The 72,089-nt window shown below is 39.0% G+C and overlaps 1 protein-coding gene across 1 annotated transcript; it reads right to left on the minus strand.

Moving 5' to 3' along the window:
• Nucleotides 1-44,533: 44,533 nt before the first annotated feature.
• Nucleotides 44,534-45,001, minus strand: LOC149218547 (NADH dehydrogenase [ubiquinone] iron-sulfur protein 1, mitochondrial-like). The gene is made up of 2 exons (XM_089382410.1): nucleotides 44,876-45,001; nucleotides 44,534-44,763 (listed from the first exon to the last, which is right to left on the minus strand). Exons 1-2 carry the CDS (start codon nucleotides 44,940-44,942, stop codon nucleotides 44,549-44,551), a joined length of 282 nt encoding a protein of 93 aa, XP_089238536.1. The 5' UTR covers nucleotides 44,943-45,001; the 3' UTR covers nucleotides 44,534-44,548.
• Nucleotides 45,002-72,089: the final 27,088 nt, after the last annotated feature.

Raw genomic sequence — 72,089 nt, forward strand, 5'->3', positions numbered from 1 at the left:
AATGTCAGTTAATGATTTTTTCCTACACATACTATGCACGATAGCCTTAAAATACAATACTTACCCTAGTTGATAATTTATGTTAAGTGGATGTATTGCTTTTAATAAGACAATAAAAGTCCCCAACATTTTGGCATCGTTGGTTATTAAGGTGCAGAAACATAGTTGACATTGTTTTCCTATACAAATTAAGATATTTGGGATGCTCGAATAAAGAATAAGAGAAACATGGTGCCCCAAAAACTACTAATTATGCAGGGATAAGGGGACAAGGAGGAAGGAGAAATCAAGACTTAGGATGAGTGACATTTATCTGGTAAATAATTTTGAAAGCATAAGCATGATCATCTACCCCAAGATTAAACTCATGGAAAAAAATATCTCATAAAGCATCCACTTTTGGAACAATCTCTCAAAGGAAAAAATCTCAAGGGTCACTTGTCTTTGGATAAAACACCCGGGAAATGAAATTCCAAGAACCTTTTTTTCTCAGGTACTAGTATGAGGATCTTTGAATCACCTGCTTCAGTAGAGGCAAATACCATGACTTATTTGAAAGGTAGGGGGATACAAATGAATAAAATTTTGAGCACCAAGACCCAAGTTCAAAAAATTATCAACCCCTTGATAATTTTATTCCAGACTTAGGGAGTTTTATAAGGCAGACTAGACACCTATCATGAGACCCTTTGCAACTAGAAAAACTTGTTGGTAGATAATGAGTGACTGGAAGAAACTTTGGAAAGCCCCAAAATTTTGTGGGAAACCTATATGATAGGTGATACAATCACTACTGTCAAATTCCCTATTGAGAAGCTACTGGGACAAGCTCCAATGAACAACATTCCTCTTTCATCCCTCCCAGATTTTCATGCCATGGCCAATGAAGATCCAGATACTTTTCTTCTCATTTTTGACATTTTGTGCTAGATTTATTACTACACCTCATATGCCCAAAAACATAAACTATTCCCTGTTACCTTGAAGGGAGTTGCATTAATATGGTTTATGGAAATTGGTGGTAAGTATATCACCTCCTAGGATGGCATGAAGAATTGTTTTTTGGAAAATATCAAGACTACTATAGAACCAAAGATTAGAGGGAGGAAATATTTAGAATGTCCTAGAAAGAAGATGAAAGAATGGAATATTATATCAAATTCCTTCAATATAATTTACAGATGTCTATGCATAATGATTTGGATAAAGACATTTTAAATACAATTTTGATCCGAGGAAGGAGGAATGATTGCATGGACATTTTGGATCTAATATGAAAGGGAGACATATCGAAGGAGCCATGTGATGATATAATCACACTTTTCTAAAGGAGATTGAGAGGATTATCAAGGAGTAGGTGTTTAGCGCAAGATGCTTTTCCCAGAGTACAAAATGCAGCTAATGGTGGAGTAATGAGCATAGAAATCGATATTTTATTTAAAAAATTTAAAATTGATGTCATCAACTCTCTATACTCTCAATTGGATATTTTCTAGGCTAAACAAAATCAAGTTGAAGTTGAAAATTCATTAGCAATATTTTATTCCAACTGTAGAAAGAAACATCTTCTCTGGGATTGCACGCTTAATAACATGGAATTCTATGGTGTTTTTGAGAAAATCCATTCAAAAATGTATTTCCCTTCCTTGTTAGGGTTGAAAAGTGTACTTAAACAATTAGGTGAGGAGATAGATTCAACCTATTTTATTGGCTCTAAAAAGCCATGGAAAAACTGACCAACAAGTACGACTTCAAAGCCATCATCAGATTTTAATGCTTAGACTAACATGTATAACCCTCAACAAGTTCAACAAATACGAAATGCCATAATTCCAAGGTAGTTTTCCAACCCTCCTCCAATCCAATACCCTGCACCATGGCCATAACGACCTTCTTCTCAGTGTCAAACTTTCTCGTGGTCCCAAGGATGGCGTGGAACCTCTTTTCAAGGACAACTCCCTATGCCAACACAACTACCTATACAAAAACAATAAATTCATCTACCACCCAATACACCACCAAGTATCTTCCCCCCTTACTACATCTCTGCAATATCCCTTAACTTGATGCTTTATGTAATAAAAATTTGCATATGTGTGTTTCTAGTTAAGTGTATTAGTTCAAAAGACATTTAAAAACTTTAATTATCAGTAAATTTATTGTTGATAATAGTTGGCTGTAAATTTTTAATTATGATGATTTATTTTTAAAATAAAGAAAATATAGAAAAATAATTGTTGAGTACAAATGGTTGAAAGAGATGAGGATGCAAATTATTGTGGAATGTTAATTACCCATCAATAAGTCCTAGGCATCTAATATGGATGACTAGATTTAATTGAGGAATTATGATATTGGCCAATTAATTGTTTCTTTAAAAGACATGGAGTTGTCTTCAGGAGTGGGAAACGAAAGCTCATTAATGAGTTGTTAACTACCTACCACCTATTGGTGAGGTGGAGGCAGTTATTAACCACCAAAAGAGCAGTTTATGGGAATGGAATAAAAATATTTTGTCGATTTTCTTTTGTCTAATTCTGAGTGAAGAAGAGGTTGAAGAGAAGCAAGAAATAGAGGCAATTTTTTTTTGTATACCTGATATGTTTAGGGGGACATTGGTTGTTTTGCAGTGTTAAGGTTGGGAGGAGACAAGTACTTAGCTACTAATCTTCTAGGAAAATTGTTTCAAATTGGTATCTCCAACTATATTATTTACTTGTTTGTCAAGATAAAATAATTGGATATGGGTTATCTATGGCTTTTATGCAGTGAAAAGGAAAAGATAACTTATCATTTTAAGTTTAAATGATTATGTTTCTTTTACTTATTATGTATAGTAAATAGTAAGTATGATTTGATAGAAGTAAGATAATGGTTCATATTTTATTTGAAAATTTGTAATATAATGAAAGAAACATTATGTGTTGTAGTGCATAAATTCATAGAGGAGAATTTTATTCATAGTGATAGATAGGAGTAGAATTTATCAAATAGAATGGAGATTATGAATGTAGACAAAAGTATGGACACATAAAAATATATGTTAGTACAAGTACTGATTTTCCTATAATACACAATTACACACAAGAGTAAATGCGCATGCACACACACACACACACACATGTATTAGACCAATTCTGATCATCTACAAAGTAACTCTCTGTAAAACAACGAAAGGAAATTAGAATAAGTAAATTGTACATCCATATGTATGTATGTATGTATATATATATCTATCTATATATATATATATATATATATATATATATATATATATATATATATATATATATATATATATATATATAATCGGTGTGAAGAGATTCTAAATTATATAAATCTCTTCTTCAAATAATAGAAAGAACAATAAAGGCCTTAGTAAATCCTTTTCTTTGAAAGATGGAAACTAAAATAAAATATTTTAAGCCTTATCAACATTGTGACTTCTAATTCATTATTGTGGACAAAATGATTAGACATAAAAACACAGGAAAGGAAAATACAAGAGTATTTATGTACAATAACATTATGGTAATATTTACTCAAAATAAAATATATAGAGTCTCTTGGAATCTTTGTTATACCATTGTATGAAGTCCAAACTAGAAATAGGTATTTCGACCTCAAGAGAAAAAATTGTACAAATATAAAACAAAACCTAAAAAGTTTTTTTCACCATGAAAATAACATTTTAATACAAAAGAGGCTGATAGCTTGTTATAAATAATTTAGTTTTGAAGGAACTGTATGCCATATAAGGCCTTAAAGGAAATAAATAATATACAGTTCTAGGAGAAAATAGTCTGGAATTTTATCTTCCTAGAGGAAAATCTCATCCATGCAGAAGAAGAAACCAAGAGTTGGGGATCTCCGACTTGGTGAATAAGATGAGTAAGTTAAAAATAGAACCATGTGCAACTTGAGAACATTCATATGAAATGTTACAATTGAGTTTGAATATGTACCTATAGAGCAAGTCAAAAATAGAATTAATGAACAATGATAAGATTTGTACACAAAGCATGTAGAATATTTTAGTAGTTAAGGGAATTTAACATAGAGAGGGTTATAATAAAACTACTCGATATTATGATTCAATATGTCCAAGCACCTTCCCTACCTGTATAGTGGAAACAAAATATTAGCCTTTGTATACAAAATGAGAGATATTGTTTTTAACAGTGTTAAATGTATAAGAAGAGAAAACAAAGATTAAACTTTGAAAACCAAAAGAAAAATTAGCAACTGTGGGTTACACATAAATGAAGACTGAATTTAATAGTTTTCTCTGAAGAATGAAAACAATAATTTCAAGGCTAAAACCCAAACACAAATAAATTCTATAAATGACTATAGCCACGCTCAAGAATCACAATTAGTAATTGGTAACCAAGCTTAGAGAAACCCCAAACCAGAAGTTAAAACCATGACACGTGAAAGAACAGTGCCCACATTCAATAGAAAAGCTAAATTTGAAATGGGTCACTGAGAAAGTTGAAAAATAGTGACAATAGACATAGAGGGTTTTTAAACCCTTTACCCTTTCTAAATACCATTACAAGATTATAAGAATTTTGGAAGCGAAGTCATAAAATAATGATATGAAAATAGGAAGCAAGGGTTATGAACCCTTGAAAATTCCTTTTCCTACAGTACGGTTAACTATACAATTATTAACAAAAAGGAAACAATAACCGATCCCTTTCAATTTTATTTGAACACTGAAATCATAAACTAGAAAATGTGTGTAAGAGGATGAGGGTTTTACCTAAGGGTTAGCGACCTATGATATGAAGGAAACCATTTAGCCGACGACCATATTTGTCCAGTAAATAAAACAAGGAATAGCCTTGCGATTGACATCCAATTGTAATAGGGAAAAAATATTATGCAACAACATTGGAATATCATAGAAAGATAAGTGCATAACCTAACAAATATTTACCAAAGACAAGTGCATACCCTAAAAAATATTTACCAAAGAATAGGTTTGGAAAGGAAGAATTTGTCAAAAATAATTGCAATGTTACCTCTAGGAGGAATTCATGAGATTCGAAACTGAATTGGTCACAGATAGTCCATATAATTCATTAATTTCATCACTGGTGAGAAATATTTAAACATTAACATACTGAAATGAACATAATGACAATAGAATTTTGCTAAACAAATCACTCTTAGAGCGTCTTTGGGTATCAAATGAATCGAAATATGTTGGAATAGAATTTTACCTCCAAGAAAATCCTAAGGCCAATCATGATCATTGATCTATCTGAAGTCGATCTATACCATCAAGGTGGTAGGCAAAAGTACCATTTGTGGAGTCCCCTGAGGATGACACTTATAGGTCAAAGGTACTAGTCATGGAGACATTGGAGGTTAACTCATTTAGGTCTATGGAAACCTCTGGAAGGGTTGAAATACAGTGAGTGTGATGTAATAAAAATATCAATGCCAAACATATATTATTCTAGAATGATATTAAAACTACATTCAATACACAAACTAAGTCATACTATAATATATGGATTTGATAAAATACTCCTTGTTCAAGTGTTATAAAAAAAGGTTTCAAGCCATGGTACATATATATCTGTGTGTGTGTTTTTATACAATTCGCGCGATGAAAACCTTGGTAGGGTGGTTAATTACAATTGTAGTTGGAGAATGGAAATATTGTCCAACATATATATATGTGTGTGTGTGTGTGTCTGTGTTTGAAGATTAGTTACAGTTTGTATTTGTAAAATGGAAATTACTCTATTAAACACATATGTATAGAAGTCATAATATCACAATGAGAAATACCAAAATGGACAAGGAACCCATTATTATATTATTAGAAATTAGATTATTCTATTTAATAAGGCAAAACCAACATGGATTACATATCGAAAAACAAAGAAAATAATATTATGACTAATGAATTAGGAAATCATTGGACGATATAGGTAGAAAGCACTTTTATTCATTGAGATGAAATAAAGGCAAATATAGAAGAAAAATTGTAATATGGAGAACATGTTTGCAAAAGGGTTTTTAAAGAAAGTAGAAGTTCTCTGGATCAACTTAAAATGATTGTAACAATAATATATAAGAAAACTTACTAGGAGAATATTACATACAAATGGATTGGATTCTGCAACATATATATATATATATATATATATATATATATATATATATATATATATATATATATATATATATATATAATTATGAATGAGGTATATCGTAAATGGTATCAAAGTTGTAGGTTACAACATTGGGCCTTTATGGGTCATGAACTAAAACAATTATATATGTCATGAAAAAATTGTTCAGAATACTATTCATAGGTTGAAGTATAGCTGAAGAATTTAATGTAAAAACTTCCATAGGGTCACCAAGGAGTGGTGAGGAACCTAATACTAAATTTGAAATGGTGGGTGGTGGAACCAACAATGCCTAAAAATAAGAATATGAATTGATGTAAGTAATACAAAGTGTTAAGATTGACCTAGATGATATTAAGGAAAATCAAGAAAGGTTATCCAAAGCCAAAGAAGAACATGAAGAAATTAATGACTACTTGTTGAGGAAACTAGAAGAAGACAGAGTCATTAAAAAGGTGAAAAGGCAGCATAAGAAAAGAGCTAGAAGTGAATCAACATATTCTATTGAGTCTATAACTTCTAGTGGAAATGAATATCATGATTTTGAAGAGAAAGAAGAAAACAAATTTGAAATTAGCACCTCCACATCAAGAAAGAAGAGGACCACATCTTAGTTGTAAGGAGAATTCAAGAAAATTAGGCCTCCTAATTTTCATAGTGAATCTGAAGAAGGAGCCGAGGCATGACTCCTCAATATTTCTAAATATTTTGAGGTGTACAATTATCCAAGTAATTTGAAGCTAAGATTGGCCACTTATTAGTTGACTGGCAAGGATGCTTTATGGTGGGAATAGAACAAAGTTTTCAAAAGAATTAGAAGTAAAAATTTAACTTGAAAATTGTTCAAGAAATAGTTCAGAGAGAAATATCTAACTCAGAGGTATTTTGATGAAAAATGTAGAGAATTTCATGAGCTGAGATTAGGATAATTTACTATGGATGAGTTTGTCACTAAAATTATAAGTTTGCTAAGGTATGTGTCATATTTAAAAGAAGAAAAAGATAAATTATATAGATTTTTCAGTTGCCTACCTTTCTCATATAGAGAAAGAATTGAGCTTGATAACCTGAAGACTATGGACAAAATCATAAGAAAGAAAAAACTATGTTTTGCTCAAAATCAGAAGAAGGATGATAATTCTAAAAGTTGGATGACCAAAAAGCATGAAAAGTTCAACACCAAGAAGAAAGGGTTCGAGAAACCAATTTTTCGAAATATTTCAAAGAGTAATCAAGGAGGAAACTATAGCAGAAGTGTGAATGAGCCAAGGAATTTCAGAAAAAAAATTGGACACAAAGCTGGAATGGGGAATAAAAATGGAGTTGGAATGAGGAATAAAAATGTTACAAAAGTAACAGACCACCAATTAAATGTTGAGGATGCAGTGAGAATCACTTTTGGAGAGTCTGCCCACCAAATCCAGTAAACAAAAGGGGGATAGTTAATTATTTGCAAGAAGCTTCAACTGTTAATGGAATTACCTATAACATACCAAGGATCAATGCAAATTTATAAAAAAGGCAAGCAGACCACCAATTAACAATGGTGGAAGTCCAAGGTACAATTTATGAACAAAAATTTTCAGTACTAATAGATCCTGGATCTACTTTAAGTTACATTTCCCCTGCTACAATTGAAAATTGTGAACTTAGAAAGGAAAAACAAAGCAAACCTTGGTTAGTACAACTAGTCATAGGGATAAAAAGAAAAGTAATTGAGATTAAAAAAAATTGTTGATTAAATTTGAATGGAATGAACATGCAATTGAACTTAAATATTTTATCTCTAGGGTCTTATGATGTGTTAATTGGGATGGACTGGTTGGAATCCCATATAGTAATTCTAAACTGCCTAGAGAAATCCTTTACATGTGTTAATGATGAGGGAAAATAATGCATAGTTAGAGGAGTGCCAAGAGTTGTTTCAGTTAGTTAGATTTATGCTTTACAACTGAAGAAATGTGCTCTAAAAGGCTTTCAAATTTTTGTTGTTAAAATTGAAGGTGTAGCTGAAAACGAGCACAAACCATATTTATAGGACTACCCTATGTTACAACAATTCAAAGATGTTTTTTCCTAAAGAGATACCTGGACTACCCCCAAGAAGAGATATAGATTTTACTATGGATATCATTCCTGGAGTTGTTTCGGTGTCCAAATCTCCCTATAGGATGAGTATTCTTGAGTTAATGAAATTTAAGATTTAGTTACAAGAGTTGTTGGATAAAAAGTACATAAGTCCTGGTGTGTCTTCATGGAAAGCACCAATGTTGTTTGTCAAAAAGAAGGATGGGACAATTAGGCTTTGTATTGATTATAGACAAATGAATAAAATGATAATTAAGAACAAATATCCCTTACCTAGGATTGATGATTTGTTTGATCAAGTTCAAGGAGAATCAATCTTTTAAAAAAATGATTTAAGGTCAGGATATCATGAAATAAGGATTAAGGATTAAGATATACATAAGACAACATTTAGAACAAGAGATGGGCACTATGAATTTGTAGTGTTTCCATTTGGACTAGGATAATGCACCAGCAACTTTCATGTGCTTGATAGATAGTGTGCTGAGTCCTTTCCTTGACAAAATTGTCATAGTATTTATAGACGATATTCTAGTTTACTCTAAGAGTAAAGAAAACATTATCAACATTTGCAGATTGTTCTTCAAACACTTAGAGAGGAGTTGTATGTTAAGTTTCGTAAATGCTCATTCTATCAAAAAAAAAATTCACTATTTGGGGCATGTAGCATCAAAAGAAGGGATTGTTGTGGATTTATAAAAGATTACAACTATTGTGGAGTGGCCATATTCTAAATATGTAGTTGATTTGAGGTCGTTTATGGGGCTTACAGGTCATTATAGAAGGTTTTCTGAAGGCTTTTTTTCTAAAATGGCCTATCCTATTACTTCTTTACAGAAGAAGGGGATAAAATTTGAACGTAATCAAAAGTGTTAGTATAGTTTTGAGAAGTTGAAGCAACTATTAACTACAACTCCTATTGTCAGGCGGAAAGAGTCGATTGTGCGGACACAACCAACCTCCCTAGGAGCCTAAGACTCTCTAGTGACAAACAAGACAAATAAGATCTATCCTTCTCTAAACATGCATTATGATATGAGATATCAAGTGTTTCGTTCTTACCTTTGTCCAAACGCTGTTGTAGAAGTCCAAGCTTTGTTGATCTGGATGAGCTCCTCCTTTTCTCCAAAACCTGCAATCACCAACAGTCAAACAATTAAATAGCACCTGATTATACCATAAAACAAAGCATATTCAACATGTAGGCCAAGGAGTACATGAAATAACTCATAAACAACAAGTTATTGAGAAGAATGGACTCATTTGCATTAATAGGTAACAAAAAGAACAAATACAACCTGAGCCTTGGTGTTGTGAAAGTCCTTCCCAGGGTCCGTCAAGAGTTCTCCTTTACTTTGACAAAGCACACCCACTTCCAAATAGAACAAGCAAAGATGGCAATCTCTCCTCACAAGCTTCTAAATGGGAGTCCTAATTCCTGCAACATTTACCCTTAGAAAATGTATAGCTTCAACCTCTCCTCCTTCTGGCCCAATGCCTGTATTTATAGTGCTCAAGAGGAGGTTAATTAGGTCCACCATCAATGGGATAATCCCCTCTTTGGGTGGGATAGCTCCCTTATTGATGGGATAAGTTCCTCTTTGATAGGAGTGCATGAACCATCTGGAGGCGCCCAATACACGTCGAACAACCTTCTAGATTGCTCTAGAAATGACCACAAGTAACTTTTTAAAGATGAAACTTGCGCATTCTAACCTTTACAAGGGGACGCACCTGTCCCTTTACATACAGAGCATCTTTGGACGCAGCTTTTGTGAACGTTGGGAGCGTCCCCGCAGGTAAGGTTGAGAGAACCTACGTCCCCAGAGATAAATACATTTATACAAGACTTTCTCTCTTTTTTGGAGTTTGACATGGAGAGCAGAGGCATAAGACTTGCCTAAGAGGGTAGCATGACTGTTGATTGAGCCATACTAACTGTAAATAGTCATGGTGACATTTTTTAGTGTAACAGATTGCCCCCTAAAGTGCGAAGCCTGGAATAGATTAGGGTTTGTAATATCTAGGAAGGGTGAAGTGCTTTATCATTTCAAGGATTATCCCATGGAGAGCCTGGTCAGAACCTGCAATTTTCAACACAAAATACATGTATAAGATTATATCATCACTGAGGTAGGCATTCCCATACTCAGATCAAAACTTTAACTAACAGACTAACTACTCTGATACAGGAATGATCTTGCAGTACATCACAATCATAGACTTTTGTAGACACAGTATGGACGCAGCCATCTGTTTATGATTAGTCTACTTAGATAATGAATACAAAACTCCTCGCAGCCTGGATGGTGGAAACTAGATCCAGGGTCTTCATTTCTACTTCTCGAATTGGTACGATTCTAGCCATGCGAATAAATGAGTTGATGTCGAACATGGTAGAAACCACTTGATTACCAGTCGATGATGTAAACTGTTAACAAGCGTGAGAGAGACCACCAGTAATGTCAATGGTTCTCAAAGTACCCAGTACAATCCATGAGATGTGAATGAATGAGTTGATGTCGAACATTCCACGGAATCCTTCGATCGAAAGTCAATGATGTAAACTGACGTCAAAGGCGAGAAACCTGCCATTGATGCATGCAGACTTCAAGGTACTGACGATTTCTAAGTCATCTCTCTAGATAATGTGCTGATGTCGATAGTAAGCGACCCGTTGCAGGCAAGCCCGCAACACGAAATCATTGTTCAAGTTGAAGAAATGTTGCTGTAAGGACTGACTCAGGGATGGTCAAATGGATGACAAGTATTTTGCAGATGAAAGTTTTGCTTGCAGACCTCTTGAACACATAACGACACGACAGATGGCTTGGTGACGAATAACTCAAAGTTAATCCCCGGAACCCGGTTAAAGACTTTCAAAGTGGTTTGATCAACTGTGAGGTAAAAGATTTCCCAACCCAGGTGAATGAAAAGTGTCGTGTTCAAGAGTGGTAATAAAGTTTCTTTTGAGACAAAAGGTAACAAACAGGTTCATTCTTCTCTCTTTTCCCCCACCATTTCTGGCAAGTACCTCTTTATTTTTAACAAGCTTGAGGAGGATAACATATGCTTGATTATAAGCTCATCCTTCGGATGAGTCCAACCTAGTTTTGATTCGAACCCTAGGAAGGAGTGGTTCGTTCCTGTTTGTAATTGAACAGGTCCTTTACTGTGAAATGTTTAACGAGCCCAGTATAGGAGAAACTCAGTGTTTTTCAATTTTAGAGAGTCTGAAAAACTTAAGAAGACTCCAAGTTGAACTTTTTCGTAGATTTGTGTCTCTCAAGCCCGAAAAAGTATAAAATAATACCTGGGGGAACCGCTTGATCTTGCGACCAAGGAGTACTTTCATAATTAGTGCCACTGACCTGAAAAGTAAAAAGCGATCAAGGACACGTCGTTTTATTTCCGTATCGAGTTTGAAACGACAAAAACCCGGCAATCTTTTCCTGATTTTACGGTCAGAAAAGAGCTATAAGGGGACCGTCTTTTAATTCCGTTTTAACGAGTGTAAAAGAAACGCTCGGCAATCTTTTCATATTTTAGGAGTCAGAAAAGGGCTTAAAAGATGACTCTGATATTTTGGTTCGTGAAAAATGACAATTTTCCCTCTAAATCCCTTTGTCCTGCACAAAAAGCAACACATTACTCATACCTGTTTAAGATAGGCAAAAATACATCGAAAAACATCTTTTCATGGTGAAAAATGAACAAATTCATCCAAAAAACCTATAAAAAGACTTTTTACCATGTCATTTTTACCATTTTACTGTTGAGGTTGAACAAAGGGCTTTTGGGCAAGAAACTTCCCGTGGTTGCTGCGGAAAATCCGACCGTCAGAATCGAACGCCGTCTCTTCCAGGTATTTTACAACATCCTACTCTTCATTTCTATCCGATTAAAATTGTTTTTTAGGTTTTAGTTTTGTTTTTTGGGAGGGTTTAGGTTTCAAAATGCGCTCCTCGGTGGACGCAGGTTCCCTTCGGGTGACCTGCGTCCCCCGACTTTTTCCTATACAGGAAAATGGTCGGGGGACGCAACCCACCTTCAGGCCAGCTGCGTCCCGACGCCCTGTGTTCCAAACGCGGGGTGCGTCCTCCGTGGAACGCGGAATTTGAAACCCCAATCCTCACAAATAACCAATCAAAATTCCCCAAATTAATTCTAATCATTATTTCTTGGTGTGTAGGGCACTCACCATGTTGGATTGGAGAGAAAGAGAGCACGAAGAGGTTGATGAAGCTGCAATAGAACACCAACCTTCCCTGGATGCCCTAAAAGCATGCGGGTTATACAAATACTGGGCCATACCGGGCATGAGGGCTCAGGTAAGATTCTTAGAATGGCTGGTTGAGAGATGGAACGTTCAAGAGCAATGCTTTTACATAGGAGGGCACCAGCTCGAGATAGAGCCCTTGGATGTATACTTTCTCACTGGCTTGCCAAACAGAGGCGAGCAACTCAATCTAGCCGGGACTAGGCCGGGTGGCCAATCCCTTGTTAGTCTCCGGGAAGATTGGTGCACACCATTCGAAAGGCGTGGAGATCAAACACATCTCTCTGCGTGAGCTCAAAGTTATAGCGTTCACGGTTACCAGAATTTGCGGCGCAGCCACTTTACACATTGCTTCTGGGTCCCAAATGCGGATGGCAATTGACTGTTACCAAGGCACCATTTTCAACTGGTGTGATGCTGTGTCGGCTAATGTGAAGAGCCAACTGACTAAGGCAAAGAACGGACGACTGAAAACTTTTGGATATGGCCCTTAAGTCGTGAGCTTTGCCTTAGAGAGAGTTCCGATGCTGATCCCTCAGCAACTCACTGTTGATATTTTGGGTCCTCGGGAGCCAAATCTGGTACGATGGGTTGCGGTGATGGCCCGGCATCCTGACGAGGGCGTGGCAGTTGTTCGATTTTCTGATAGTTACTTTCACTGGTTGGAAGACCAGGTTTTCTCGATCCAGGACTTTCCGTACGCCGGAGTAGATTTTCGACATGATCCGGACATGGTTCTTCCCCAAGGAGAACAATGGGATGACAGAGGTACCTTATTTTTCACAAGTTTTCAAATTATGTATTTTTTTTGTTTTTATATATATCGTCTCAAAACTGACAGTAAAAATTTTCAAAATGCAGATGTTGGTCCACAACGCCCAGCCAACCTCCGGCCTTTTGAGAGGAGACACCCAGTTGCACCGGTACCGGCCCCACAGGACGCGGCTGCAGAAGTACTAGCTGAGTTGGAGCATGATCTAGAGCGTCTGACGGCAGATATGCCTGAGACTACTATGGATGACATTCCTATCAGGCTTCAGCGCTTTGTAGTCGCAGTCCCTGGACCGTTTAGGAGATTTTTGCGTAAGGTAGCCCGTGCAGTGGTGTCGTATAGGGAGCACCACCAGTGATTGACTAGTCACTTTTGTAGACACATGTGACATTTTTGGCTTTTTGTACTTATCATTTTTGCCGATCATAAGGTGTTTTTCAACCTATGATCGAAGACGATGTATATTTTTTGACACACTCCTATCTATATATATATCACTATTACCGGCTTATCTTGTTTAACACATGTGATGAAATGTTTTTAAATTTACTTGCATGATTATCGTAAATGTCTGTCCAACATTCGAGAAGCAATTGCATCTGCTAATGTATTTAAAGACCTTGGAATATGCTGATATTCAATGTAATCAAATTCACGTTCCAAGAGACGCACTCTCAAAAACAACCTTAATAACACAGGATTTCTAATGGCATAAACTCTATTAAGCTGTAATACAACAAGTTCAGAATCTAACCTCACTATCAAATGTCGAATTCCAAATGAAATAGATTCGGATAATAATTCAACCACTGCACTGTATTCCGCAATGTTGTTCGTTGTTTGACCGAGGCTTACCCCATGCATAGAAACTAACTCGTCAGAGGGTGAATAGATAACCCAAGCTGCGGAAGAGATATTCCGTGTACTACGACAAGCACCATCAGCAAATCCAATGTATGTTTGGAGAGGCGTCGACATCTGCAATATCAAGAGTAAAACCAAGATAAGCCAGAATAACGACGAAAAACACACTCTCTAAGCTAAGCACACTGACTAAACTAACAAACATGCTAGCTAGAAAGAAAATCTATCCTATCTAAAAATTTCTCCATACCCACCATTTAAGCATAATACCTCTTTAGGTAAAGTCCATTTCTGGGTTTACCCAAAGAGTCCCCATCAAAATCAACCAGCTCATAAACCCCTTTTGCTAGCTTTCGCTTTACAATGTAGGGTCCATGCCACATAGGAACGAATTTTCCAGCACCTAGCTTATCGTTAGCTTGATCATATAATAGCACTAGGTCTCCCTCCGAAAAACTTCGAGGGGTTACATTTCTATCATACTGAGCTTTCATTCGTTTCGCATGAGTCTCGATTGCCAATGTAGCGTCACGTCGAGTCTCATCTAATTTAGCTAAGTACAATAAACGTTTCTCCTCTTCGGAAGTAGCTGGAAGTAATTCGACAGCCATTTGAAGTGATGGGATTTCGCATTCAATGGGTAACACAGCTTCCAAGCCATAAACTAGCTGGAAAGGAGTGAACCCTGTTGAATTTTTCACTGAGGTTCGGTATGCCCATAGCGCTGAAAATAACATGTTGTGCCAATTCGACCGATGAACACCAATGGTTCGTCGGATCATGATAACTAGAACTTTGTTGATAGACTCAACCAAACCGTTGGCTTGCGGATAATAAGGAGTAGAGCTATTGTGGCGCAAACCAAGCTGGCTTGTAAGCTCAGTCATCATGATGTTTCGAAAATGGCTCCCATGGTCAGTAATGATTGCTTGTGGGACACCAAACCTAGTTATGATATGATTGAATATGAAAACTGCAGCTGTTTTGTCGCTTGCGTCGAATGTAGGCATCGCCTCGGCCCATTTAGTAAAATAATCAACCGCGAGGATGATATACGCATGCCCCCCGGCCGAGTGAGGGTTACAAGTAATAAAGTTGATACCCCATTTGGCGAATGGACCAACAGAAATTATAGGGTGGAGAGGAGCAGGTGGAGCGCGCATCTTGCGATCAAACACTTGACAGTTGTGGCACTTCCTGACGGCAATGATACAATCTTTAAACATAGACGGCCATAAATAGCCAGCGCGCAACACCTTCTGGGCAGTGGCATACCCAGACATATGACCGCCACATGCTCCAGAGTGACAATCATTCAAAACCTTCTCAGCCTCTTCGTGTGTTAAACAACGTCGAAAAACTAAGTCTGCCCCCCGGCGATAAAGTGTATCTCCAATAATTTTGTATTGCTGGGATTGAAACCGAATTTTTCGACGTTCTGCCTTGGAAGCTTCAGGCCGAAAGGTTTGGGTTTGGAGATAGACGATTATATCCCCGTACCACGGATCTACAGTACTGATAAGAAACAAAGATTCGTCCGCAATGGACTCTTCTGCCACAGTCTCTGTGTCAGCACTCGGGAAATCACACATCAATTCCGCAAAAACTAAGGATTTCTTAGACTTGGACTTCTCGAACTCCAAGTCGAACTCTTGCAGGATAACAATCCATTTAGAGTACTTGCCCCCTAGCAGTTGTTTTGTCAAAATATAAATCATAGGGTTGCAATCCGAAATAACTGTAGTTTTACGGAGAAGAATGTAGTGACGGAAACGCTGGACAGCTTAAACGGCTGCCAGGGCCAATTTCTCCACATGCGAATATTTTAACTCAGTGGGATTTAAGGTCCGACTAAGATAATATATCACATGTTCCGCTCCGAATTCATCTTCTTGAACTAACACCATTCCAATGGTGGAATGCGAAGCTGCGAGGTATAAGAAGTAATCCTGGATGCAACAACGGTGCATGGGTCAACGCGTGTTTAAGTGCATCAAAAGATTGTTGAGCAATCTCGTCCCAAAAGAATTGTGCGTTCTGTTTCAACAACCGTGTAAAACCTTTAGTGACCTCGGCGTAGTTTGGGATGAATCGGTGTAAAAAGTTCGCTTTCCCTTGCAAACTCGAAGGAGGAGGCAATTTGATGATAGCCTCGACTTTCGAGGGATCGACGCGAATGCCGACTTTTGAAACAAAAAAGCCCAGTAATCGACCTATTTCTATACAGAAAACACATTTGTGGGGATTCAACCGAATTCGATAATGCCTACACCTCATAAAGATTGCTCGTAGGTGGACAAGGTGATCAGCTCGATGTAAAGAATGAGCAGGCAAATCATCGAGATACGGTTGCACAATGTGCTTGATGTCATGAAATGCATAAGACATCGCCCGTTGAAAAGTGGCCCCGGCATTCTTAAGCCCAAAAGGTAATTTGCAATAAGCAAATGTCCCCCATGGACAAATGAATGCCGTTTTTGGTTGGTCGGCAGGTAGAATATTGATTTGATTATAGCCCGAAAAACCATCCATAAAGGAAAACATTTCACTTCCGGCACAATCATCAATAATTTGATCGATATAAGGCGTAGGATAGTTGTCTTTTGGACAAGCTCGATTTATATCCCTATAGTCGATACAGATTCTTATTGTTCCTTGTTTCTTGTTGACCGGAACAATATTCGATACCCAATCCGTTAACGGGATCGGATATATGAAACCTGCTTTCAACAGCTTTTCGACTTCTGCTTTAATCGCAGCCGCTTTTCGAGGGTGAATATGACGCAACCGTTGCCAGACGGGTTTAGCATCCGGGTAGGTCTTTATTTCATGAACAACAATGGCAGGATCGATTCCCGGCATTTCCTCGTAAGACCAGGCAAACACATCGCGGAATTCTTGGAATAGGGCCTTGTAAGTTTGGATTTCTTCTTCTGTACAAGCGGCACCTATATGAATGTTTTCCTCAATTCCGGGCTTCACTGAAATATCAATGGGAATAGTACGAGAAATATTCCCTAAATTCAACTCTGAATCAGAATGTTTCGTTGGATCCTGAGCGTCTTTGACATATTCAGCGGTAAAGATAGATGAAAAATCATTTTCAAATGCATCATCCTTAGGTAAAAACGAAGATCTGTGATGGAGATCCTCCCATGGTAGATCGTCTACACTTAGGATTTCGCGAAGTTGTTCGTCAGATGACACGACTTCGGGAAACGCTATCCGTTCTAAGGGTGAGGTGAAAAGTGACTCTTCACTGACCACATTCATTTGGTCGACCTCGGTCGAATGAAAGTCGGTAAAAGACATGAGAACTTCATAAGCAATTTCATATGGACTCAAGGGCATAGCATTACCGAATGAGTCTATCTCAGAGTCAGATGGGACGAACCAAGGATCATCATAAATAATGTTTTCTGATGTAATCATATGAATTGTTGCAAACGAAGGATCTACGCTGAGTGGAGGGAGAGGAAAAGTTCCCAGTAAACCGGAATCTTTAACTAAACCTACACCAACGTCCCTATAAGGGATTGTCGTCTTACCGACATGCTGGATACTCTCTGAAGAGGCTGGGTCGGATGAAAAGTATGTCAGCTGATCAATAGTCACGATCTTACCGTTATGTGGAAACTTGATTATTCTGAAGACCGATGAAACGACCGCTATCATAGCATATGACCAACTTCGACCCAAAAGAAGGTTGTAGTCTAGAGGGGCATCAACCACTTCCACATCCAGACTAACGGTTTTACCTTCTACCCCTATAGGCAATTCTTGTAGAATACCAAACGGACGAAACCCACGGCCATCAAAGGCCTTAAGGATGGTGGGGGATTGGTTCAACGAAGGAGAACCAAGGGATCTCCAACATTGAATCGACATAATACACGTAGAAGCTCCCTCATCAATCACAGTCCGATGAATAGGCCTGTTTTTGACTATCACTGGAATTTGGAAAGCCATTTGATGGGGGAGACGCGGTGTACTATTTTCTAGATCAAAGATTATCAGGTTCGGGTCCTGAACGTCAACAGCTCCGATAGCCGACAAAAGTAATTTTCGTTGTGCTGGGCATGATTGCAGCACTTCTAACGCCGACATTGCTGAGGGTGAAACAGCTAAGTCCTCAACAATGTTGTAATTCTGGGCTGCTCTCGCATGTGGATTGAAAGCAGACCTTCGAAGTACACCCTTGGCGGGCGATTTAATTACTAAGTCTGGGTTAGGTTTTTCGATCTGTAGTGGATCGGAACCAGGAGCTGAGGTTGATGGGTTAGAATGAGAAGATTCTGCTTCCTTACCATCAACAGGAGCCTTACTACCATAATCTTGCGATCGAGTCGCAATCCTCACATGAGACATCATCAAAATGGGTTCTTCACTGGCATTCGAAGAAGAACCTATCATCTTATTCTCCTGCTCCGGAAATGGATTTTTTAACACAGCAGGAGTGGGAGAACCTTTGACTATTTTCACAACCTCGGCCCGATGAGGGCAATCTCTCGTAAAATGATCCTCTTCACAAATAAGACAAGGATATCGAGGTTTGCGCTTTTCGTCAGTGGTTTCTGACTTTTCAGTTTTCTCCTTTGGAGCCTTGTCTGCTTTAGCCTTCTTCTTTCCTTTCTTCTTTCCACCGTTTTTTGATTTGGCCGTAGATGACTCTACAGCGTGAATATCGGCGGTAAGTTTAGGAGAAGACTCTCCTGTCGGAGAATCAGGCAAAGTGATAATTGGAGTAGTTGAAGTCTTGGAAGACTTCTTCTTTCTCTTTGTATTCACGATACCAATCATACCATCAGCGGCATGAGATCCCGAAGGAGCAGCAGCGATTTGATTCGACTTTGGAAGATCCGGAATCTTCTCGTGTAACGTACCCGACTGAGTGTAAACTAAGTCAAGGTATTGTGCCTGAGCAATGACTTGCTCCTCAGTAACTACTCCGGCCTTAGCTACATCTTCAGTAATCTTCGGTAATAATGATTTGACAAACCATTCAGCTAAGATTTGGTCCGGGATAAAAACTTTCACTAGTCTTCTTCGACGTCTCCACTCATGAATGTGATCAGAAATATACGTGGACGTCGATTGTTTTAGTGAAGTTAATAACTCCGTGCCGTTATCGTATCTGACCGGCAACTGAAAGTGAGTTAAGAACGAGGTAGCTAATTGGCTAAAATTGTAAAAAGAGGCCCGTGGTAACTCAATGTACCACTTGGCCGCGAGACCAATGAGTGTACGCTGGAAAAGACGTAAGCGGATCGAATCATCCGAGATAGAATTTGAAGCACACCAGAGGTGGTAAGTCATCACGTGATTGGACGGATCCTCTCCAGACTTACCTTCAAACTTGGGTATATCACTGGGCAACTTATTTGGCATTGGCGGCCAGAACTGAAGATATTGAATTGGATCGTTCGTTAGGCGCGTCAAGTCTGGTAAATCCAAAGTTGCGATAAACGGTAACTGCCAGTTAGGATCTCTAAAACTCTGGGTCACAATACCAGCCCCAGGAGGAGGATATCCAGGATAACTAGGAACAGGAGTCGCATTTGGGATATTATATCCTCCTGGAAAACCAGGATTAACCGGACCGTACTGGGGTTGTTGAGGTTGTTGATAAGTGTACCCAGGATACGGTTGATACTGGTAAACCGGTTGTTGGACAGCTTGCCCATGTTGGTACTGTCCCTAGTACGGAGGTTGAACAAATTGAGGTTGAGTAGTGACAACCGTACTTATACCAGGCTGACCTACAGGCATCTGGACCGTGGTTTGAATCGTAGATCCAGACAACGGTAAAGATGTCTGAGGTGTGGTAACAGGGACAGTAGAAACTGGAGCCGTCGATACTCCAGAAGTAAGTATGGTAGATGTAGCGGTAGTTGCAGCAGCCGTTTGAGATGGAGTACTAGGTGCAATTGGTGGCTGAGTAACTACCGAAGTTACAGAAGTTTGAACATTTGACTGGACAGGTTGCGGTTGCTGGGTTGGACCAGAAACTACGGGTTGTCCAGCTTGAGGAACCATCTGTATACTTGGCTGCAACACCTGTTGACCCTGTGATGGATCCCACACTAACATTCCAGGGTATTGACCCGTAATAGGTTGAGGATACTGAGATCCATAACCGGATTGAGGGTAGGATTGATAATTGTAAGGTGCAGTTCCCATACTTGGAACATATGACTGACCTTGAGGCGGTTGATAACCTTGACTCGAGTATTGACCTTGAGGTTGATAACCTTGAGGTAAATACTGATACTGGGGTTGACCTTGACCTTGAGGTTGGTACCCTTGAGGTTGATAACCTTGGGGTTGATACCCTTGAGGTTGCCATCCTTGAGGTTTCCATCCTTGAGGTTGATATTGATACTGAGGTTGACCTTGGGGTACATATTGAGGCTGGGGTTGACCTTGAGGCACGTATTGCACGATAGGTACATACTGACTTTGAGGTTGCCCCCCAGACACGATTTGTGTACCTTGAGGTTGCCCCCCAGGCGTTAACTGCGGTTGCCCCCCAGGCGGTAATTGGCCACCTTGAGGTTGAGAAACGGGAACTGAACCTGACATCATGTAAATGTCTCCTACACCCAATGGTACATTACCACTGTTTCCAATTAATAACCCATGATCAATGGGTTGAGGAGATGCTCCCGCAAAGGTACCAGAAAGAGATTGATACCCAGTAGGAACAGAAGGACCGCCATGTAAGAAAGATTCAGGACTTTGAGTAAACACGGACGACTGACCAGACATATTTACAGGAGTATAAATACCTCCAGGTGGAAAAGGAGTACGAGGTGTAGAAAAACCTACCCCTGAGTTGTCTAAAAAATTGGTTAACGCAAGGTACCAAGAAGTACTTCTAGGAGGACTGTAAAAGATGGATTCACGCTCCCTTAGATCAATAGTAAGTTGACCTTCAAGGTTAGAGACACCTATATCCTCCTCTGGAGCAAGTTCTTCTATAGCAATCAAACCAGTAGGAAGATTTTCGGTGATAATTCTTTCTATTCTCGGTGAATCTGGAACACTAGAAGTCGGAGTAACAGGTTCAGATATTTCAGGTTCTTCGCCTGTATCACTAGCAGATGAAAAACTACCAATAAGTTCAGAAACTGAAACAGCTTCGTGATTATAACCTGTCTCTAAACTTTGGTAATCTGGATGGACTACCAAGGAAGATTCTCCTTCTTCAGGTGAACCTACTCTACTGTCACTAGGAGGAGTTACAAGGACCTTTAACCCTTCGTACTGACCCGGAATGTCTTCAGGAGATTCACCCCGCGATTTACGGAGCTTTCTTAACAAATCTATTCCGGTAACAATCTCAGGAGACTTGCCCCGAAGTCTACGGGACTGTCTCGGTAATTCCGCCACAGCTAAAAACTTTTAACTACTACACACGAAAACAAAATAAAATTTCAAATCAAACCACCTAAAGTCTCTAAAGAACCAAACAAATTTGAATCACACGCCTAAAGAATCTAGGGTGTCAAACCAAACACAAACAGTAGTCTTCCGGACCAAAAGCACTAGTTGGTGATGAAGCCCAACCTCGCTGGATTCAGTACAAAAATGGCGGGTGGAACAGTTACCCCGGCAACCTGCTTAATGAATAGACTGGACCAAGTTCCTCCACTTTAACCGTCTCGAGTGAAGTGAACCCCCCAGAAAATCCAAGTGAGTATAACCGACGTCTGCTCCAGGTACAGTGGGACCTTCCCTCCACCGTCACCTCGGTAGAATCCTAAAGTTAATGGCCACTAAGGTTACCAATCGCAACAAATGAACCTGGGGGAACAGTCTAAACTCCGACAGCACGCAAGGGCAGAGTAGCAAGCTCAATCCCCTTGTTGGCTCCTTGACAATAATCCAAGGTTTACCGACAAGTGACCCCTGGCTCCTCGACAATGGTTAATCCGAGGTTTACCGTTTGTAATACGTGCGTGTCTGGCGTCGTTCCCAACGAGGGGGGAATGATCCCCTCACTGGTTCGGACACGAGCTCGTGCTTCTCCTTTAAGAGGAGCTTTCCCAGAGTACAAATGAGACAATTGGATTTAATCTATCACAAGATAAGCTACTTGTTTGGTTTTGTTGTCTTGGAGAGTTAATTACTCACCTACTCCAAGACACTAGCCTGATCTAAATTGGTGCTTCAGAGCCCTAGTAAATAAAAGTTACTATTTCGATTTTACTTTAAGCGTTACTTTTATGGTTGTTCTTTAAAGTCACAAGGTAGTGGAAGTGAAACCAATGGTGTGTAGACTCGACTCCAACCACTACAAAGATGCACCTAAGATGATTTACGCTACTTTGCTTTTTCAATGAAATTCTTAACTAAGAGAGTTGAGAGAATGCAAATTTTAGAGAAAACAACTTCCTTAGAAAAGACAATCAAAGAAACAATTCTCTTTTTCTTTTCAAGCACACAAACATGACTACTCTTTACTTGCACGAAAAACTCTTTTTCTTTCAAAACTTTCAAAGCTACTTGAAACAAAACTTTTCAAAGGAGATGTTTTTGTATTTTCTCTTTTTAATAAAGCATATAAACCTATCTTAACACAAAACAATCTCAAAAGCTACAAAAACTATGAAAACTAGACTCACAAGCAAATCAAAAGAGAAATTACTCTAAACAAACCTAACAAGGCAAAAGCTCACAAAGATGATTCTAGTTTGTTTTACTTGATCAAAATCAAATCAAGGACTAGCTAATGCAGAATCAAAAGACTAGTCAAAACAAAACTCAAATCTTTTTGTTCTTTTTGTAAAATGGAATTCAAGACTTAAACAACAAGCACTTCGAAATTGGCCCAAAAGACAACTCAATGGTAAGTTGCTCTCACAGGTAGACTTTATGACAGGTCTGACTTCTTAGAATGCTGACAAAACCAGAGAGATCTAAGGCTTGACAACTCCTACCGCCAAAGTCACTACAAGACCTACTCAAAATCAAACCCTAGGGCTTATACTTCGATGAAATCCACTAAAACACTCAATGCTATAGAAACAAGTTCAGGTGAAGATCCTTGGCAAGGGACTAATGAATATGGGCGGAAAAAACTAAGAAAAAAAAAATCCAAGAGCAAAAAGTATAAAAAATGGAATTTTCTCAAATTTTGGCAGGGGACGCAGGCAACCCGTTAGCACAGGTGCGGGTCCGCTCTGTGCACACAGCAAAAGTGCGTCCAGGGACGCACTGTGCAGCACTCAGAGGGTGCGTCCTACTGAAAAACTCAAGAAAAACCAAAATAAAACTAATCCTAAGCTAACCCACCCAGAGACAGAATCACAGAGCCAAAACCAGAAAAATAAACCAATTTTCTCAAAGCAAAGTTCACACAAAGGAAAAGACTTTTCTTATTAATGGATTCCCCAGTGGAGTCGCCAATTTGTCAGGCGGAAAGAGTCGATTGTGCGGACACAACCAACCTCCCTAGGAGCCTAAGACTCTCTAGTGACAAACAAGACAAATAAGATCTATCCTTCTCTAAACATGCATTATGATATGAGATATCAAGTGTTTCGTTCTTACCTTTGTCCAAACGCTGTTGTAGAAGTCCAAGCTTTGTTGATCTGGATGAGCTCCTCCTTTTCTCCAAAACCTGCAATCACCAACAGTCAAACAATTAAATAGCACCTGATTATACCATAAAACAAAGCATATTCAACATGTAGACCAAGGAGTACATGAAATAACTCATAAACAACAAGTTATTGAGAAGAATGGACTCATTTGCATTAATAGGTAACAAAAAGAACAAATGCAACCTGAGCCTTGGTGTTGTGCAAGTCCTTCCCAGGGTCTGTCAAGAGTTCTCCTTTACTTTGACAAAGCACACCCACTTCCAAATAGAACAAGCAAAGATGGCAATCTCTCCTCACAAGCTTCTAAATGGGAGTCCTAATTCCTGCAGCATTTACCCTTAGAAAATGTATAGCTTCAACCTCTCCTCCTTCTGGCCCAATGCCTGTATTTATAGTGCTCAAGAGGAGGTTAATCAGGTCCACCATCAATGGGATAATCCCCTCTTTGGGTGGGATAGCTCCCTTATTGATGGGATAAGTTCCTCTTTGATAGGAGTGCATGAACCATCTGGAGGCGCCCAATACACGTCGAACAACCTTCTAGAATGCTCTAGAAATGACCACAAGTAACTTTTTAAAGATGAAACTTGCGCATTCTAACCTTTACAGGGGGACGCATTTGTCCCTTTACATACAGAGCGTCTTTGGACGCAGCTTTTGTGAACGTTGGGAGCATCCCCGCAGGTAAGGTTGAGAGAACCTGCGTCCCCAGAGATAAATACATTTATACAAGACTTTCTCTCTTTTTTGGAGTTTGACATGGAGAGCAGAGGCATAAGACTTGCCTAAGAGGGTAGCATGACTGTTGATTGAGCCATACTAACTGTAAATAGTCATGGTGACATTTTTTAGTGTAACACCTATCTTGAAACTAGTTGATCCAAATAAAGAATTTTTTGTGTGCACAAATGCTTGCAAAGAGGGTTTGGGATGTGTTTTGATGCAAGATGGTCATGTAATTAGTGGAGTCTAGAAATCTCAATGATCATGAAATAAACTATGCTACACATGATTTAGAATTGGAAACCAAAATCATGCTTCAAAAATGTGGAGACATTACTTGATTGGAAGAAAGTTTCACTTAAGAATTGACAATGTTAGTCTTAAATATATCTTTTATCAGCCTAATCTAAATGCTTAACAAGCTAGATGGTTACAATTTATTTGTGGATATGATTTTGAGATAATACATATTAAAGGAAAGGAAAATAAAATTGTTGATGTTTTAAGCAGAAGACTACATAAGATCTGCACACTTTCAATAACCAATTGGCAAACAAAACTGATTGAAATGATAAAAATAACGAAAAAAAATAGATTAGGGGTATCTGCAAATCAAAAGGAAGTTGTAGAAAACTAAAAAATTAGGTGAAAATGAGATTGACTTTTCACTAAATAATGTAGATCTTTTTTTTTAAATGCATAATTTATTTTCCAAATGACCCAAGACTGATTTTTTTTGTTAGATGAATTACATAAAATCCCCACAACTGGTCACCCTCATAATCAAAGGCTAAGAATTGTGTTAAGGAGAGGTTAATATTGGTAAAAGATGAAGTCTAAAGCATTAGAATACGTAGTTAGATGTTTAGAATGCCAACAACTAAAGGCACCCCACCAACATCTAACATGTTTACTACAACCCATGGATTTCATTACTAGTTTACCAAGGACCGGGAAACAACATGATTCAATAATGGTAGTGGTAGATAAGCTTAATAAAGTTGCACACTTTATCCCTGTTAAGTTTACTTTCAAATCTATCAACATAGCAGATATCTTTATGAAGGAAATATATATGCTACATAGTATGCCCAAAACCGTAATTTCAAATCATGATGCCAAATTTACTTCAAAATTTTGGAAGGGACTATTTGAAGGAATGGGAACAAAGATGAATTTCATTACAACTTATCACTCTCAAACTAACGGGACAACCAAGAGGACTAACCAGATCTTAGAAGACATGTTGAGAATGTATGTTATGGACAAACCAACCTAGTGGCAAGATTACCTTCACCAGGTTGAGTTTGCTTATGACAATGAGTACCAAACTTTTTTAAAGATGATTCCATTTAAAGTACTTTATGGAAAAAAATGCAAAGTACTTCTGAGTTGGGACCATCTTGAATATCGGTTAGTTTTGAGGCCAAATATGTTAAAGGAGACTGTGGAAGTGGTTAAACATGTGAGACACTACTTGAAAACAACACAAGATTATTAAAAGAGTAAAGCAAATTTGAAAATACTACCAAAATAATTCAATGTGGTAGATCATTTTTATTTTAAAGTGAAACCCAAGAAGAGAAAACTTGGACTTGGAAGTTGCCCTAAGTTATCACCTAGATATTTTGGACCTTTTGAAGCCTTAGCCAGAATTGGACCTATTTCTTATCAACTTTCCCTTCTAGCAAACATAAAAGTTCACAAAGTTTTTCATGTGTCTTTATTAAATAAGTATGTGCATGATCCATCTCACATCATTGATTGTATTGTTGTACAAGTGGGACTAGAGATTTCATCGCAGAACCACTGTGTATTCTAGACTAGAGGGTAGTCATACTTTGGAATAGAGATATAACACACTTGAAGGTTCAATGGAAACATTTTAGTCCAAAAGAAGCAACTTAGGAGTTGGAGGATGGTTTCAAAGAAGCATATCCTTCTTTGTTTTGATAAACACTGGAGCATGTTTCCAAAAGAACATTGATCAGACACCGGGATGATGTCAAATTCAAGCAGGGGAGGATGTGATATACCTTGGCTTGATAATTTATGTAATTAAAATGTGCATATGTGTGTTTATGGTTAAGTGTATTAGTTCAAAATACATTTAAAAACTTTAATTATCAGTAAATTTATTACCGATAATAATTGGTTGTAAATTTGCAATTATGATGATTTAGTTTTGTAAATAAAGAAAATATGGAAAATTAATTGTTGAGTACAAATGGCTAAAAAATATGATCCTACAAATTATTGTGGAATATTTATTACCCATAGATAAGTCCTAGCATCTAATCTAAATGATTAGATTTAATTGAGGAATTATGATATTGGCCAGTTAATTGTTTCCCTATAAGATAAGGAGTTGTCTTTAGGAATGGTAAACATAAGCTAATTAATGCGTTGATAACTACATGCCACCTATTGGTGAGGTGGAGGCAGTTATTAACCACCAAAAGAGTGGTATATGGGAATGGAATAAAAATCTTCAATCTATTTTCTTTTGTTTGATTATGATAGGAGAAGGGACTAAAGAGAAGCAAGAAATAGAGACAGAAAGAAATTTGCAACCCTGATATGCTTGGGGGGACAATGGTTGTTTTACAGTGTCAAGGTTGGGAGGAGATAAGTACTTGAATATTAATGTTCCAGGAAAATTGTTTCAAGTCAGTATATCTAACTACAGTATTTACTTGTTTGTCAAGAGAAAATAACGGATATTGGTTATTTCAAAATTTTATGCAGTGAAAACGAAAAGAAAAATTATTATGTTTCTTTTACTTATATTGTACAGTAAATAGTAACTACAATTTGATAGAAGGAAGAGACATGGTTCATATTTTATTTGAAAATTTGTACAAAATAGAATAAAAGAAAACACTCTATGATGTAGAGAATAAATTCATAGCGAAGAATTTTATTCATGGTGATAGCTAGGAGTAGAAATTATCAAATAGAAAGGAGATTTTGAATGTAAACAAAAGTATGGACATATAAAAATATATGTTAGACTAAGTACATATTCTCCTATAATACATAATTACACACACGAGTAAATGCATATGTTGTAATATATACATAATTGTATATAGATGTATATATGTATTAGACCGAGTCTAGTCATCTACAGAGTAATTCTTTGTAAAACAACAAAAGGAAATTAGAATAAGTAAATTGTACATCCATATATATATATATATATATATATATATATATATAGATTCGGTGTGAAGAGATTCTAGATTATATAAATCTCTTCTTCAAATAATAAAAAAAACAGTGAAGGCCTTCGTAAATCCTTTTCTCTGTAAGATCAAAAATAAAATAAAATATTTTGAAGAATAAGTTTCTGGAGTTTTTGATGGAAAGGTCACAGGGTAGGAATGTTGGCTCGCGGCGATGGTGGAACCCTAGCTAGGGTTTCGGTTCAGGACCCCGTTTCATGGCGATTGGCACCTGGATTACCACTGGAATGACAGATCTGACTGCCTGAACTCCGACAGTGGTATCATTTTTCACGGGGTTCCTTTTGTCTCACTCTGCCGCGGTCCCCTCCCCGTTTACCTGCCGTCAATCGCCCTCCGTTCTTCCCGCTGGACGGCTCCAGTTTCGATCACGGTCACAGGCTAGTCCCCGACAGTTACTATGGGCGAAGAGGATATTTTGGATTATGATGCGGACCCCATGCCCCAACAGGAAATCTGGGCACACACTAGCAGACCGTGCTTAATACCGAGGAGTGTTGCGCTCAGGGTCGAGACAGGTGCTTCATCGAGGAACCCGCATCTGCTGCTCAAAGGAAAAGAAAAATCTCCTGAGTATAACCTCGCTGATGCTTCCCCGCTGGATTGTCCGCCGTTATCTCCTGCTACCTTACAGATCTTGGGTCCTTGTTTCCAATCCTCGCCATCCTTGGACGCTCCGCTTCAGCTCCACATTAGACCTGATTTCCCCCCGCCCCCGCCTCCTCCGCCCCCTTCTAGCTCCCACTCCCTCTCAGTCTCCTTTATGCCGCAGACCCAACGGCTCCCCCCCCACTCCTCCATTCCCCCTCCCCTGGGAAATTCTACCTCGGCTCCCCGTTCCCCTATTAGGTTAGGCGCCTTCACTCCGTCGTTGATACCTGCTCGCTCTGTGGGATCCGCCCAACACAGCTCCTCGGACCCGTGCCGCAGACTTCTGAAGGAGACCCCTTTTGGTAAGCGCACTGAGAAGGTAAAGAAAGGCAGATGCCTACATGCTATTGATCCTGATTTAAGCGTTATTTTTGGGCCTGAACCTCCGATGCCAGACGTGATGGACGCCTCTCGTAAAGTCCTGGTGGGTCGGGTTCGGGGGCGCACCTACACGGCCGAACGATTAAAGCTCTGGGTGGAGGAGATTTGGGGTTCATTGCTTAAGGATCTACCAGAAGTCATGGTCCTCACCCGGGGCTGGTTCGCTTTGCACTTCAACCGGCCAGATCTCACCCAGTGGATTCTTTCACAATTCTGGCACATTGAGCTAGCTCCTGTCATGCTCAAGCGATGGGATCCCTTATTTGACCCGGAAAGGGAGCAATTGGGGGCCGGCCCCATCTGGGTTTGTCTTCCTGGACTGCCATGGAAATTTTGGAACACGTACGCATTTATGAGGATTGGGAACACACTCGGCACATACTTGGAGCACGACCGTTCATTTGAGAAGACGTGCAATAGGTCCATGGCTCGTATTCTTGTTCACATGGATATCAAACCGGGCCTAGTGGAGAAGATTACTCTGCACCACGGACATGTCTCCTGGAAACAGCTACTGGATTATGAGGGCGTCCCCTTCCGCTGTCGTAGATGCCATAAAATTGGTCACTTGTACAAGGATTTCCCATTGGTTACAGGATTGTCATCGGAGGATCCAAAAGGCCCTCGTCAACAGTCTACTGGGGACCATAATACTGGAGACAACATACCTACTACTGGTGGCCTGGCACAGAAGGAAAATTCTACTAAGAAGCAGGGTGTTGAAGCAAATAAGAGCACTCGAAGAAAGGCATTATCTTCCACAGAGCCGCCGCGTACACGTTCCAAGACTGCAGAGGCTGCACCAAAATCGGCGGAGGCTGCATCTACTCATTCGAGTATTGCTCCATTCCCTCTCTATAATCCTTTAATTTCTGATGCATTGCAATCTTCTATGCACTCATCTATTCGGACTCCCGGCACTGATTATGACCCCCTCCCATCCATTCTGTGTACTATTGCCCCGCCTCCGCCCACTTTCTCTACCACCCCCCCCTCCTACAATCCAAAATCGGATTGGCCTGATTCCCCTCCCTCCCCGGTCGCCTCTGGAGCACATCATTACCACCTACGGTCCCGGGCCCGCGCTAATGTTTTGGGACTGGGATCATCCCCTGGTCATCACCGCAAGCAAAAGCGTGGTAGACCATCCCAAATCTCCTCTGCTAAGCTTAATGCGGTCGCAGATGTCGCCATGGGCCGACAGGTTACTATCGAACGGGCACTTAGAGAAAATGAGCCCCTGACCTGTGTTTTCCCATGATCTGGCTCTCCTTCAATTGTAGGGGACTAGCCAACCCCAAAAAGCGTTTGGCGCTGAAGCGGCTTATACATGAATCTAGATGTGACATTATTCTCCTACAGGAGACCCTATGCACTGCTGAGATGGCGGTGAAAACTCTTCAAGCTATGCTACCTGGTTGGATTCTACATGGGTTGGATGCCTGTGGCAGATCTGGTGGGCTTCTTATTGGCATAAACCCTAGAAAATGCAGACATATCTCGGCATGGGGGGGCTGTGGATTTCTTGGAATGGATTTTATTCTGGGAGGACTCGACATCCCGATTAGATGTATTAATATCTATGGACCTAACCAGAATCTGTACACCTTCTGGCAACATTTCCTGTCTGGTCACCATATCACTCAGAATACTATCATTGGGGGCGATTTCAATTTCTCTTTGGGTGCTGGGGAAACCTGGGGTCATCAGGCGCAGTATGACCCTCTTGCGGAATAGATGAGCATGTTACTTGATGCTCACCACCTTGTGGATATTCCTATGAATAAGAAGCTCCCCACTTGGCACAACCAAAGAACTGGTGAGGCTGCTCTTGGAAGGCGACTTGACAGATATATGATGCATGAAGTTTTGATTCAGATGTTTCCCTTATACAGACAGTGGGTCGGATCTGGGGGCCTCTCGGATCACCACCCGATTCTCCTACAGATAAGTGACAACAATCCAAAGCCGCACTCTCCCTTCAAATTTTTTGCTGGTTACCTCCAAGACCCGGATTATCACAAGCTGGTCATTGACTTCTGGGCATCTCAACCTCCATTGAGAGAGCAGAGAAAAGCGATGGATTTTTGCACTCGGCTAAAGAAGCTCAAATCTTTGACTGAGACATGGGCAAGAGCAAAACGGGATAGAGATGATCAGTCCTTGAAGTATATGGAAGAGCAGATTGTTAATCTGACTGATGAGAGAGGTGCTGGATTTCAATCCGATGCCACAAAAACTCTATTGCGCCAATTGATGGAGCAAAGATCGAAGATATTGCAAGATAAAGAGGAACTATGGCGACTCAAAAGCAGGGCCATCTGGCTCAAAGCCGGGGACAATAATAGAAAGTATTTTCATAATCTTGCAAACGGCAGAAAGGCATCCAATACCATTTGGAAGCTTCCAACGGAACCAGATGGATGGGCTACAACACATCAACAACTTGCTAGATTGGGGGTTGAACACTTCAAGAGACTCTTCACGGCCCCAAATAATGTCAATCTGCCTGACATCATCAGACTCGCCGGAAAGTACCCTCGCTTTGTTGGGGAGGAAGACAGAGAAGATCTTGGCCTACCAGTCTCTTCACAAGAGTTAGAAAGTACTCTCAAATGGTTTAAGAAGGATAAGAGTCCTGGGCCTGACGGATGGCCAGTGGAGTTTTACCTGGCCTTCTACGATCAGATAGGAGCGGACTTATTGGCTGTCGTCGAGGAAAGCAGAATCACAGGGCACATTCATCCTCCTATGAACCAAACCTTCATTGCCTTGATACCTAAATCTGATGACCCCACATCCTTTAATGATTTTCGCCCTATTTCCCTCTGCAACTGCCTATATAAAATTATCGCAAAAATCATAGCAAATCGCATCAAACCTATCCTATCTTCGCATATCTCAGCTGAACAATTCGCTTTCCTCCATAACAGGCACATCCAAGAGGCCATTGGCACTGCCCAGGAAGCCCTACACTCCATAAAACTGAAGAATCTTAAAGGTATCTCATTAAAGATTGATCTAGCAAAGGCTTTTGATAAAGTGAATTGGCTCTATCTCAAGATGATCCTTACACATCTGGGATTCCCACACCTTCTTATAAACTGGATTATGGGATGCGTCTCCTCGGTCTCCTTTGCTATCCTTATCAATGGTGCAGCCTCGGAAAGATTTAATATAAACAGGGGAATTAGGCAAGGATGCCCCCTCTCCCCACTACTCTTCCTCATTGTCATGGAGGGTTTGAGTAGGCTCATAGCGGAAGCTAAAAGGAATGGTGATATCAACGGTCTCAAAATCACTGAGCAGTTTTCACTTACCCACCTTTTGTTCGTTGATGACATTTTAATTTTCCTTAATGGAAGTGTTCGAGACATCAATGCTTTGAAGGATATACTGCTGCTATTTTGTAAAGCCACGGGCATGGAAATAAACAGAGACAAATCCACCAGATCCCTGATGCGTTGCACACAACAGGAAACTCTGCTGGCTGCTCAGCATTTTCCCTTCTCGGAAAGCCAGCTGATGGATGGTATCAAATACCTTGGCTTCAGATTAAGACCGGATGGATATAAAGTGGCCCACTGGACTTGGCTCATTACTAAAATTGAAAAGAGGATTATTGGCTGGCAACACCGTCTACTGTCAAAGGCGGGCAGACTTCTATTAATCAAAACAGTGCTCGAGGCAACACCTGTCTATTGGATGTCGCTTACTTGGATCCCAAAAGGAATTCTACAAAAAATACAACAAATTTGTAATAGATTTCTGTGGAATGGCAACAAAAAGGGTAAGATTTTTGCTTGGACCAGATGGGCTATTGTCTCCATGCCGAAGAGATGGGGAGGATGGGGGATAAAATCTCTGTCAGATTTTGCACAGGCTCTAACTGCAAAGCAGGGTTGGTCACTTATCAAAATGGACAGCTTATGGGCGGAAGTTGTTCACCACAAATACATTTGGCCTTCCAGCATTACGGAATGGATTCGCAGACCTACTTGGCACTACTCTGGCATATCTGCTATATGGAGGGCTACTCTAAAAGCTATGCCCCTAATCCGCGACAACCTGCTATGGAAAATAGGGAATGGTGCACAGGTTCGCATCCGTTTGGATCCATGGCCCGGCTCTGGGAATGCTCATCTACTGCCTGAAGGGTTAATCCGACACCTCAATAACAGAGGCATCAAATATTTGGCTCAAATCAGAGACCCGCATCGATCAACTATATTTTCACAAGCTTGGGTTACGGATCGATAATGGCTTCTGCCAGAGGATTGGTCTGCACATTGGCAAGGTTACATCCGGGCCCTCACCGAAACTCACATCAAGTTGCAGGAGGAGGCGGATGAATTAATTTGGGCCCTAGCCAAATCTGGTACATATGCACCAAAGCTCGGTTACATGAAGATAATCGAAGCAAAAAAACCGAACATTCTTAAAAACTGGTGGCGGGATGTCTGGCAGCTACAGGCACAGCCCCGTACCAGACTTCATATGTGGAACATCATAGCTGATAAACTCCCAACAGGTACCACCCTTAAGAAGCGGGCTTTCTCTGGCCCAACTTGGTGTGTTCTCTGCAAAAACGAGGAGGAATCGACGGCTCATCTTTTCCTTCACTGCGAAGTCACGAGGAATATATGGACACAAGTCACGCAGATGCTCAATATAAATACTGTCTGGCAAGGCGTTGATATTCTCTCTGCATGGGATCAATGGTGGACTGAGGTGTCATCTGAAAAGGCCAGGAACCTTCCGCTGGTGGTTTCCTGGTACATTTGGAACAGCCGAAATGCCATTATTTTTGAGGACTATAAAGTCACCTGGCATCTTCTTTCGCCTTCTATCTGCGCGGCCTACACTGAAATTCCCTTTGAGCATAAATCTAATATCCCACGGAACATACAGCCTGAAATCATCAACAAGGAAATGCCCTGGGCTTACTTTGACGGGGCTGCACCCCTACAAGGATGTGGGGGGGGTATTGTTTTACATTTATCTGACTCACATTATTATCACATGAGATTGGGATTGGGGATGGGCTCTAATAACTTTGCTGAGCTGATCACTTTGAGACATCTCCTCTATTTTGCTCTTACCAAACATTGCAGACAAATTCAAATATTTGGGGATTCAAAGATTGTTATTGATTGGGCAAACAATATCTCTATTTGTCATGCATATTCTTTGAAACATATCTTGGAAGAAATTGTTTTTCTAAAAACACATTTTGACCAGATCACTGTTTCTCACATCTACAGGGAAAGAAATGCGCTTGTTGACCGGCTCTCGAAAGAAGCGGCGGATCGTCACATAGGTGACTGGCAGATTGAAGAGTACACTCCAGAAGGCATGCACAGCTACTACCACCGCCCATATATCGACGACTTTCAACAGGGGGATCCCCCTGATACTTAGAAATTTTTTGATCTACATGTTTATTTTATTGTATATATCAGCTACACTATATCGGCTCTAAGTCTATCTTTTACTGCATGAGGATGTATATGCCTCAGATACCTGTTTATTTACTGCTACATGAACTCTGTATTTTCCGGTACTTTGTGTTTTGGATACTGTGCACAGTATCTACCATTTTTGGACATTACAGGATGGGTTATAAATCCTTTGATCAGTGGATTATACCACATTACAGGATATGCTTCGGCATCAACAACATGTAATCTCTGTTATTATCTTTATAATAGAAATTATGAACTCTATTTCTTCGGAAAAAAAGTTTCTGGAGTTTTCTCCACAGTATTCATTTAATCAAAGATTTAAGTCTAGACAAGGACCCATCATTAGGATAAATTGATGAAACAAAGGATAAGTGAAGAGGTATTATAAATAAATAGATAAAAAAGGAAGAAAAAATGCCACTAAAGTTTTTGTGAGATCAAAGCATGTGCTTAATACTAGTGAATGAAGGAATTAAGTTCTCATTTCTACAAATTTTGAGGAAGGATAAGTCTACCATCTCTCTATATTCACTCTTAATTTTTCAAGTAGATGGATCTCATTCCAAGTCTCCTCTCCATGCAAGGTAACAATCATTGTTATCAAATTTTTGTGGTGATTTGAATTTGAAGAACAGGTTTCTGAAGTTTTGTCCATAATATTCATTTTTAATCGATGTTTCAAGTCTAGAACAAGAGTCATCATCAGGAGAAATTGATGAGAGAAAGGATGAGTGAAGAGGTATAAATAAATAGATAAAAAGTAAGAAAAAAGGCCTCTAAAGTTTTTGTTGGATCAAAGCCTATGCTTAGTGCTAGCGAATGAGGGAATTAAGTTTTGATTTCTACAAATTTTGAGGAAATATAAGTATACCATCCTTCTCTCTATCTTCACTCTTAATTTTTTGAGTAGACAGATCTCATTTTGAGTCTCCCCTTCATGCAGGGTAACAATCCTTGTTTTCACTATAACTTCTAATTCAATATTGTAGACAAAATGACTAGACATAAAAACACAAGAAATGAAAGTACACGAGTATTTATGTACAATACCATTATGGTAATATTTTCCCCATATTTGAGTGCATGACGAGAATTTGACATGCACTCTTAGGCCTAGTGGTCGCAAGATCCAACGACACCTGCTTCCCTCCAAATGGCATCAATGCATCATAAATTCCCCACCAAGTGAATCATGTCCTCGTACACCTGTCTAGCTATATTTCCTATCAAGCTAGGGAGTATATCTCTCTGCGTCGTGTTCTACCTGCATTTCATTCCCCTGGTTATCTTACTTGAGGTCTAGTCTCTCTGGTTACATATTTCTCCCTTTATGTCCTCTGCCTTCTCTGACTCCCGCTCAACATCCTAACACCTATGTAATCTAGCTATGAATTAGGATAGGGGTCGTGGACGTTGCCCCAATAGAGGGAGGGGTGGTGGATGTCCCCCCACCACCTTCAACGATTCCACTGTAGTTTCTCTATTTGACTATGTAACTCCCACCCAGATTAGGCATCAGGTGTTGGCTTTAGAGGAAGCAGAGATGAGTCGAGGCCCACCCATGCTCTAGGCACTTTGCAATGTCCTAGATTGCCAACTTAAGGAGGGAGAGCAGGAGAAATTGAGAGTGACGAGGTGGATTGTCAAGCTATTTACCTTCCATAGCCATACCTCTTCTTCCCTCAAGAAACTGGCCAGGGACCTAAAAATTGATTTTCCACCAAATGTGCCATCCCCCTCCTCACCTGCACTCTCACCATTGAATACTCCTCCTGTGGGCTCGTCTTCGCCCCCTATAACCTAGGCTCCAATGGCTTGCCCCTCTCCCTCTTGTGCTCTACCTCCCTCTGCAGTAGATGCCAACCCCTCCTACCCCCTCGTCCCAACGCCTATGGTTGCTACATTCTCGAAGAAGTTCCAGGTGACTTGGGAAGTGCTAAGGCTCAAGGCAATGCTCAGGTGCAAGATTGCTCTAACATCGCCACAATGCAACTATAGTGTGCCCCCTCCACAGGCAAGCGTTAGCTCCCGAGATTCCATGGTGCATCTAATGTCGATCAAACTTGATGATTTTGTTTAGTTTGCAGGCTATTGGCATAGAGTTGTGAAGTTCCTAGTTTTAAATTTTGATTTTTGTCAACTCTTCACTGGATGTAAGCATGACCAAATTTTTTTTTGTCTTTGGTTTCCCCTTCTAGGGGCAGAGAATTTTTAGGATTTTCTCTAGTTTTCCCACATAGGGGGAGAGTTTTTAGATGGGTGAGAGGCTCATCGCCCCATGCTCTCAAGACTGTAACTATGTATTTGTTCCATGTTAATATAATGTAAATATGCTTGCTTAAAAAAAAAACATTATGGTAATATTTACTCAAAATAAAATATACAGGGTCTCTTGGAATTTTTTTAATACCATTGTATGAAGTCCAAATCTAGAAAGAGGTGTTTTGACCTAAATTGAAAAAATATTGAAAAATATAAAACATAACCTGAGAAGTTATGTTCACCATGAAAATAAAATTTTAATACAAAAGAGGTGCATCGTCTATTATAACTAATTTGGTTCTGAAGGAACTATATGCCATATAAGGCCTTAAACAAAATAGCTAATACACAATTCTAGGAGAAAACAATTAGATATTTGTCTTCGTATAGAGAAATATCATCCATGCAGAAGAAGAAACCAAGAGTTGGGGATCTCCGACTTGGTGAATAAAACGAGTAAGTTGAAAATAAAAACACACTCAACTTGAGAACATTCATATGAAATGTTATATTTGAGTTTAAATCCGTACATGTAGAGCAAGTCACAAATAGAATTAATGAACAGTGATAAGAACTGTATAGAAAGCATGTAGAAGAGTTTAGTAGTTAAGGGGATTCAACATAGAATGAGGGATATTAGTCATTGTACAACAAAAAAAAAATATTAGCCATTGTACACAAAATAAGGGATATTGTTTTTAGTAGTGTTAAATGTATAAAAGGAACAAACAAATATTAAACTTTGAAAACCAAAAGAAAAATTACCAATTGTGTAAACCCAATATAGGGTTACACATAAATGAAGACTGAATTTAACAATTTTCGGTGAAGAATGAAAACAATAATTTCAACACTAATCCCAAACACAAATAAATTCTATAAATGAATCCAACTATGTACAAGAATTGAAATTAGTAATTGGTAACCAAGATCCGAGAAACCCCAAAGCAAAAATTAAAACCATGGCATGTGAAAGAATAATGCCCACATTCAACCAAAAAAATATATTTGAAATGGGCCATTGAGAAAGTTGAAAAATAGCTTGGTACATTAGACATAGATGGTTTTTAAATCTTTTACCCTTTCTAAATACCATTATAAGATTATAATAATTTTGGAAGTGAAGCTGTAAAATAATTATACTAAAATAGAAAGCAAGGATTAGGAACCCTTGAAAATTCCTTTTCCTAGAATATTGTTAACTATACTATTATTAAGAAAAAAGAAACAATAATTGATCCATTTCTACTGTTATTCGAACACTGAAATTGTAACCATAAAATGTATGTAAGAGGATGAGGGTTTTACTTGAGGGTTATTTACTTATGAGATGAAGGAAACTCATTTAGTCGACAACCATATTTGTGTAGTAAATAAAACTAGGACAAGCCCTGTGGTAAACATCTTACTACAATGGGGAAAAAATTTGAAACGGCTCTGGAATATCACAGAAAGAATCCTAGAAAAACATATATATATATATATATATATATTCCAAGGCAAGTGAAAAAAACCTATCAAATATTTACTAATGAATAGGTTTGGAAAGGAAGAATTTGTCAAAAACAATTGCAAGTTACCTCCAAAAGGAATTAACGAGATTTGAAACCAAATTGGTCATAGACAGTCCATATAATTCATTAATGTTGTCATTGTTGAGAAAGATTTACCATAAAAACCTTAACATATTGAAATGAACACAATGGTAGCAAATTTTTGTAGAGTAGGTCACTCTTGAGAGCATCGTAGGGTAACAAATGAATCAAAATATGTTAGAATATACTTTTACCTCGAAGAAAACCCTAAGAATGATCATTACCATTGATCTATCTAGATTTGATTTATATCATCAAGCGGTAGGTCAAAATTAACATTCATGGAATCCTCGGAGGATGACATGTATAGGTCAAAGGTGCCAGTCATGGAGATACCATAGGTTAACTCGTTTAAGTCCATGGAAAATTCTAGAAGGGTTGAAAATACAACGACAGGTGTGATGTAATAAAAATATCAACACCAAAAATATATTATTCTAGAACAATATTAAAACCACATTCAATACACTGACTAAGTCATACGATAATACACCGATTCGACAAAATAGTCCATGTTCAAGTGTTATAAACTAGCAATTGCCCCAAAAGGTGCAAAGAGAGGCCGATAGAAATGTTAAATTGAAAGAATTGTATTTTGGTTCAAAATAATAAATATTATAAGGTGACGTAAAATCTGTGCACAGATGTCAAGTAGGACTATACCCAGAGGTCGAGTAGGAAACCATTCCAGATGTCTCAACAAGAATGAAAGTGTTGACGAGAGTGGCTTGCCTATAATGTGTCTAGGTTCTCCCATTGATTTGTGAACATTCCATCTTACTTGCAATAGTGCACTGTATCGCTCTTATACTTGTCATTTGAATTACTTGCTCATTGACCTTTGATATTGTTCTATATTTTTGAGCTCAGGTAAGACGTGAAGGTCTGGAACCTTCCTCAACCAGAAGGAACGAATCACAAAATTGAAGGGAAAAAAAACCTGCCGATGATATGTTGCGAGAATCCATGCAAATTATGAGAATAGTTTGATGTTCATTGAAATTTATTTACATCACAAAGGGTATTAGGCAAACTTTGAATACATAGTTTAATTATTATATATATAAAAGCCCTGAACATAATTTCAGGAAATAGCATACAGAATCCATCCCTAGACAATAAACTACAGAAACTTTAAACAACATAGTACCACGAAATTAACTTATTGCTTGCACCTGCATATGAGCTTGTACGCACATGCAAAAACACCTATTTGAATTCCTCTGCATTTGCCTTAATGTGATCGGCTGCTGTGGGCAAATCCTCGTCTAGAAATATATCCAAATGCCCATCCCATCTGATGAAAAACTCAGTATCCGTGAAATACTGCACCTTGTGCATATCAGGTGCAGGAGTATAGAGATATCCCCAAGACCAGATCGAAGCACTGATTCTTAGTGAAACATTCTTGTGTTCCTCCACATGTATCTGTCAGAAACATTTCAATGCTTCACCATGAAACCCATTATGCACAAGTCCAACAATCATAGTTGTCCATGTGACCACATCTCGATGGCGCATTTCCTCAAACACTTGGTTTGCATCCTCCACAGAACGACACCTGCAATACATATCCACAAGCACACCTCCCACAAAGACATCAAGCTCATAACCGGTCTTGATAACTTGCCCATGAATCTCCATCCCCTGTTGTAGGTCCATTAAGCTTCCGCATGCCTTCAGCATGATTGAGAACGTAAAATTATCAAGCTCCTTGCTAGATAACTTCATCTGATTATAAATCTCCATAGCCTCGGTTTCACAGAACCCATTCTTAACATAAGCTCTGAGCAAAGCATTCCACATAAACATAGTCCACTTAGAGGCTTCATCGAATGCCGCCCACCCATCGACAATGCTTCCACAGGCAGAATAAAGATAAACAAGCTTGGCAGCCAAGTAGGGATTCTGATGAGCCCCTGTGATTCTCATGTGGGCGTGGACCTGCTTGCCTTCTTCCAATAATTTCTGGACAGTGCAACAATCCAAGAGTATATGGTAGATTTGGGTATCCACAGGGATTTCTCTACTGAAGTCCATCGAGTGCAGAATGCGAAGAGCTTCATCAACCAGCCTTTCTCTGCACAAAAGAACAGTGCTTGCCAAAAGCCAGGGAAGAAGAACAGCAACAACAACTGGCAGGGAAAAAGCAGTAAAAATATCTTCAATAGTGACATAAAAGAATGGGAAAAAGCAGTAAGGCAACTCAACTGATATTTGGAAAAAGCAGTAAGGCAACTCAACTGATATTTGGAAAAAGCAATCACACTTCAAATCAACGGTTAAAAGTGTGTCACCTGATCCAACGGAGCAGAGTAAAACTTCAAAGCAGTTAAAAGTGTTGACGATTGTTGATCCATACCCTTAAAAACTGATATCCATTGCCATGCATTGATGACATAATAGATAAACTTCAAGGAGCTAAGCATTTTGGTAAGATTAATTCAAATTCACTTGTAAATAACGTGATTAGGGAAATTAGTTGTACAACAAATAACCAATAATATAAAAGGAGATCTACCTCATTGTATGCAATGGCCCCATTTGATATAAATATCATATTTTACATCTCCCATGCATTGTGTATTTGGTCTTTCATATTGACAAACAATACCAAGAAGAAAGAGAAGAAGAACCAAAGATCATCCTTAGTTGGTTAAAAACAAATATTGGTATGTTAACAAAAATGATGACCCATCTAATGACAAAGAAAGAGGAATGCTCAGTGAATTTCAAGAAAGAAGGAAATTCTCATCAAGAGGATACTAAGGGTAAACAACCTGAAACCTTCTGAATTTGAGGACTTCCTCGTTATCTTCCACCATGCTTTAAGGTGAGACAACTATATGCAATCTTTGAAGTAGCAAAGGAGACCCTCGATAGTATCATGGGAGACATTCAAAATGTTGTTGAAGGATCAATTCTATGATATTGGATATCAAGAAGATCCATTTAATTGTGATATTTTCACAAACACAAGAAAAATTGTTCAGGACTACACCACTGAATATAAGAAATCAACAATCTTGCTAAATCTCAAAGTAGAAGTTCCTCAAACGTTGATAAAAAATTGAGGAGAACTACATGGCTACATCAGAAAGGAATTTACCCCATTTGAAGTAAAGAACCTCAATGATGCTGGTAAGAAGGCTCTATTTATTGAGTACAAGAATAGAAAACCAGCAGTAAGTGTGGAAATGGAAATCAAAAATCTCCTAAGCAAACAAACAGAAATAGGACTTTCACCACTGCTCAGTGACTCAAAAGACAACACTAGGAATCACTGCAATCATTGCAGTGTTGATTTATGGGCACACTGAGAAATAATGTTGGAAATTACACCTGAAATTATATCCTACAATTTGGAAGAAAACATCTACGAGAATGTTGAGGGACAAAACTGGAAAGTTTCCAGAAGAGAATATAGCTTATATGAGTGCAGAAACCACCAACTAAAGAGGACACATTATTTAATCCATTGTCACATATTTAAAGGCATATGTCACCTTTTGAGGTGTTTTGGGATAAGGACACAATGTTGAGGTCTTCTCTACAGATTTAGGGGCTAGCTTTTTCCTTATGGAGATGACAAGTGGCATTGTGGGGCCTATTTTATTCACTCAAAGGGAAAAAAAGAGGATACCAGGGTCTTTTGTAAAGAAATATTATTTTATTAATCAGGTTTTAATTTGAATGTTATAAATAGAAAAGAGGATTCAGTTACTAAAGTCACGGTTGGAGTTGTGGCAGTTCCTCTACAAGCTTAGTTGAAAAACATTTGGGAGAATGCAATTAAGGGGCAAATTCAATGTGAGGTTTTCGCTCTATGTTTCTCTTTTATCGATGACTAGGTTTTTTGCAAGGATTGCAATTGTTTTTCCAACTGATATAAGCTTTGAAGAAGGTCAGTCTTGCTCCAATAAGAGGATGTTAGGGTTTAGGTTTTGCTAATGGCAAATATCTTAAATACTGGCAATAATTCTAGACCTTGCTTTAGCATATCACAACACTTGCACTTGCAACGATTATATCAGATCCGGTTTAATATTGCTAAAAAAGGAATGGATGTTTTTACTTTGAGACGAATTACAAGGAGTGGGCCAAATGACTTCATTCAAAATTTTCAGTCGACAGTTTAATGGTTGGAATATTTTCTTAAGGCTATACTATTTAAGGGCAGATTCAGTTTAAGGCAGAATCAAGAGAGTAATACTTCACTTGGAATTATTTGTATAACATTTTAGATTTTTTTGTTTTCATTCATTTGCAATCACTATTTCTTATGATAACACTGATATATGCCATACTTTGAAATATTATCTCATTGCTTATATTGTGATCATACACACGTACTAAGACAATGTTTCAAATTGATAACCACAACTGCTTACAACCTAACACTTTGATAAGCGCTATTTGAGCGTGTCAATACCCACTGGTTCTAGAGATATTGGATATGACTCAAATTCGCTGCATTTTTGTGAATAAGATCACTCTCTTAAGGAGTAATACGTGAAGCAAAAATGATTTATCACAAAATCTGAATAACATTATGCTTATGGTCTTCAGTTGCAATTTTTGAATGGTATTTAAAATTGGACTTTATGGATTACTTGTTGCAATTTCCATACGTGAATGGTCTCTATCTAAACAGGGGTTTTAGATTCAGCATTACCTTGTGACTCGAATCAATCTAATTTTGTAACAAATTATGCATCACTTGGGATGCTTCACACTTGTTCTCAACATTAATCTACATTTTGTAATCATTTAAGCATCACTTTGGGATTACTTCACACTTGTTCTCAACATTAATCTACTTGTTTGTAACCATTTAAGCATTCACTTCGGGGTATTTCACACTTGATCTCAACATTAGTAATAGCATAAAAAGGATAATGTGACATTCACTTCTCCTTTTGGGATTAATTCAACAATTTACTTGCAAATTCTCACATCTTTGATGAATGAATCGATTTGATTGAGTTAAGCATAAGAGTAGTCAATTCATGCTAGTATTTTCCAATTTCTCTCCCAACAATCTAAGTTTAAATTGATCATGCGGATTCCCCCTGGGATAGGCAGTCTCCTTGGTTGGGCAAGGCCACCAAGGTGACAGTGAGTGGCTTGCCTATTATGCGTCTAGGCTCTCCCATTGAGGTTAGGACTTTTCCTCCTAGGTGATAATTTGAGTGGTAACAGTGAGTTTGGGTGATATTTATGAGTTAAACTTTAAAGAATAAGTCGGGATTGATTCAGATTCAGCTGATTAGACTCCGTTTCCTCTTAAAACATAGTCAAACTCCCGGCTCCACTTGGACTGCGAAGAGTCTGATAACACTGCCAAGAAGCTTCGTATGGCATAAATTGCAGAGTAGTAAAGGCATTAGTGGACTGAGAAGAAAATGTCATACAGATCAACTTGGTTAATAATTTACTCAGTCCATCTATATTTAAGAAGCACATCTATAATAATTGAAAATCCACTGACCTTGAAGAAGAGGGGATGGTTGAGGTTCTGTTCCTCCATCTGTTTGAGGACTGCAAGCCAATCTACTCTGTTGGGCTTCATTATTCTCACCCACTTCATGATTAATTCAGATGGATCATCCTCTTCTGATAAACAAATTATATGTTTCATCAAGGCCTTGCTCCTTCCATACAAATTTCGAGGCAAAGCTTCTATGAGCCTTTTTTGTGCCTTATCCAATCCATTGTCATCTACATCAGCCCACCTCAGTCCCTTGCCCTTTACTTGCTGGTTGTCTTTATCTCCCCAACATCAGAATCTGATTCGTCCTCTACATCTTCAACCTCAACTTCATAATACTTTTCTTCTTTGGTTGTCATTGTTGGTGTCGTTAATGGGTGTCTGGGGCAACAAGGTCGGAGTGCAGAGAATCGAGAATGTAATATTCTGGGAGGCCCTCCAATAGACCACTGTGAAGAAACAATGACCTTGCATTGAGAAAAATCTGCATTTATTCTTTTTCTTCTTGTGCTGGAGAAGATGATGGAAGGCAAGGAAGAGTGTGGCGGGTGTGTAAGAACTCGTTTGGGACAAAATGCGTGTGTTTGAGGAAAAAAAATTGCTTCCATTAATACAGTGATGTACATGAAACAAGCAGTTTATTTGTGCCACATTGAGACATAAACCTTGCACCAAGCAAAATGAAATTGTGCCGCCTAGCGTTGCACTTACAACCCACTGTTCTAACTCTAACTTCCTGGAAAATTTGCTTCGGAACTTCGATGCTCCTCTCTTATCCGTGTAATTCCCTGCCAGCCTCAGTAAATTACCCAATCTTGAGCTCTATTTTCTTTTCAAAGACGTGGTTCCATGGTCAGAAGACCATGTGCCGGCTTCAAGGTCGAAAGTTGTTACCGAACTTCTTTCCTTTCAGAACAGCAGGGAATGGGATTGGGATACCAGACCTTGTACACTGAATACACCTCGTCATGACAGTCTTGACGAGAGGACTGAGATTCTTATCCACCACGGATCTTTTTGTTTCGACGAAACGCCCGCGATCCCCATGGACTGATCCTGCAGATCGCACTCCCCTCCTTGGTCACAGATTGGACAATCCAGCGGATGATTCATCAACAGAAACTCCATCACCCCTTCCCTTGCCTTTTTCGCCATCGGAGTATCAGTCTTTATCTTCATGCCTGACATTTAAACCCCAAAATCAGCATCCTTCAAATTCATATCCTCCGGCAGCATTTAACAGCTTGGGGATTGGAGGAAACCAAAGGGAAAAGGGTGAAAGCAATAAATTACCAGGAAGCGCAGGCATGGCGCAAGATGCCACGGGCTTGGGACTCTTCTCGACCTCGACGAGACACATACGGCAATTTCCGGCGATAGAGAGGCGGGAATGATAGCAGAAGCGAGGGATATCGACCCCCGCTAGGCGCCCATAACAAAAATGCCTACCATTCCGCCTGAAGGATGAAGACCATAACAGAAATGCTTACCATTTCGCTGAAGGACGAAAACCATAACAAAAATGCCTACCATTTCGTCTGAAGGATGAAGACCATGACGAATATCTTGAAAATGCGCACAGATGTCAGTGGAAAGCAGAGCTTGTTCTCCGAAATTGCTGAGAATAAACAGAAATTGCACGACACATATGAACAATTTCCCGTTGAATGTGGATGCCAGGTGTCAACGTCAGAAACAAAAGGACGACGAAAGTCTCTTTCAAAGGAAGGCCTATCGGCCTAAAAATGGTTCCAAGCCATGGTATATATATATATATATAATTCATGCGATGAAAACCTTGGAAGGGTGGTTAATTACATTTGTAGTTGGAGAATGGAAATATTATCCAATATATATATATATATATATATATATATATATAATTCATGCAATGAAAACCTTGGAAGGGTGGTTAATTACATTTGTAGTTGGAGAATGGAAATATTAGCCAATAAATTTATATATATAGGTTTGAATTTTAGTTATAATTTGTATTTGTAAAGTTGATATTACTCTCTTAAACACAAATTTATCGGAAGTCGTAATATCACAATGAGAAATACAAATATGGACAAGGAAACCATTATTATTATTATTTGAAATGAGAACACGGATTATATAAATGGAAATACAAAGAAAATAATATTATGACTAATGAATTAGGAAAGCATTAGATGATATAAGTAGAAAACACTTCTATTCATTGAAGTGAAATAAATGCAAATGGAGAAGAAAAATTGTATTATGGAGAACATGTTTGCAAAATGGTTTTAAAGAAAGTAGAAGTTCCCTGGATCAACTTAAAATTATTGTAACAATAATATATAAGAAAATTTACTAGGAGAAGGTTACATACAAATGGGTTGGATTTTGCAACAATAGAGGAAAAACATGCTAAAACTGTTGTAACGGCCAATGTTATTGTTACTGATAAAAACCACGCTAGAATTGTTATAACAACCAATGTTTTTGTTACTCTTGAAACTGCTTTGAATCAACTGTATCGAGAGTTATTTGGTATAGCCAAAATTCATCCACATCCTAAGTCTAATTTCTTGAAGGAGCTGAGAAATTTGTACATCAGAATCCCATTATTGCAAGGAATTAGAGGTGTCCCAATTTATGAAAAAGTAGTCAAGGAGATTTATGTTAAAAGGCTTGGCAGAAACCCCCGAGACCCTCCCAGCGTACACATGGTAGGAAAATTATCAAAATTAATATAGGGTAAAACCCCACCTACCAAATATGACGACCCTGGAAATCCAATAATGGCTGTCAAAATTGGAAAAACAACTATATCGAATATGCTAGTCGATCTCGGTGTTGCAATAAATGTAATGACAAGGAAACCCTCGAGTTACTTAATTTTACTAATCTTAGGCCAAATCCCATTGTTCTTGAATTAATTGATCGATCCAAAATATTAAAAGGAGGAATCATAGAGGATGTTTTTATTTCCATATATGCCTTGAAGTATTTGGCTAACTTCGTGGTGTTGTAGCCAAAAACTTACCTAGGAGGACACCCCTTAATTTTGGGTGGACCTTGGTTTGTTATAGCTAATGCATTTGTCAGTTGTAGGTCAGGGTTTGTGACAATTTCTTATGGAAATACCACAAAGAACCTTGTCCTCTATCCTCCTGTCACACCTAGCATGTAGTGCAGAAACCATTTGTGAGTTGAATTTGAACTAGAAGAGGATAGTGCTTAGCCACTCCTCACCATTGGTAAAGAATGAGACATAGGATGATACTATTAGTAGTTTCATCAATGATCCCTCAGGTGTGGCACCCCTAATATTTCAGATCCTTAACTCCATCATCGATGAATCTAATCAGAATAACCTTTTTGATGAATCAATACCCATTTTCCTAAACCACAATAACATCCCAATTGAAATTGAGTGAAGGAAAGCCTCAAATATCAATCCAAATTTATCTTCCTCAGAGAAAAAATGATTGATTCAGTTGATGCATGATTAGAAAGAATGTTTTGCACGAGGCTATATAGATATGAAGGATATTCCCTCTAATATGTGTACTCACCATATATACATAAAAGATGATTGTCGCCTTGCTTGCCAACCACAACAACGAATGAATTCGGACTTGAATGATGACATTAAAGAATAACTCAAAAAGCTATTAATGTTAATTTCATCTATCAGATCTCAGTGGGTTTCCCAACTGTTCATTGTTCCTAAAAAGAATGGTAAAAGGAGTGTGTGTGTCAAGTATAGATAACTAAATAAAGCCATCCAAAAGTACCACTTTCCATTACATTTTATCGATTAGGTCCTCAAAAATTTGTCAAGTAATTTTTTTTTTTCATTCCTTAACAAATTTATTGGGTACAATCAAATTCGAATTGCTCTTAAGGACTAGGACAAGACCAATTTTACTTTCCCCTGGGGTAAGTTTGCATACGAAGTCCTTCCTTTTTGACTTTGTATGCACCCACCACTTTCCAATGAGTTGTATTGGGGATATTCTCATATATGCTTAATGACTGTGTTGAGGTTTATATGGATGATGTCATGTCATATGGTGATATATTTAATAAAACTTTGGTTAATCTTAAGAAAATGTTGGAACTCTGCAAAAAATCTAATTTAGCCTTAAGCATGGAAAAATTCCATATGATGATGAATGAAGGGGATGTGCTTGGACATTATCTTTAGTTTGCGGGATACAAGTTGACCCAGTGAAAATTGAGGTAATTTTAAAAATTCATCCTCCAAAACCATAGAAAGAGGTACATAGCTTCCTATGGAATCTAGGTTATTACCATCATTTTATTGAAAACTTCTCTAAACTTGCAACTCCTCTATCTCTGCAAGTTGCAAAATATAAGGAGTTTATATGGCCTTATGAGTGTCAAAATTCCTTTGCAAGTATGAAAAAGTGTGTGTTTGAAGCTCCCATATTGTGGGGACTCGATTAGACCTTATCATTCCATATTTCTATAAATGTTTCTAAAATTGCTATTAGGAGTTGTACTGAGACAACAAGAGGGTTGTTCTGCAATTCATAATTTGTGCTCTCCAATTGTAATAGTATACTCCTCATATGAGATTGATTCTCAATGACATGCTTCTCCTTAGGTTCATGATTTCATTGGATCTCCACATCCCTATTAAGAAGTCTCTCCATGAGAATATTTTCCATGGAAATCATATATTTTTGGTATTTTTTTCCTTATTTTCATTCATCTTCTTTTCTATTCCTTCCTTATTTTCATTCATCTTCTTATTTATTCCTTCTATCTTCTTTTGTATTATGTCCTTATTTTCATTCATCTTCTTTTCCATTTCTCTCTTAATTTTTTCTTTAGAACTTGAGAAATTCACCTTTTCCGACGTACTACCATCCATGTCATTAAATTTCTTCTCTAACTGAGATAACCTAAATTCTAAGTCTTCACATTCTTCATGAGTCAAGGATAAATGTTTAGTAGATTTAATTGGTGTAGTGTCTTTCTTTGGAGGCATGTTGGAAAATAATAATAACCCTCCTCTTTATTATGACCAAAAAAAAGAGAGGATCTTCTAATCAATAGTTAGGTTAGTAATAAGTTACGTACCTTAATTTGGAGAATATCATAATGGCTGAATTTTTATTTATATATCTCCGAGATTTGAAGTTTTTTGGATCTAAAAATGCGTTATGTTTTACCAAATGTTATGATCCTTGCACCTTAAAAATGATAATAAACCAAAAATCACAATCCACTTTGAGAGGAAAACCTCCTTATACAATAAATAAAATGAACAAAGACAATATTTGATGATCCTAAGACTAGGCCTCCTTAGTATATATATAAGAGACAAATGATACAATTATAATAAAATGGGATCATGAGGGGTTCATGTAGACCCAATGATAGTTGGGCGGACCCAAGGATGGAAGGCGGGCCCAAGGATGGTGGGTGGGCCTACCCATGGTTTTGCACATGGTTTTTGGAATGATAGTTTTTCCCATGGTATTTTGTAATCTAGTCAAGGGAACTACGATTATGTTCTAATATAGGGTTAATGGGTTGGGGTTTATGAATGCTTCAACATGTATATAATGTATTGTAACATTGAAAGGAATATAATGAAAAATTAATCTGTTCTTCCTGGTTTTGGGTTCTAGGAGAAAATATATATATGTCTATTTAATGTTGTTGACATTGTATATTTTCTTAAGAATTTGTTTGCAGGTATTTTTGTATAGGGTTAAAACCTTCACTAGCCTACATAAAAATATAAGTATAGTGTAACAACCCCAGATCAAAAGTTCATGTAATAAGGATAAAAAAGGTGTTGTAGCAGCTACAACCACCCTCTAAAATTTTGCCATAGCTTCATTTTGGAGCCTCCCTGCCAACCTTTCACAACACATTGTCTTGCTTCATCAAGTACATAAGCTTCAGTGTTTTTCATGCACAAAGGCAGCATGTCGATCACAGCTTGATGCATTCCCCTCATAGGTTGTTCATCCAAATTTGGTCCCGCTACAGGCTGAGCAGCTCCCCCAAGAAATTGCGCATTTTTTGGAGGGCAACCAGCCTTCCCTCCATAAATTGCCCAATCCTGTCTGGCATCTTGTTGGGCCCTAGAATTGCGCAATTCTTCCAGCCAACCCTCATAGTGAAAATCACGCAATTTTCCCCAGCAGGGATGCTCAGCCCAGAATTTGCACAAATCTGGGCAGCAGTCAGCTGCTCTACCCAGAAATTGTGCAAATCTCCTAGGTAGCCAGCCCAACTCCCAGCTAGAAATGCGCATTTCCTTCAAGCAGTTGAGCAACTTCATGCATGAGCCCAGTTCCACCCAGGGCCAAGGAAAATTGACTTGCATGCATGGCTTTCTTTTTCCCAGAATAGAAAGAGGAAAAATGCAAAAGGCATCCCATGATTTAGGTATCTATTTTTAGCAGCTAGAGGTTACATGAAAAGTTCGTTTAAGGACTTTCCTCCAAGTATCGTTTTTTCCTAGATTTGTGGTATGCGTGTCACGAGCTCAAAAATTATTTATTCGATGCATCAGAGCTCATTCTTTCACATCAATCTTGGAGCTCTAACATCCCATAACACATCCAGGAATATTCGACACATCCAACTCAACTATTCACGGGTAAGTGACCTCAACTTGTCTTTTTCAACATTTCTGTCACTTTTGTATTTTCGCTTGTGTGAGTGTTGTTTGTTTGATTTCTTTAAATGCTTGCTGTCATTTACATGTATACTAGCTTGTCCTAGCACTTTTTCAATTTTCGTTGCTATCTCACTATTGTCGCATGCATGAAACTGTTTTGTACGAACGGTCGCTGATTCGGCGACTCACTTCACTCACATGCATGTTGATCTATCTATTGAATCTTTCATTCATGTTTGCATGCATTATCAATCCCTTATGCTTTCACTTAGTGTCACTATGCATTCACTTTCATATTTTCTTTAAGTTTCCTATCGACGAGTCTGGCCAACCTTGGCCCGAACTCTGCCTTCATCGAGACAACATTGCGCAATCTGGGGAAGGAAGGCTTTGCCTTCATCTCCAAAAATGAGCATTTACACCTAGGCACTTTCCTCTAGGATTGTTTTGCGCATTTCTGAGGGACAATGAATGTTGGCCCAAAAAATTATGCGATGCAGTCCTTGAGCATGTAGTCACTCCCAACGGGAATTACGCACTACGCAATCCCAACAGTCAGTAGCAAGTCTGGATTGTGAATTGTGCAAATCCAACAACCAGTCTTGCCTCCCAAATAGCCTAGACTCCCTTTTGCACAGTTCTGGTACCCAGGCACCTATCCTCCTAGAAGAAATTACCTAATCTTGCCCATCAGTTCCGCAGGTATGTGCTATGTCATTCCTTGAATTTTCTTTGGTTTTCGCTGATAGATTTCTTGCCATGCATGTTGCTTTGTCTTTAGATCTTTGAGGTGTTCTTCTGCCTCTTAGCAGTACATGATCTGTTATCACTGAAAATATTTCAAAGGAAAAGGGTAAGGTAAGGGAGAATTGGTCTTGGTTATTCTCATGACCAATTCTTGCATAAGAAGCACTTGGCAAACTCAAGGTCAGCATACCTAAAAGTTCTTTGAAGGCTCAAGCAAGGCAAGTAAGGTAATCCTAAATTTTGATATGAATTACCTTTGTGAAGTTTTCCTTGAAAAATGGTGCCTCTCCATAGTTTCAACTTTCAAGGCAGATGAGAAGGAAATTTCAAGGTAAAGAAGCTCAAGACAGTCGAATTTGGCATGTAAGCTGTGTTTTTGAAATTACACAGCAGTTTCTTAGCGCGCTACGAAACTGCTGTAGGTGATGTTTTCTACAGGCATATTTCTCTGTTTTAAGTAGTCAACTTCCAGGAGGTATTTAGAGCAGATGAAAGAATATTTTCGAAAACTGAAAGAGGTTTTTATTCCTAACATACTGAACTAGAAAAATCTCTTTCAGTTTCTTCAAATTGATTATGAGCTGGGAGAAACGGGTGACTAAAAGTTGCGCTACGAAACTGCTGTAGGTGCAGTTTTTAATTTCCTGTTTTACACATCTTCTTCAAGGATCGATTCTGGGCAGCTGGAGTAAGGTTTCAAAAAACTAAAAGAGGTTTTTGTTAAGCACGGATTGGTTTACAAAAGCCTCCTTCAGTTTTTCCAAATACGTTTTCTGTGAGAAGTTATGAGCTCTGTCCCAAGACCTATTTTTCAGGCAAAACAACAGTTTCGTAGCAGCTGAAGCTAAATACTCCAATCTCAATCACTAGTTATGAACTGCAAGTGGAAATGTTGAAAAGGGAATATCTTAAAGGGATCCTTCAAAATTATCAATCTTCAGCAAAGTTAATACAGGTGGAGGAAACATGTATTCGAATGCAACTTTAAACTTTTGTCATAAAGTGAACACATTTACTACAGTCCAAAATATGTCAGGCAGCTTGGAAGAACTTTTGTCTTCACACATGGACAAAGGTTGACAGCACACAAAGACGTGGCATTCTGATATTTTTGTAAAACTCCTATTGAAGGTGGACATGACATTTATGCAGATGAGAGACATTACTTCTCTAGTTCAGGAGTTGCTAACAGTTCATATAGCTTGGATGCAAATGAAAATTATCGTAAGAGTTCTTTGTATGGTTCTAGCTTACAGCCTTATGGCAGTGGTGCCCAATACCGTATGTTAAGTGAGGAAGCTGAGGGAAAGGTAATTTTCCTGTTAAGGATAACCTTCCGGATTATATGCACTAATCTTATGCACTTAACCCCAGACAGTCATGGGATGGTGGTGAATCTGATCAGAGGTTTAGTAATGCAGATGTAGAGAGAGAATCATCCGACATTCATAGAGCAGGTTTTAAACATTTTCAATGTTAATAGAATTAAGAGTAGTATGAAATTTTGTAAAAGAAGAAAATTCCAAGAAGGAGCTATGAATGCAAAAGCATGGGCCTCAAAATCTTTAGCTGCCTTTTCTCTTGGTGAAGGCAGTTCAAGTAAAGTCGGTTCAGTTAGTGAAGCTCATTAAGGACTTAGCAGGGGACGGAATTTTTCTCGTGTACATAAGTCAGAACACCAATGGAATACATGCTGTAATCAAAGATCAGATTGAAGTTTAGCAAGGAGTGTCTATGGCCGAAAAGCTGATTTCATTCAAAGATAACTGTATGCAGGTCACTAATGAAGCAATAAGCAACATGAAGATTATTAAGTTACAGGCCTAGCATGAATGGTTTCATAAGAAAGTTGATGCTGCTCGTGGTAAAGAACACATTTGAATAAGGGGGCTTATGTACTATGCTGCTATAACCATTTTTCTGCTGTAGTTATCACCGTTTGCAGTTTCTGTTATATTATTTGGCTCATGTGTACTGATGCATATAGAGCTTACTCCAGGCCGAGTTTTTACTGCAATTGCGACTTTTCGCATACTCCAAGAACCTTTGAGATCCTTTCCTCAAATAATTACTGCAGGAGCACAAGCTGTTTAAACAGTTTCGCAGTTTCGTAACGCGCTACGAAACTGCGAAACTGCTGTAGGTGTTGTTTTTGAACGAAGACAAACAGTTTGGTGGGAAGATCAGAAAATTGTCAAAGTAAACACCCAAGGAACATTAAGGAGACCACATGAAGCCAGCATAAGCCATTCAAATGATGACAAGTGTGCCTTTTTTGTAAAGTAAAGTGTTTTTGTCTCAAGTTAAAGTCTTCATTATAAAGGCACTTTATTTTCGGTTATTAGGGTTTGGAAGGAGGTGCATACGAGGAGTATTGTTTTGGCTTGTACACCTGCCCATCAACGAAGCCTCCAACACATCTGAAATATGGTGATGCTCATCAGTTTTGGGGTATTAAAGAGCTGGAGACATGCTGCTACATTTTCGAAGAGTGGTGAAAGACAAGGACCGGAGAAACAGGGGTTTTATCCTAATATTATTGAACCGTTAACGCATTCAGTATCCAAAGCTAGCTTGGAACATTGCATCCTCCTCTCAGCTATCTCGGCCAAACTGAAAGGAGACAGGTGTCAAAGAGCAAAGAAGAATCATTCTACGAGGAAGATAGAATTAGAGATTTAGTTTAATTAGGACTCTTTGTAATTCCAGTTCAGCACTTATTGTATTTAACGAGTCAGTTAATTAGTAGATACGGGTAATTAGTAGCAGTCATCGAGCTCCCCTCATGCTGGAGGAGGAAGCTCAAAGTAGTTAAGGATATGTTTCTATATATAGATCAAACTTGGATGTAAGGAGGGTTGGATATTTGAGAAACAGAGTGTTATTTTGGCTTGTGTACAAACTTATTTTCAGTAATACAAGTGACTGCTTTTCTTCTCAGGATTCATACAGTGTTTCAAATGCTCAAGATATGTGGTTTTATTTTATCCTTTATGTTTTTACAGTTGTATAGATACACAATCACTCAGAATTCACTTTGCTGCTCTGATTTCCTGTGTGTATTTATAAGCTGAGGTTTTTATGAGATGTGTTTTGAGTATTTAAACATTACATGCCCTGACTTCTATGAATGAGTAGTGTTATAGTTTACTGAAGGATGATTAACTCCATAAGCCCAATGGAAGTCTTTGTAATGTCTATCCAGCCAACTTATGTGTTAAATTTACTTTGCAAGAGTTAGCCATCTCATCAATATTTAAAATCAATAACCCTTTGAGAGAGCCCTCTCAGGCTAAGGAGGCTAAGCCTTAGTCAAAAGTCTGGTTTGAAATAGTTACACAGAGTCTTACTGATTAGCAGCCTTCAGTGCTTGATTTTGTGATAACATTTTGGTGCGTCTGCCGGGAGTCTGAAGATTATTCTTTCCCGAAATCATGAAGCTGAACTTCTGAAGGTAGCAGGAGCTCAAAAGGTTTTTGAGGCTGCAAAACTACCTTGGCGACTCCATTGTTGAAGAATTCGAAATTCATAGGTTCATGGTGATTCCACTGGAGTTATGAAGGACCCAGATGCTACCATTCTTATTTCAAGGTATGCATGCATAGATTTTTCAGGAATTCATGGTTTCCCAAATCATTTTCCCAAGGATGCATATTTTCTAAGGAATGGTCCAAGATTCAATGGAGAAGATCTGAGTTTAACTTTGAAGCATATATCAGATTTTTGTGATTTTACACAGCTTCTTAGAGTTAAGCATGAGGATGTTTGCATTATGTTATTCTATGATTCACTTCAAGGGAAATGTAAACAATGGATTGAAAGCTTTCCTATCAAATCCATTAAGTCATTTCAAGACTTATGGCTTATGTTTTTGGAGGAATGGATAGATAGGTCAGAGGTGGTGGCAAACTCTCTTTCAGTTCAAGGTTTCAAACAATGGAATAATGATCATAGTAATGGAGAAACAAATGAAAATTTTTCTTTGTCCTTGTCCTCGTATCTAAAATCCTTTGACTGCAAGGCAGAGGATAAGATGAGATTTTTGGATGAAGTTGCTGAGGACATTGAGAAAGAAATTGAAGGTGTAGAAGGTCAAATTCAGGCATATAGTTTTCATAATCATGATCATTATTTTCAGAAGTTTTCTATGGCAGAACGCAAGGAGACAATGCTGGTTCCTTTCTCTTTCACGATTGAGGAACTGAACACTGCTGTTGAAGATCAGTTTGCACAGCCGGAAAGTTACAAGAAAAATCTAGCTGATCATGTATTCTGGGATCCTATAGCTGACTACATGGAAGAGTTTTACTCTCCAGTGTTTCAGTTGTCCTATAAAGATCAAAGACAATTTCAGTGGCAGCGGTCATCATACTATCATATTGGCTCTGAACTCCGATGCAGTCAAAGAAATCAAATATCAGATAAGACAAATGATTGGCTACATTGGAAATTTCACATTGATTGAGCTAAAAGAAGTTTGAATTGTTAGGGTAGGTAGGTAGGAAAAGGCAAATAAGCTCAAGGTCAACTGAGCATTTTTTAGTAGATGTAGTTTTCTTTCTCCTACAATGATCATCCAGCTAAAGCCCGAGGTGAAGGCCCAAGGAACTTAAAGAAGATGTTTGTCAAATAAATTCTATAAGGCACTGGAACTGCAAGTTCTTAGTGTACCACAAGGGCACACTATCCCAAGTGGAGCCACTGTTATCACTGAAAATATTTCAAAGGAAAAGGGTAAGGTAAGGGAGAATTGGTCTTGGTTATTCTCATGACCAATTCTTGCATAAGAAGCACTTGGCAAACTCAAGGTCAGCATACCTAAAAGTTCTTTGAAGGCTCAAGCAAGGCAAGTAAGGTAATCCTAAATTTTGATATGAATTACCTTTGTGAAGTTTTCCTTGAAAAATGGTGCCTCTGCATAGTTTCAACTTTCAAGGCAGATGAGAAGGACATTTCAAGGTAAAGAAGCTCAAGACAGTCGAATTTGGCATGTAAGCTGTGTTTTTGAAATTACACAGCAGTTTCGTAGCGCGCTACGAAACTGCTGTAGGTGATTTTTTCTACAGGCATATTTCTCTGTTTTAAGTAGTCAACTTCCAGGAGGTATTTATAGCAGCTGAAAGCATATTTTCGAAAACTGAAAGAGGTTTTTATTCCTAACATACTGAACTAGAAAAACCTCTTTCAGTTTCTTCAAATTGATTATGATCTGGGAGAAACGGGTGACTAAAAGTTGCGCTATGAAACTGCTGTAGGTGCAGTTTTTAATTTCCTGTTTTACACATCTTCTTCAAGGATCGATTTTGGGCAGCTGGAGTAAGGTTTCAAAAAACTAAAATAGGTTTTTGTTAAGCACGGATTGGTTTACAAAAGCCTCCTTCAATTTTTTTAAATACGTTTTCTGTGAGAAGTTATGAGCTCTGTACCAAGACCTATTTTTCAGGCAAAACAACAGTTTCGTAGCAGCTGAAGCTAAATACTCCAATCTCAATCACTAGTTATGAACTGCAAGTGGAAATGTTGAAAAGGGAATATCTTAAATGGATCCTTCAAAATTACCAATCTTCAGCAAAGTTAATACAGGTGGAGGAAACATGTATTCGAATGCAACTTTAAACTTTTGTCATAAAGTGAACACATTTACTACAGTCCAAAATATGTCAGGCAGCTTGGAAGAACTTTTGTCTTCACACATGGACAAAGGTTGACAACACACAAAGACGTGGCATTCTGATATTTTTGTAAAACTCCTATTGAAGGTGGACATTACATTTATGCAGATGAGAGACATTACTTCTCTAGTTCAGGAGTTGCTAACAGTTCATATAGCTTGGATGCAAATGAAAATTATCGTAAGAGTTCTTTGTATGGTTCTAGCTTACAGCCTTATGGCAGTGGTGCCCAATACCGTATGTTAAGTGAGGAAGATGAGGGAAAGGTAATTTTCCTGTTAAGGATAACCTTCCGGATTATATGCACTAATCTTATGCACTTAACCCCAGACAGTCATGGGATGGTGGTGAATCTGATCAGAGGTTTCGTAATGCAGATGTAGAGAGAGAATCATCCGACATTCATAGAGCAGGTTTTAAACATTTTCAATGTTAATAGAATTAAGAGTAGTCTGAAATTTTGTAAAAGAAGAAACTTCCAAGAAGGAGCTATGAATGCAAAAGCATGGGCCTCAAAATCTTTAGCTGCCTTTTCTCTTGGTGAAGGCAGTTCAAGTAAAGTCGGTTCAGTTAGTGAAGCTCATTAAGGACTTAGCAGGGGACGGAATTTTTCTCGTGCACATAAGTCAAAACACCAAGGGAATACATGTTGTAATCAAAGATCAGATTGAAGTTTAGCAAGGAGTGTCTATGGCCGAAAAGCTCATTTCATTCAAAGATAACTGTATGCAGGTCACTAATGAAGCAATAAGCAACATGAAGATTATTAAGTTACAGGCCTAGCATGAATGGTTTCATAAGAAAGTTGATGCTGCTCGTGGTAAAGAACGCATTTGAATAAGGGGGCTTATGTATTATGCTGCTATAACCATTTTTCTGCTGTAGTTATCACCGTTTGCAGTTTCTGTTATATTATTTGGCTCATGTGTACTGATGCATATAGAGCTTTCTCCAGGCCGAGTTTTTACTGCAATTGCGACTTTTCGCATACTCCAAGAACCTTTGAGATCCTTTCCTCAAATAATTACTGCAGGAGCACAAGCTGTTTAAACAGTTTCGCAGTTTCGTAGCGCGCTACGAAACTGCGAAACTGCTGTAGGTGTTGTTTTTGAACGAAGACAAACAGTTTGGTGGGAAGATCATAAAATTGTCAAAGTAAACACCTAAGGAACATTAAGGAGACCACATGAAGCCAGCATAAGCCATTCAAATGATGACAAGTGTGCCTTTTTTGTAAAGTAAAGTGTTTTTGTCTCAAGTTAAAGTCTTCATTATAAAGGCACTTTATTTTCGGTTATTAGGGTTTGGAAGGAGGTGCATACGAGGAGTATTGTTTTGGCTTGTACACCTGCCCATCAACGAAGCCTCCAACACATTTGAAATATGGTGATGCTCATCAGTTTTGGGGTATTAAAGAGCTGGAGACATGCTGCTACATTTTCGAAGAGTGGTGAAAGACAAGGACCGGAGAAACAGGGGTTTTATCCTAATATTATTGAACCGTTAACGCATTCAGTATCCAAAGCTAGCTTGGAACATTGCATCCTCCTCTCAGCTATCTCGGCCAAACTGAAAGGAGACAGGTGTCAAAGAGCAAAGAAGAATCATTCTACGAGGAAGATAGAATTAGAGATTTAGTTTAATTAGGACTCTTTGTAATTCCAGTTCAACACTTATTGTATTTAATGAGTCAGTTAATTAGTAGATACGGGTAATTAGTAGCAGTCATCGAGCTCCCCTCATGCTGGAGGAGGAAGCTCAAAGTAGTTAAGGATATGTTTCTATATATAGATCAAACTTGGATGTAAGAAGGGTTGGATATTTGAGAAACAGAGTGTTATTTTGGCTTGTGTACAAACTTATTTTCAGTAATACAAGTGACTGCTTTTCTTCTCAGGATTCATACAGTGTTTCAAATGCTCAAGATATGTGGTTTTATTTTATCCTTTATGTTTTTACAGTTGTATAGATACACAATCACTCAGAATTCACTTTGCTGCTCTGATTTCCTGTGTGTATTTATAAGCTGAGGTTTTTATGAGATGTGTTTTGAGTATTTAAACATTACATGCCCTGACTTCTATGAATGAGTAGTGTTATAGTTTACTGAAGGATGATTAACTCCATAAGCCCAATGGAAGTCTTTGTAATGTCTATCCAGCCAACTTATGTGTTAAATTTACTTTGCAAGAGTTAGCCATCTCATCAATATTTAAAATCAATAACCCTTTGAGAGAGCCCTCTCAGGCTAAGGAGGCTAAGCCTTAGTCAAAAGTCTGGTTTGAAATAGTTACACAGAGTCTTACTGATTAGCAGCCTTCAGTGCTTGATTTTGTGATAACATTTTGGTGCGTCTACCGGGAGTCTGAAGATTATTCTTTCCCGAAATCATGAAGCTGAACTTCTGAAGGTAGCAGGAGCTCAGAAGGTTTTTGAGGCTGCAAAACTACCTTGGCGACTCCATTGTTGAAGAATTCGAAATTCATAGGTTCATGGTGATTCCACTGGAGTTATGAAGGATCCAGATGCTACCATTCTTATTTCAAGGTATGCATGCATAGATTTTTCAGGAATTCATGGTTTCCCAAATCATTTTCCCAAGGATGCATATTTTCTAAGGAATGGTCCAAGATTCAATGGAGAAGATCTGAGTTTAACTTTGAAGCATATATCAGATTTTTGTGATTTTACACAGCTTCTTAGAGTTAAGCATGAGGATGTTTGCATTATGTTATTCTATGATTCACTTCAAGGGAAATGTAAACAATGGATTGAAAGCTTTCCTATCAAATCCATTAAGTCATTTCAAGACTTATGGCTTATGTTTTTGGAGGAATGGATAGATAGGTCAGAGGTGGTGGCAAACTCTCTTTCAGTTCAAGGTTTCAAACAATGGAATAATGATCATAGTAATGGAGAAACAAATGAAAATTTTTCTTTGTCCTTGTCCTCGTATCTAAAATCCTTTGACTGCAAGGCAGAGGATAAGATGAGATTTTTGGATGAAGTTGCTGAGGACATTGAGAAAGAAATTGAAGGTGTAGAAGGTCAAATTCAGGCATATAGTTTTCATAATCATGATCATTATTTTCAGAAGTTTTCTATGGCAGAACGCAAGGAGACAATGCTGGTTCCTTTCTCTTTCACGATTGAGGAACTGAACACTGCTGTTGAAGATCAGTTTGCACAGCCGGAAAGTTACAAGAAAAATCTAGCTGATCATGTATTCTGGGATCCTATAGCTGACTACATGGAAGAGTTTTACTCTCCAGTGTTTCAGTTGTCCTATAAAAATCAGAGACAATTTCAGTGGCAGCGGTCATCATACTATCATATTGGCTCTGAACTCCGATGCAGTCAAAGAAATCAAATATCAGATAAGACAAATGATTGGCTACATTGGAAATTTCACATTGATTGAGCTGAAAGAAGTTTGAATTGTTAGGGTAGGTAGGTAGGAAAAGGCAAATAAGCTCAAGGTCAACTGAGCATTTTTCAGTAGATGTAGTTTTCTTTCTACTACAATGATCATCCAGCTAAAGCCCGAGGTGAAGGCCCAAGGAACTTAAAGAAGATGTTTGTCAAATAAATTTTATAAGGCACTGGAACTGCAAGTTCTTAGTGTACCACAAGGGCACACTATCCCAAGTGGAGCCACTGTTATCACTGAAAATATTTCAAAGGAAAAGGGTAAGGTAAGGGAGAATTGGTCTTGGTTATTCTCATGACCAATTCTTGCATAAGAAGCACTTGGCAAACTCAAGGTCAGCATACCTAAAAGTTCTTTGAAGGCTCAAGCAAGGCAAGTAAGGTAATCCTAAATTTTGATATGAATTACCTTTGTGAAGTTTTCCTTGAAAAATGGTGCCTCTGCATAGTTTCAACTTTCAAGGTAGATGAGAAGGACATTTCAAGGTAAAGAAGCTCAAAACAGTCGAATTTGGCATGTAAGCTGTGTTTTTGAAATTACACAGCAGTTTCATAGCGCGCTACGAAACTGCTGTAGGTGATGTTTTCTACAGGCATATTTCTCTGTTTTAAGTAGTCAACTTCCAGGAGGTATTTAGAGCAGCTGAAAGAATATTTTCGAAAAATGAAAGAGGTTTTTATTCCTAGCATACTGAACTAGAAAAACCTCTTTCAGTTTCTTCAAATTGATTATGAGCTGGGAGAAACGGGTGACTAAAAGTTGCGCTACGAAACTGCTGTAGGTGCAGTTTTTAATTTCCTGTTTTACACATCTTCTTCAAGGATCGATTCTGGGCAGCTGGAGTAAGGTTTAAAAAAACTAAAAGAGGTTTTTGTTAAGCACGGATTGGTTTACAAAAGCCTCCTTAAATTTTTCCAAATACGTTTTCTGTGAGAAGTTATGAGCTCTGTCCCAAGACCTATTTTTCAGGCAAAACAACAGTTTCGTAGCAGCTGAAGCTAAATACTCCAATCTCAATCACTAGTTATGAACTGCAAGTGGAAATGTTGAAAAGGGAATATCTTAAATGGATCCTTCAAAATTACCAATCTTCAGCAAAGTTAATATAGGTGGAGGAAACATGTATTCGAATGCAACTTTAAACTTTTGTCATAAAGTGAACACATTTACTACAGTCCAAAATATGTCAGGCAGTTTGGAAGAACTTTTGTCTTCACACATGGACAAAGGTTGACAACACACAAAGACGTGGCATTCTGATATTTTTGTAAAACTCCTATTGAAGGTGGACATGACATTTATGCAGATGAGAGACATTACTTCTCTAGTTCAGGAGTTGCTAACAGTTCATATAGCTTGGATGCAAATGAAAATTACCGTAATAGTTCTTTGTATGGTTCTAGCTTACAGCCTTATGGCAGTGGTGCCCAATACCGTATGTTAAGTGAGGAAGCTGAGGGAAAGGTAATTTTCCTGTTAAGGATAACCTTCCGGATTATATGCACTAATCTTATGCACTTAACTCCAGACAGTCATGGGATGGTGGTGAATCTGATCAGAGGTTTAGTAATGCAGATGTAGAGAGAGAATCATCCGACATTCATAGAGCAGGTTTTAAACATTTTCAATGTTAATAGAATTAAGAGTAGTCTGAAATTTTGTAAAAGAAGAAACTTCCAAGAAGGAGCTATGAATGCAAAAGCATGGGCCTCAAAATCTTTAGCTTCCTTTTCTCTTGGTGAAGGCAGTTCAAGTAAAGTCGGTTCAGTTAGTGAAGCTCATTAAGGACTTAGCAGGGGACGGAATTTTTCTCGTGCACATAAGTCAGAACACCAAGGGAATACATGCTGTAATCAAAGATCAGATTGAAGTTTAGCAAGGAGTGTCTATGGCCGAAAAGCTCATTTCATTCAAAGATAACTGTATGCAGGTCACTAATGAAGCAATAAGCAACATGAAGATTATTAAGTTACAGGCCTAGCATGAATGGTTTCATAAGAAAGTTGATGCTGCTCGTGGTAAAGAACGCATTTGAATAAGGGGGCTTATGTATTATGCTGCTATAACCATTTTTCTGCTGTAGTTATCACCGTTTGCAGTTTCTGTTATATTATTTGGCTCATGTGTACTGATGCATATAGAGCTTACTCCAGGCCGAGTTTTTACTGCAATTGCGACTTTTCGCATACTCCAAGAACCTTTGAGATCCTTTCCTCAAATAATTACTGCAGGAGCACAAGCTGTTTAAACAGTTTCGCAGTTTCGTAGCGCGCTACGAAACTGCTGTAGGTGTTGTTTTTGAACGAAGACAAACAGTTTGGTGGGAAGATCAGAAAATTGTCAAAGTAAACACCTAAGGAACTTTAAGGAGACCACATGAAGCCATCATAAGCCATTAAAATGATGACAAGTGTGCCTTTTTTGTAAAGTAAAGTGTTTTTGTCTCAAGTTAAAGTCTTCATTATAAAGGCACTTTATTTTCGGTTATTAGGGTTTGGAAGGAGGTGCATACGAGGAGTATTGTTTTGTCTTGTACACCTGCCCATCAACGAAGCCTCCAACACATCTGAAATATGGTGATGCTCATCAGTTTTGGGGTATTAAAGAGCTGGAGACATGCTGCTACATTTTCGAAGAGTGGTGAAAGACAAGGATCAGAGAAACAGGGGTTTATCCTAATATTATTGAACCGTTAACGCATTCAGTATCCAAAGCCAGCTTGGAACATTGCATCCTCCTCTCAGCTATCTCGGCCAAACTGAAAGGAGACAGGTGTCAAAGAGCAAAGAAGAATCATTCTACGAGGAAGATAGAATTAGAGATTTAGTTTAATTAGGACTCTTTGTAATTCCAGTTCAGCACTTATTGTATTTAATGAGTCAGTTAATTAGTAGATAGGGGTAATTAGTAGCAGTCATCGAGCTCCCCTCATGCTGGAGGAGGAAGCTCAAAGTAGTTAAGGATATGTTTCTATATATAGATCAAACTTGGATGTAAGGAGGGTTGGATATTTGAGAAACAGAGTGTTATTTTGGCTTGTGTACAAACTTATTTTCAGTAATACAAGTGACTGCTTTTCTTCTCAGGATTCATACAGTGTTTCAAATGCTCAAGATATGTGGTTTTATTTTATCCTTTATGTTTTTACAGTTGTATAGATACACAATCACTCAGAATTCACTTTGCTGCTCTGATTTCCTGTGTGTATTTATAAGCTGAGGTTTTTATGAGATGTGTTTTGAGTATTTAAACATTACATGCCCTGACTTCTATGAATGAGTAGTGTTATAGTTTGCTGAAGGATGATTAACTCCATAAGCCCAATGGAAGTCTTTGTAATGTCTATCCAACCAACTTATGTGTTAAATTTACTTTGCAAGAGTTAGCCATCTCATCAATATTTAAAATCAATAACCCTTTGAGAGAGCCCTCTCAGGCTAAGGAGGCTAAGCCTTAGTCAAAAGTCTGGTTTGAAATAGTTACACAGAGTCTTACTGGTTAGCAGCCTTCAGTGCTTGATTTTGTGATAACATGATCAATGGCCTCCAAGAGAGCAGGATCATAGGACACTAACGAAAATGTAGCTAGAGTAGCAATTGAGTGAGTGTCCTCTAGTATACCGATCTATGGAGATACCTAAATGTTTCTAGACAAGGACTTCAAACTTAAGTGGCAAGAGGTTAATGAATCATTTGCAGGCACTTTTGAGGAAGACCTCAAAGACTGTCAGGTGTATGTGAACATTCACAAGTTCGGCTTGTACTGGATTGCATGCAAATACCTCACGTTCCCATGCACGGACATGATACACTGGATCATCTCTCACACTGATCCCGCGACGATGACCTTGAGCAGTGTGAGTGGGACAAACCTTGTAACCTTCTGAGAACGAGACTATGATGAGATGTATCAAAAGTCAGAGCCCATGACTGTCATGAAGACTCCCTTTAGCTTACCCAATAACAGGGTTAACTCCAGAGACATTCTAAAGAACTAGGTAAAGGAGCCGACTCGATTTAGGTTGACACCCAACTAGATCTACAAGATGAAGATACTGCGGAAGGCATATCAATACTTGGTCATATTTTCATGTTGAATGTATGGCCAAGAACGCACGGAATCCTTCCCACAGAGTTGGGTGATCACGCTAAACCAATTGGCCAGAGAAGGAAAACCATGTAACTGGTCTGGCATGTTGGCTCATTAGTTGAAGGAACAAGTGATGAAGGCTCGACAGTCACCCGGAGGTATGCATGCAGAGATTTACATGTCCGCCTACATCTTAGATGCAATCTATGCCCGACGGGAGTTCCCGGGCTTGGAGTGGGCATGGTCACTGGCGGAGACTACTGTGAACACATATTTCAAGTTGTTATTTGAACGTGGTTTTAGAGGAGTAATCACACGACTGTCTAATCTTTTTTTCACCCTAGTTTACAACATGATATTCGAATAGGATCCACCTTGCATGTCAAAGGAAGGAATGTAGGCACTATTAGACATTGCTGATTGGTATGCCTCACCGTCCGACACCTTCATCCAAATGTTCAGCGTGGAGAAGCCTTCGCATATTCTACCTAAGTTTTCCTTAGACATGTCATGCAGGAAGTAGCTTATCACATCTCGATAGGATTGACAACTAGACTGTACCAGAAGAAGGAGGCACCTTGGCCTGCTTTTCCGATGCAGATTGGGTTATATGAGATCTGGAGAATTAAGCAAGCGGATGTTGAAGCAGAACAGATGAAGAAGTACCCATTCAATATCCAAAGTTACAATCCATATGACCCACATTGTATTATGAAGGATCACTGCAGGAGAGTTTAGTTCAACTGGATCCACGAGGCATTTCATTGGGCCGAGGAGGACCCATGGAGATATTGCTATAGTTTCTCTAGACCTAATGAGTAGGTCAGCTTTGCTATGGAGTGGTTAGCGAAGAAACATGAAGCAACATTATGGAGAACACCAGCACTAGCACCAACAGTAGCAACAAAGGCAAGCATACCAGTGTGCAACAAGGGCAAGAGGAAGATTGTTGATCACATGAAGGAGGAGCAAATATGCAAGTTCTGAGAAGATCCATTAGTAGAGAAAGCAGCAATGGCTATAGAGGTAATGAGGCACCAGCGCAACATGCGAATCGCGAAGAGGAAAAGGGAAAAGAGAAGAATGGAAGAAGCAAAGAAGGAGTTGCACGAGCTGAGGGAGAAACTTTGAAAGGAACAAGAGCTACACAAACAGGAGAGGGAAGCACAACAACAACAGATACAACAGGGGGCGCAACTTGTGCAAATAGATGAAACAATGCTCGTACAAGTACTTGATTCATAAGAATAGCTTGCATCAGGAAAACAGGGTGAACCATCACAGGAGAAATACTTCACTCATGATATACAACAAGCACTCCAATAGTTGGATGCAAACATGGTGCAACAATAGTTGGAATAGGACACCGACCTCATGCCTCATCACCAAGTGGTCGACTTACCCGCTTCACTGCATCCAGATGATGAGCAAGTCTCAAGTGACCAAGGAGGCACTAAGATCCTTGGTGATCAGTCAGAAGGAGAGATGCATAAAATCTCATTCGACAAATGTCAACATAGAGTTGTGTAGTCTCGCAGAGTGTCAACTCCGGAGGATCATACATATCCTGGACAAGTTGAGGAGCGATTGATCGTGACTGATATGCACAAACATCCAATAGCCTTGGCCGATGCCATTAGAGTGTATGCCGAAGCCACTAGATCAAGTGTTCACTTTCTGATAGTTGAGAATGAGCGAATGACTAAGGAACTATAGACAGCAAAGCAAGGGGGAGACTTGGTAACAACGTCCACCCAAGTTGAACTAATGAAGGCAATACTAGATGAAGTATTGCCCTTGACACAATGATGCGAGCGTTGTGCTCCAAGTTTGGTACCGTGGATAAGGCAATCGTCCATCTCAACGGATGGCAGTTGTGATGTGCTAGAAGAGCACGTACCTTAACGAACTTGCACGCTACTATTAATGACATGCAAACATGGACGATGAAGTATAGGGGAGCCCCGCTTCACTTACCTAAGATGATGAGGGCCAATACGGTCAAGCTGAAAGCACATATCTGGAGTCAGATCCGGAGCTATGAAGAGCTCCCGCAACTCATCACTAGCACACAAGCTTCCCATGCACGAGTATTCAAGACTATGGATGTTGTGGTGTGCACACATGCGATCCCATCTATTAGGACTCTCACTCAGGCAAAGACAAAGAAACAGTTTTGACTAGAGCTTGACTTGTACTTTGATGAGTAGATGCGCGTTGCCACCGGCCGAGACTTGCCCATCAGTGTAGACATCATGCACAAGTATGTTGCTGGTCTGGCCGCATTGAAGACAATGGTGTGCATGCTTTCAGACGGGTTGGACAAAGGAGCCTGAGCAGTGTACCCAGATGTTGTGGAGGCAAGAGTCAGGTTTCAGACAGATTTCACCATGGAGCACACAAACACCATCAAGGACTACTGATATTGGCATCAGTATGTTACTGTTGATCAACATGAGGATGTTGAGGAGTTGGGCTTCCATGGTTGTCTAAGTCAGAGTGATGTCTAGCTTGGCTCGCTCAATCCATTTTGTTTCACATGGGTACATGTGCATTGTAATGTAAAGTCATGTCAAGTGTAAGTCAAGTTGTGATAGTTGGATGTAACAGTCATAGACAGAAGAGTCATGAGGGTAGTTGAACTGTCACAAAGGGGAATGTCAAGGGTCACCCCACCCTTTGTTATAAATAGTCCCTCATAACTCATTATAAAGGCTTTTGGTCAGCCAAGATTTTGATAAGACTATCTTGGAGAGAGCTAGGACAATATTGTAACGAGCCTTGGCTTCTCCACTGTGTAGAGCTAGTATATCTCTTTGGAGGAGCAGGTAGATGTGGTTGTAACGTTCCACTATTGGAACTAGTGGTTGGACATGGATGTATTGTATGACCGGAACTTACACTTCTTTATATATAAGAGCCAACACGTTTCATGCATATGTTGTATTTTATTCTATGCTATCTTGTTTACTATAAATGATATATGTAATGTTTGCTTATGCATGCATGTATGGACTATTTTGTATAAGTATGTATTAATCTTTCTGAAATGCGTTGTTGGTTGAGCCATCACTTTGGATTTCTCGCTAACTTGTCTTCCATGTTGTGATGTATCTTTGCTCATGTGTTCCCTTCCAAGCCGAGTACTATTACAGGTTTCCAAGGGGCGCACTCACCTCAACCCCCATGTGTTAGAACCTCTCATGCACCTTCCTTGACTCACTGCAGCTGTCACACCCTTGCTACCAACAGAGTTATCTTACTTGCCTCTGTGCAAAATCGCAGTCAAGGCATTACCATATGACCCACTGTTGATACTCCTACACCAAACGGTATGAGGTCTAATTGGGACTTCTTACCGAGGAGATCCCTAAACATGTTGGCGGGTCCAGCACTGTCAACATTTCTGGCGCTAGAAGGAGGCCCAGATGACAAGCTATGTCCACTCATCCTGTTTTGAACCTTTGCATATATTTCATGGATTCTTGCACTCTTCTCCCTCCATGATGTTTTCCTAATCATGAAGATGTCACCATCACGAGGGATTTTTTCGATCACTTTTCCACTTACACATATGATGGTGAAGGCGAAGTGGCCTGGCCTAAGTACTTAGATGATTTTCTTTGCATGCTTCATGAGGAAGATGGGTGTTCTGACGAACATGCTAGCTTGCTGCTTGCATACACACTTCGTGAATCTCCACTTTGATGGTTGTTCATCCTACCGGTTGACAGTGTACACTCACTTGAGAACTTCTATGATCTCATTGAAGACACTTTCTATCATTTTGATCCAGACCATCTTGACCAAAAACTGCTACAAAAATAGAAGGCTCTGCATGAATCGATTATGGATTTTTGGTAGCACTTCTATGACCTTCAGTTTCAAGCTCCGAGGAGCCAGATGAAATTTGTCTATCTTTAGGACCGATTCAAGTATTGCCTTAAGAAATCTGCTTGTCCCAAGAAGAGGTTTGAAATCAAGCCTCGCTCAACATTCTTCACTGATGGAGTTGCAAAATTCCATGTAGATGCAGTCACTGTCACGATTGACTGTCCGCCATCTCCTCATCAAATAGCTCCACCACTGCCGAGTGATGTTGAGGATCATGCTCACACACATGTTCAACTTTCACATCCTCCCAACATCACTTCACTTAATTTTCGCGCAGACTTGGTTGTGAGTCCATTGAGTTGTCATATGCATTCTATTCCATAACCTCTGTCTTCACACTCAGTTGTTCCTCTAGATGATATTGTCTTGTGTTCTTTCATTTCGGACTCTTCACCTGTTGTGAACGAGGAACAAACCATTGACGGAGTTGGTGTTGCACAACCAACATGTGTTGTCATTCATGAAGAGTATGAGTGGGAGCTTGAGCATCAACACTCGATGAAGGATGACTCCCTTCTGTCTGAGCCTCCTTTGTTCTTTCCTAACATCTTTAGTGAACCTTCCATCCATGAGTTTGCATGTGTATCTCCATCCATGGATGCACCCATTGTTGATCACTCACAGGACACACTAAATGTTGGTCCACCATTCGACAATAGAGAGGATAAGTTATTCATTGAAAATCCACTTGATCTTTCATCTGTCTTTTCTGGGAACACAGAGGATGAGTTTGTTCGCTTTTCATCTACCCCACTATTTAACTCATCTGATCATAAGGATGCCGATGAAATCATTGATTTTCTTGATCGTGGAGGTCGTGATCCATTCACTACCATATTTGATCATGATCATGACTCTATCGCGGTTGATCTTTCAAAGCCACCGATTTATGATGATCTACCTAATGATGAAGTGGAAACACCCAAGACTATTGAGGCACTTCAACCCAAGCTAATGGTTATGTCAGGCCCTCACTCTCTTGGGGTTAGTCTCACTTCCAATCAGGAAATTGTTCAATCACCCAAGGTTCCTCATCACTCATCTATATGCATTGAAGATCCATCTCATCCAGGAAATTGTTGGAAGCCACCAGTTTATGATGATCTACCTGATGATGAAGTGGAAACACCTAAGATTGTTGAGGCACATCAGCCCGAGCTGATGGTTATGTCAGGCCCTCACTCTCATGGGGTTAGTCTCACTTCCAATAAGGAAATTGTTCAATCACCCAAGGCTCCTCATCACGCATCTATATGCATTGAAGATCCATCTCACACACAGATCATACTTCCTCCACTGGAACTACATGATCCCATTGCTCATGCATTGGAGGAGTCTTACACTGCAAGCATGCGTGCACAACGAAAGTTATCTTTGTTTATTTCATTTGCTTGCATGTCCCAGTCAAGAGTGTGCTTATGCTTCAAAGTTGCACAAAGTGTCGCATAGCTTCATGACAAGTCCATGCACTGCTCGCCATGCACTAGTACTCACTTATGTCTTGTGGGCACTTTGAAACATGAAGTGTAGTTGTATTCATTGTTATATCTTTCTTGCTTGCTGGTTCGTTTAACTGGGTTGCTCGTGGACCAAGCCTTCACCAACATGGGTCAGCCAATGTGCCGGTGACTGCATTGTAAATATTACTTCACGTGATCAGGCTCATGCACTGTTAGCTTAGGAGTAGGAGTAGTGTTTGCTTTTAGTTAGTTTTCTTACTTACTTTGTTTTCTTGTTTGGTTACTAGCTTTTCTTTCACTTTCCCTTCTACTGTTGCTCTGTATTGTTATTTGTTAGTTTTCTTGTTTAGTTCGTAGGTCAGTTTCACATGAAACTGTGTATGTCTCTTGAAATGAGCGAGGTAAAGTACAAGAGGGATTGTACAACTATCACTACTTGGTTATCTGTCATCTTGCCTTTGTATGAAGAACTTGTTACTTTTAGTCCATGATACGTCGAAGGAAAATATGTACTGCTCAAAGTGAACCTTGGTGAAAACACAATGCTCGCATGCTAACTAGTGCCACCTACTCTAGTTGGTTGTTTTTGGGTTACCCCTTTTTAGCTCAGTCAAGTATAGTAAGGCAAGGGGGAAAACCTTAACATGCATGTCAGAGGTATAATAAACTACTTCTCTACTGTAACAACCTCTTCTGCTCTCAATAAGTCGGGATCCCTCTTCTGCCTATGAAATGAATAAGTGCTATGCATAGTTGAAAAAATGAAAAATGAAAAAAATTCAAAATGAAAATTAATAAGGCGAAAGAAGAGAAAGGCTTCCTCCGCAGAGAGGTGATGCAAGTAACTCCGTCGGGGTACTGACCAGGCTCACTGGTAGCGGAGCCATTGTGTTCCTATGTGACTCCGTTGGGGTACTGTCTAGGCTTGCTGGTAGTGGAGCAACACCAGAGATAAAACTAAGACTCTGACGACTATACTGCTTGTGCACCAATATACCCCTCAACCCCAATCGAAACAACTGTGTTGCCTTGGCTTGGAATGTGTGTCAATTGACCAAGATCTTGGAAGATGCTACATCTTACAATCAAGCTAGTGTGAAACCAAGATGAGTTTAGAACTAAACAATACTTCCGAAGGTGTTAGACTTGCTTTTCACAAACAAGGTCCATTCAGAGAGTTGGAGTTCTACCAGTGTGTCGCCAAGTGTTGTAGCGGCTACAACCACCCTCCAAAATTTTTCCTTAGCTTCGTTTTGGAGCCTCCCTACCAACCTTTCACAGCACATTGTCTTTCTTCGTCAAGTACACAAGCTTCAGTGTTTTTCTTTCACAAAGGCAGCCTGTCGATCTCAACTTGATGCATTCCCCTCATAGGTTTTTCATTTGGACTTGGTCCAATTGTAGGCTGAGAAGCTCCACCAAGAAATTGCGCATTTCTAGAGGGAAAGCAGCCTTCCCTCCAGAAATTACGCAATCTTGTCTGGCAGCCTATTGGGCTCCATAATTGCGCAATTCTGCCAGCCAACCCTCACAATGAAAATTGTGCAATTTTCCCCAGCAGGGCTGCTCAGCCCAGAATTTGCATAAATCTAGGTAGCAATTAGCTGCTCTGCCCAGGAATTGCGCAAATCTCCTGGGAAGCCAGCCTAGCTCCCAGCCAGAAATGCACATTTTCTTCAAGCAGTTGAGCAGCTTCATGCATGATTAGTTGGGTTGACCAGTTCCACCCGGGATAAAGGAAACTTGACTTGCATGCATGGCTTGCTTTTTCCCAGAATAGCAAAAGGGAACATGCAAAAGGCATCCCATGACTTAGGTATCTATTTTTAGTAGCTGGAGGTTACATGCAAAGTTCATTTAGGAACTTTCCTCCAAGTGTCGTTTTTCCCTAGATTTGTGGCATGCACATCATGAGCTCAAAACTTATTTATTCGACGCATCAGAGCTCATTCTTTCACAACGATCCTGGAGCTTTGACATACCACAACACATCCAGGACTCTTCGACACATCCAGCTCAGCTATTCACGGGTAAGTAACCTCAACTTGTCTTTTTAAGAATTTATGTTGCTTTTTGTGTTTTCGCTTGTGCGAGTGATGTTTGCTTGATTTCTTTGAATTCTTGTTGTTGTTTACATGTATACTAGCTTGTCCTAGCATTGTTTTAGTTTTTGTTGCTATTTCACTGTTGTCGCATGCATGAAACCGTTTTGCATGAACGTCGTTGATTCAACAACTCGCTTCACTCACATGCATGTTGATCTGTCTATTGAATCTTTCATTCATGTTTGCATGTACTGTCAATCACTTACGATTTCACTTAGTGTCACCATGCATTCACTTTAATATTTGATTTCAGTTTCCCATCTGTGAGTTTGTCCAACCTTGGCCTGAACTCTGCCTTCACCAAGACAACATTGCGTAATCTAGGGAAGGAAGGCTTTTCCTTCCTCTCCAGAAATGTGCATTTCTGCTCAGGCACTCTCCTGAAGGATTGTTTTTCGCATTTCTGAGGGATAGTGACTGTTGGCCCAGAAAATTGTGCAATGTAGTCCCTGAGCCTGTAGTCACTCCCA

The sequence above is a fragment of the Pinus tabuliformis genome, chromosome Q (assembly GCF_031772625.1).
Source record: "Pinus tabuliformis cultivar Carrire ecotype Pingquan chromosome Q, CPIR1, whole genome shotgun sequence".
NCBI classification, from domain to species: Eukaryota; Viridiplantae; Streptophyta; class Pinopsida; order Pinales; family Pinaceae; genus Pinus; species Pinus tabuliformis.

Bases quoted from the DNA above. Each gene is read 5' to 3' on its own strand.
- LOC149218547 (XM_089382410.1), bottom strand. From the start codon at position 44,942: ATGTGTCTCGTCGAGGTCGAGAAGAGTCCCAAGCCCGTGGCATCTTGC. The intron at 44,764-44,875 runs GTAATTTATTGC...TTTAAATGTCAG, and splicing joins CGCCATGCCTGCGCTTCCTG to GCATGAAGATAAAGACTGAT.